The sequence below is a fragment of the Phyllostomus hastatus genome, unplaced genomic scaffold (assembly GCF_019186645.2).
Source record: "Phyllostomus hastatus isolate PE091 unplaced genomic scaffold, TTU_PhHast_1.1 phas_contig_308, whole genome shotgun sequence".
Classification (NCBI taxonomy): Eukaryota; Metazoa; Chordata; class Mammalia; order Chiroptera; family Phyllostomidae; genus Phyllostomus; species Phyllostomus hastatus.
In genome coordinates, this window is record NW_025333848.1 from 2,091,764 (window position 1) to 2,160,537 (window position 68,774).

The following is a 68,774-nucleotide window of genomic DNA, read 5'->3' on the forward strand; positions in this document are numbered from 1 at the left end:
GTCCAATCCATGGATGTATTTTGAAAATGTTCAAAAAATTCTATGAAAAAAAATGTTATGAGAAATTAAGTCAAATTAATTTGTACTGGTGAAAGCAATTAAAGTGGCTCCCAGTTAGAGGGGGAGGTGACAGCTAAGTAAACTGCACAGCCCACCAACATCTGATGACATTAGTGAATAGGCAATCAGCCACTTCCTGAGGTCCAGGAATTCTTGGTCACCCCACCCATCTGGCCCAGCATATCCAACACCCAAAGATCAGACAACCTTGTGTGAAAAAATTAAGGACTCTGAATTAATGTGGAACACCTCAAGAATCACCTCATTTGAGGCAACAGCTGCAGCAGAACCAACAATATTATAAACAAATGGTCAAAGAAACAGGTAAGTCTCTGAAACAGTCCATATCTCCTCCTACAAAACTCAGCGAACAATGTGAAAGGAATACAGGTTAATTCTTAGTGGCTGAATTAACAACATTACTCTCCAAAAGCCAGCCTCTGAGTAAGAGAAAGAGTGTTCTGAATGAGTGGGAAGCCTGTGCCAGAGCATCTGGTGGAATTCCTGAGGAGAGCTCAAAGAAAGGAATCTTGTGTTCTGGAAAAGCTAAACTCACCCTCAAGGTCAGGTGCAAGTTGAGGGAATTACAGAGGATGACCTCCACCTTATTCATGAGACAGTCTTCTCCTAGGTAACTGTAAGCTGATATTCTGGATACTAGTAAACTTTTCAAAAGTCTGGGAATGATAATTCATGAGCAAAGAGGTGTGATGGCATAGAAGCCACAGTTGAAAATGCAGGGGTGCATGTGCAAGAAGCCAACCAGCACCATCAAGGGTGGCAGAATATCAGAAAGAGACCCCTGCATGTCTGTGAGATGCACAAGACTTTTAAGAGAACTACAAATCTACAACTGTGCTACCATGGGAGAATAAATAAAAGTATAAACCTTTATATTTTATTTTATGAATTTATTCAAGTTTCAATTGATTTAATTTTAGAGAGAGAGGAAGAGAGGGAGAAAGAATGGGAAACATCAATTGGTTGCCTCTCTTATGCTCGATCCCGGCCCAATCCTGCAATAACACAGGTGTGTGCCCTGACTGGGAATCAAACCCTGTTGGGAACTGCCCTGCCTGGTATCAGAAGCTATAACCCCCACCTAGGCTAAGACTAAGGGAACGCCCTTGGAACTGTAAGCCAGCAAGGAGACAAAAGCTTATCTCCCTGGCAGGAGCACTGCTTCACTGCTTCTTCAGTTATGAATACAAAACTGAACCCCAAAGCTTGGTTGGTTAGCGAAAGACGGGTAAGATTCCCCAAGGGGGGAATGATCTAAGACAGGCACGATCACATGGGAGGCCCTCAAAAGAAGGACTTTGGGGGCTACAGCAAAAGAGGGTGATGGACCCTCGCTCCTCGGCTTTGATATAGCCTGAGTTCTCATTTCTGGGAGAAAATCTCCTTCTCTCTTGGTTGCCTTAGTTCCCTTGCTCCACCTAAGCCTGAAACAATGACAGGGTGGTGCAGCTCTGTGCTGAAGAGGGCGGATTCCCCCGGTGATCAGGCCTAAGAAAGAACATGTAATTTACTGTGAAACCTTCTTTGTTTAGAATGCTCTCAGTTCAATGATAAGAGTCCAAGGAGGAAGTTAGTTTGTTCCTCAAAGTCTTACAACTCTTTGACTCTGACTCAAAATAGGCCCTCAGACTTCCTTGTTTTCTACTGTTTGATCCTTACTTCCTAGCAATGAGTAATGAGCTTTTACCTGCATTCTTATGCAAATGAAACCAATAAAAAGCCTCTCTGGAGGGGTAATAGCGCACTCACCCCACCAGGGAGGGTGGCCATGGCGCTCTCCAGGAGAAAGGGTGGCCAAGCGCTCCCCATGTGAGGAATGGCCCTGCTGTTCCTATTCCCCCACAGGACCTGGTTGTCTCTGTGTATGTTTTTCTTGAGTTTCGAGGAGCCATCCGCAGCGTTCCATGATTATTGCTGGCCAGTGACCCACGCATCAGAACCCATAACATTTCCTTTTACGAAAGGATGTCCAACTAACTGAGTGACACCAGTCAGGGCAAACTTTACATTTTAAATGACATATTATAATTCTTGCTTCTGGCTTTTATTTGTATAATGAGAATTTGAATGCAGGTTTTGTTAATATTGAACATTGAGAAAGATTTTGGACACTAATAAATTGGCCATAGAAAAATGTGACAATGATATTTTCAGATAACTTATTTTGAAAGTAACTTTTAAAAAATTGTTTTTTCTTTACTGTTGACATTCAATATTGTTTGGACCTGTGTATAGCTTGAGAGGTGACCACCCCCAAGGATTTGGAGCTTGTCTGACACCATGCATATTTATTAGAATATTGTTGACTATATTCTCCATGTTGTGCTTTGCATTGTTGTGAATGATTTTATAACAGGCAATTTACAAAGGAACTTTTTCATAAAGTTTCAAATTACTCAAGCTTTGAAGCTACTCTTAATTTTCATACATAGGTAACCATTTTTATCATTCTTCATTAAAAAATAGATATGTGGCAAGTAACTCACTTCCTTTTTCAAATAAATGTTATTGTTTGTTTTGTTTCTTTATTTTTATTGATGAAAGAGAGAGAGAGGGCAATCAGTTAGTTGGTCCACTTATTGACATTCCTTGGGAGCTTCCTGTATGTGCGTGATGGGGCATCAGCCAGCTCCCTGTGTGTATTCGGATGATGCTCTAACCAGTGGACCTACCAGGACTGGGACTATACTGATGTTTTAACATTCTAATCATAATATGGAGAGGCAATATATATGTTATAGGTTGTATTTTATAGTGTTCTTATATAGCAGTTTGAAAAAGGCAATGTTGTGTATAGCAAGCTATGAGACTTCAAATGCAATCAAATAAAATATTAGGTACCTAAATTATATATTTGCAACCTAAATAAAGATGATTTTAAAAATGATAAACCAATACAGTTATTTTTCTAGGTTAGAGTGATACAATTTATAATATACTTTTATATATTGGACACATTAAGAAAATGTATTTCATGATTAGGTGAAGGGACAAATATAACAATTTCATACCTCTGAAGTTTGATCAAAGAGTAAACATAACATGAGCATTTATTATTGGAGAAAGTAGCTAGAGATTCCAATAAAAATAGCGCAAATGTGTATTCTTCATGTCTAAGAATGCTCCCATGTCTCCCCTAATACCCATCTCAGTTCCTGAGTAAGAAGAGTAATTCTTACTGTTTGGGAAACACTGAAACACCACTAGTGTAGCCACAGGAGAAGTCTGTTTACTCTGGGAGTGGTGGTTAAACTGCCCACTCCTTTTTCAGGTCAAAGTGCTGAATTCACTAGGTTAAAAATGAAGATGAGCACCCTTTTTCTCATCTGTGTCAGCACAGTGCCAGCTATAAACAGGAAGGTACTCAATATGAGAGCACAGTACAAAGGTGATATTAACTCTCTACACCTACTTGGTTGGTGGGAAAAATATTTGCACTGTGTAGAAGAAACAAAGATAATCTGATAAAAATATAGGTCAAAGTTAATTCAAGAACTGATTTTAAAATTGTGAGTACTTCTTTTCAAATACACACACACACACACATCAACTAGAAGAAAATGGAGCCATACTGACTTAAGGTATTTGAATACATTTTTACAAATCATTGGTTGCCAAGTAAGCTATGCAGGCCCAAGGGGAATCCCAGTAATTGACCCTAAAAATAAAATAAGAGCAAGAATTTTAAAAACTGAGTAAGCACACTTCAAAGGAGATGATTCTACAGTAACAGTTTACTGAAGTAACAAAAGTATAAATCTAACAGGCATGTAGGAGGATCCATGTTTATTGTACTGTTATTGACAATGTGGACTTACCCAAATTTTAAAACCATGCAATGAAACTAAAGATATCTTCCATACTCAGGGGGACAAATCAGCCATACAAAATATCTTTCACTGGGATAAGACGATGGATTTCTTATATAAATATTTAATACTACTTATTACAAATATATATTAACCTAAAATGTATTTTAAAAACTATTTTCAAGTAACTCTATGGAAATATGATGGCAGTGACTGAACAATTAGGGAAATAAAAACTGTATGGATGAATTCAATAAAATTATCAGTTGAAATATCATTATCTACAATACAAAATTCAATACATTTACATAAATGTTGAGATGTAGAGGAAAGAATTGATGAAATAAAGATGGAGTGACAGAAATAATTCATGAAGGTAGAGAGAAAGAGATAGAAAAATTAATGGAATCTCGGAGACCTTTATAGAACTTTATCAGTAAAACCAACTTAGGTGTAATTATTGCCGATGAACAAAAAGAAAGACAAAAGAAGACAAAACAATTTTTGAGACACAATGAATGATCATCTTCTTAAATATTATGTTAAAATATATAGACCCATGTACACATAGTTGTTTATGTAGAAAAGGTTATCTGTGATGAATTATGCTGTATCAACTAGGTAATGATGCAGAAAAGAAAAAACTTCACCTCTACCACACAGCATCACAAACACAGCATCACAAAAATACACATTCTCAAAGTATTATAAGCCTAAAACTAAAAGTTCATCAGAAAGTAAAAAGATAAACCATAAAGAGTAATGCAGTAGATTATCTTCATGGACTTTGATCAACTTGTGAAATATGTCCAAAATAATCACCAACATCTAAATAAGATATTGGACGATGGTAACATCAATAAATCCTGGCCATTAAAAAACTCCAATAGGAGAAGAAAAATATAATTAAAAGTCAAGAATGCCATTTGCATCTCGCAAATTCAAAAAAGAGTCTTATGAAAAATATAACTACTTCTAAGAATGAAAATAACAAGTAATATACAGGAGAAATGGTCAAGAGACATGAATGGGCACTTTTCATTCTCACAGTACAGAAATTCATAATGAATGGTGCTCTAAGACACGTGCTCAGTTGATCAGTATGAGAAAAATACCCATTAAAGCCATAATGATGGTTTTATATAATGATCAGAGCTGATGGCATTAAAATTTCTGGCAGTACTAAGCTTTGGATCATGAAACTATTGGATATAATGTGTATTTATACAACAAAGTAGAAAGTGCAGGAATAATTTACATACACATATATTTTTGACCCTGCAATTTCATTCTAATGCAAAAAGGCCATATATTTTAATTATACACATACACCATTAGAAAAACTATATTTATAAATTATTATTATACTATTATAAACATAACAGTATATCAATTTATATATTATATGTATTATTGTATATAAACTATTATAAATATGACATATTTGGAAAAAGACATACACAAAGATTTTTATTAAATAATTACTCATAGCAACCACATGTTAAAAATATCTCTATTCTGAGCAGAATGGATTACAGAATGTGAGATATGTACAATATAGCAGTGAGAAGTAACAAACTTCAGGGACATTCAATAATATGAGTTAATTGAAAAACAGTCATGTGGGAGGTAACAGAGACATGTAAAATGCATTATGAATGATTCCCATTATATAAAATTCGAAATTAAGAAAAGACAATTTATGATATAAAATATAGGAACAGTGGTTGAGTGAGGGGAGAGGAGAAGTTGTGAGAAAGTGCACAGGAGCGGGCTGGCAACATCTACTTCATGACCAATTTCAGTCTGTGTAACACACACAATCACATCTATAGTCTCCATGATGCTTGATACAATTAAGTAGCAAATTTTACTTTAGGAAAAAAAGCATTTATAGAAGCATGATTGTGTATGAAAATCAAGAACTGAAAATTATCTAATACACATTAAAGGCATAAAATATGAATCAAATATAGATTCAAACAATAAAATACTAACAGTCTTTACAATAAATTACAGATATATACAAAAATATGAATGAATTCCATAGAAATATAAAATAAAATGCTCTTTCAAATAAAATGTTGGAAACATTAAAAATCTTACCATTTCTTCCTCATTATCTATGTAGATCAGGTTAGAGTTCTTAGAAGCACAGGCCATCAGACTCTCATTCCATGTTTTTACTTCAGCGCTGATGTAATAGCAGTTGTTGGAATACATTAACCACTCTGGTGGACATCGACCACAATGATATGCTGAGGAAAGATTATGTATTGTCATCAAAGAATGATATGAATTGTAAAATGAAAATTAATTTCTGTATTTGCACAGGTATAGACAAATTAGTGCACAGTATATGTAAATACCTTCACAGACTTGCATATATAAAGCATAATACACTCATACATACTCACAGAGAGGGGACTGCCCCTCATTCCCTAATTTATGTGCCCATATTAAGCAAACACACAAAAAAAAATCCACTTTCTATATGTCCTGAATGTCACTGACTGAAACCGCATTTTTAGAAACCAAAGTTATCTTTCAACCAACTGGCAAAAATGAGTACGATAAATTAAATTAATATTTCTTTATATTTTTGAATAAACATACACTTTTCTATATTCATTATTTATATATATTTATCCCTGTGTTATAATTTATGTTCCCCCACTAAAAATATAAAACCTATAAATTTTGATTGTGTTAGAGACAAGGTAGGAACTGTATTAATATCAGAACATAGAAAATAATTAGGTACCTTTCTGGTTCCCTGTTGTCTCATTCCCTGTCTTGTTCCTTCTCTGGCTTGCTGTTAAAATAATATATAATTTATATTATGTACATGAAAGAAGAATTATTCTTTACCAGTATTACATTAGCTAGAGAAGAAGTAATTATTACAAAAATGTAATGGTGATCTACATAAATTAAAATACTTTTGTTTCTTACTTTGAAATGTGGTATATAGTCCAGGATTATAATGGCCTGGAATAAAATTGATTTTAAAGAAAAATTAATGAAGCTATGATAATTTGGGAGAAAACATTCAAAAGTCTTAAGTATCAAGCTCCACTAATTCTTACACTATTTGGATTAATCAGTATGAAGAATTTATTTGTATTTCTTAATAAGGTGTCCTAATGCATGCCTTGAATTATAACATAAGAATATCTCTGGATATGTGGGATATATAAGTATATATATAAACTATTTTTTGACATTTTTATTTATTATTTATTGACTGTGGTTCAAATACAATTGTCTCCATTTTCACCCCATTTAGGCCACCGATCTCACCCATTTCCACCTCCCACCCTCAAACTTATTCCCTTTGGCTTTGTCTATGTGTCCTTTATACCTGTTCCTTGATGGCCTTCCCCTATTCTCCCCCATTATCCCTCTCCCCACTCTTCTTTGGTTACTGTCAGTTTGTTCTTCAATTCAATGTTTCTGGTTATCTTTTACTTGCTTGTTTGTTTTATCCATTAGGTACACTTATAGCTGAGATCATATGGTATTTGTCTTTTACATCCTGGCTTATTACACTTAGCATAATGCTCTCCAGTTCCACCCATGCTGTCACAAAGTGTAGGAGATCCTTCTTTCTTTTGGCTGAATAGTATTCCATTGTGTAAATGTACCACAGTTTCTTTATCCACTCATTTACTGGAGGCCTTAGGTAAGTTCCACAACTTGGTTATTGTAAACTGTGTTGTTATGAACATTTGTGAAATATATTTGCCAATGTTATCTTGACAAAGGTTTGATCTTCAAAGCATATAAGGAACTCACATGACTCCACTCCAGGACAACACACAACCCAGTTAAAAAGTAGGCAAAGGACTTAAATAAACTACTTTTCTAAATAATAGTTATTTATCCCCTGGACAAATTCAGAATAAGAATTTTGCACTTACTCTAAAGGCATACTTTGAAATGAGAGTTGTATTTTCTAATATGGAACTGTTTGGAGGCACTGATGTTCATGGCAGTGATGAACATCATGGCACTGATGGAGGCAGTGATGTTAACAGTGAAGAGTTTCATATAATCTTACAATTATTTACTTACGTTGATTAACAGCTCTTGTCACCACAGTGGTCATCAGGACAAAACAGATGACCCCTAGGGTCCCAGCAATGACCTTCTCTGGAAGTGAAGGGGATGCTGCAGGGAGGGAAATGGAAACACTGAGAAAGGAGGGATGGAGACAATTGTTTGGATGGTTTACACACAGAGAATCATGTACAGACACTTGTACCCCAAGACCATATCTACCACTGTAATCTTCCTCTCAGAATATACAATGCATTTTCACTAAATATAATGCTCTATGAGTTAATGGTCAAAGATTACAGCCTACAACAATGTCTGAATGAAATTAGTCCACAGCTTCTATCTGAGAATACCACATTCCAACTTCAAGTCCTGATCCTGAAGATGAAAAAATATGTGAGCTTATCCCCTTCTCTTACCCACACCTCTGCACCCAGCTGCACATCCAAGAACAGTTATACGGTGTCTGTCGAATGTGTTATCTTTGCAGTGGTCATTCTTGTCACTCCCTCGAAGATCCTGAGAAGCATTTTGAAGATTTAAATCTGCATAGGTTAGTTCCTGCTCAGTTCCTGGAATGGAGCCTTTAGTGCCCTCAGGTTTTATGTGCTGTCTCTTTGCATCCTTAACCCGATTCAGTTCTGCGTAGGTTACTCTCTGGTCACTCATCTCTGCAGCTGAGTGGTGGCTGAGACTGTGCTCTAGAATGTGTGTGCTCACATATAAGTGACACACATACTGAAGAGATCCCTCACAGTGACACTGGGCAGGGTACAGGGTGAGTATCTGGCTCATTTCCCAGTTAAGAACCTGATGTTGTGCTTATAGATTTCTTAGATCTTTAAACAAGTGCCTCATGGTAGATACAATTTTTAAGATATTCTACATTTGACAATATATTATTTGCTTGAGCAATAAAAAGCTGTATGTTAGCGATGAATAAAATAATTTCATAAATAACATCCTTGTTAATTTAATCTCAGATTCTACAGAAATATTGTAACATTAGAATGCTAGTATGAAAAATAAAATGCAATATTAGATAAAAGAGACTCACAATATTTATGATAAATTGGAAGTTGAATAATGATTAAAGACTGAGTGCCCTCAAAATGGGGCACTAATCATGTTGGCATATCTAGTAATTTTCTGACTAAATTTTTATTTAGTGACATACATTTATTCATTAAAGAGGATGAGCTGTTAGCAAATGATCTTCTATTATGAATAAAAATGTTTCATATGTTAAAAGATCTTTGTCATGCTAAACTTATTCAAGACTTAAACATATTGAAAACAAAGTGATATTTTTAAACACTTATGTTACAGAAGAAATTGGCAATTGAGTTAAAGACAAAGATATAAAAGCATAAAATGTAAAATAAATGTGTAGATCATTTATATTAGAACACTGTTGTTTCAAACTTCCAGAAAGTTCTCATGCATGTTAAACTCAGGGCACCTTCAGTTGTGTGAGCCACAGTAATGAATCAGATGGTGCAATTTAATAATTCAGTCAACGGGCTCTGTGGCTAGTGAGTTGTAGAATTAATTCTGGCTTTGAAATTGGAAATGTATGACTTTTACAAAGCAACTTAGTGTCTAGCAACATAGTTTACTAATATAAAGTGGGAATAAAAATATGTATACATAATACATGTAAAACTTAATATTTCACCCCTTTTAAGCTCTCCAAAATATTTTAGTTATCCTAATATAATTTGAACACAGTTTTTATCTTATTTCTGATACATACCACTTGAATGCTGTAGCTTAATTCATTATTCAAAGTGTCTATCAGTGTAGTATGATCTCTAGCAATGGAGACTCAATTTTTAAATAGTCTTTTGATTGTTTATAATTAAGATTCAGTTAGAATTTTATGACAGTACTTCATCCTGATTTTTATTGAAAGCCAACTGCATTTATTTAATCTAATTAAGTGGATAAAATATTATGTTTGACTTCTATAATTAATAGAATTTTTTTCAACATCTCTTTTCAGAGGCTGGGCTAAAGAGAAAATAATAATTATATCTATATTGATTATAAAATCAAAAAATAGCTGTTCCTTTTCATATTCTTATACGATTTTTACTTCAAATGGTTTTGATTAACATACTCAATTATTCTTGTGTATATACAATTGAGTAATTGTCTACAGGCAAGAATTTGAATAGTTCAAGATATCCTTCAACATATTTCATATTTTATTCTTGACATTTTACTCTAAATTGTTTAAATAAAATACCAACATTCTCTTTGATTTGATTGTATATCAATTGTACCTCACTGATATGACATCTTATGTTGTAATCTCCCCCTACATGAGATGGGCTAAGACAGAGACAGGAGAGGGCAGACACACACATACCTTCTGAAGGCCAGAAAGTCCTGCATCCTTTAGTGGGAGACCAGCTAACTCTTGTAAACAAACAATCTCTGTGGTCTTCACAGACTGACCTGTGGAGGCTCAGAGTGAGGCATGAGTTCAAAAAGCAGATTTGTCAATAATGTGTCACCTAATGTTTGAAGAGGAAATTCTTACACTGGGTCTATTTTGAACAGTGTGTATCTCATCACACACCTCCAGATTCTCGGAGTCTTTGGGCTGGTAGTGTACATTCAGGTTGTTTTTTGGCAAATGTATCTGGAAATTGTTTTCTTAATCTGAAAGGTTTTAGGGGACAAAGACTGGACCACTTATGCTGTGAGCTTACTTCCATCTTAATCACAGACTCTGAACTCTTAGGCCTGGTTAAGAATATCTTGTATGTGTAAATTCTACTCCTAGACAGGGTTATTTAATTTTGCCTTTACATATTTCTCTTTCTTATATTCTCATTATGGCATTTCTATTACAATGGAAACAATTTTAAAATCATAATTCCATAAAGAATAGATATTTGATGATACTTGTTGGCAATATTCTGAAAAATCACTACATTTTCACTGCTATGGTAACTGTCACAATCACTAATCCCATACTTTTTCTCCATTTCTTGCCTCAGTTCTTAAGATTCCTTCATTCATTTTATTGTTAGTACCTGTTATTTAGATTTCCCTTGGTAAAGATAATATCTCTGTGAAAGATAAAACATTAAATGATATTGAACTATAGCACTATGGCAGAGATTAAATTGTTATGTAAGTACTAATTACATTTTTGTTGATTCATTTTCAAATCACTACTAATTGTCTGTAATTTAATAGGAATACTTCTTTTAAATGACAAAAGCACAAATCTAACTATGTAGGAGGGAAATAAAAGTAATTTAATGTTTTTCCTTATTAATAAGATGGGAAAGACAGAAAAAGTGGCCTTCTGGAAGACAATTTAAATGACACATGAGCATCAAAAGGAACAAAAATTTACTGCATAATGTTTAATTTGCACATACTGCAAAATGATTATCACAATAGGTTCAGCTAACATCCACCTTCTCATAGAGTAAGAATTAAAAGAAATAAAGAATATATGGGTTATTCACAGCATTTGTGTTACCCAAATACTAATCACATAGTAGATGTCTCTGTCATTATACCAGCGATATTCTACCTTTCACCTCTCATGGCACAATTAACTAATTACTAAAACTCTGTGGCACACCAAAAAAGTATTTTTTGCTGATTTTAAAAAACATAGGTATAATTTTGATTGGCTTATGAAAAATACTACTACTACTACTTACTGTTTTTGCTTCAATGTGACTTTTTAAAATACCAGGCTCCTATAGTTGTATATAATGAGACCTGTCTGAGAAAAGTCCAGCCATTGTTAATGTAATGAAAATGGTTTGTGTGACATTATTGTAACACGGCAGCCAAGGATAGTGGACTGGAATGCACACGTGTGAACAATGACAACTGCAGTGTACTATTCAGTGGGGGCAGTAGACGCCACTGATTGACCATGTGTACTGTGTGGCTGTCACATTCAAAATGACTGAAGAAGTATAGAGCAATGAACCTACACCAAATTTTGTGATAAGCTTAAATATTCCTCCATGGAAACTACTGGATGATTGAGAAGGCTTTCAGAGATGATGCAGTGAGTGCAGTGCAAGCAAAAAGTGTGGCAGAAATGCTTCAAAGGTGGTTGAGTATCTACTAAAAGTAACCCATGTCCTGGAAGGTCTACAACCAACAAAACACCTGAGAATGCTGAGCATGTAATGTCTGCAATGAATAAAGATGGGGGACTGACAATGCAAGAACTAGCAACTTATCTGCGGATTCCAAAAACTACTGTGTCTTAGACTTTGTTTTATTTTAAATGTTCTTCAAGTTCAGTTTTCTGTCTTTTACTCCCATCCTAGACCACCCCCCCAGTGCTCCCCACCTCCATCACATTTGCACCCCCAGTTATTTTTTGTCCCTGTGTCCTTTATAGTTGTTCCTGTAAACCCTTCCCTTTTTCCCCTGAAATTCCCTCCCTTCTCCCCTCTGGTCACTGTCAGCCTGTTCTCTGTTTCAGTGTGCTTGGTTATATTTTGCTTGCTTGTTTGTTTTGTTGTTTAGGTTCCTGTTAAAGGTGAGGTCATATGGTATTTGTCTTTCTCCCTTCCTGATCAGCACTCAGTCAGCCTTCTGTGCACTCTCCCCAGGACTATCCTGGCCTCTCTCCCTGGGCTTTTGCTGTGGGATCCAGGCCTTCCTCAGACCACACTCTTCCCCGAGTTACAAGTGTGGGCTCCTGGCCTTTTTCAGAGTGCACTCTCCCCAGTTTGTTAGCCCACGCCCTTGGCAAGGTGGCTTCAGGTCCCATGGGTTCTGGCAAGGACTCTTCCCAGGGCTACAAGAATGCAGGCTCAGGCTTCCACACTGCCCAGCTGGGTGTGGGGGAGGCCAGAGTGACTGCTGGAGGAGAATTCCCCAAACGTTGTCTCTTTCTTCACTTTTGCTTTTTGAGAAATTCCTCCTACTCAAGCCTGCCCCCATGTACAGCAGACTGGTGTCCCGCACAGCCCAATTCTCCAGCCAGACTTGGGACTAACTGGATCAAAGCCCATTAAGGCCCGACTCTCAACTCTCCCCAGTGGGTGTCCACAGACTCCCTGGGTGCTCACAGCCCCTGTGTGTTGGTCACTTAGTCCTTATTCCCCTCTTGCAACTTCAAGCAACCAGGTCTCTTCAGGTACAGCTCAAACCTCAATTTGCTGGGGAGGGAGCAGCCAACTCAGCTCTCTCCCAAGTACCTTGTGGCAGAACCAGGGAGTGCTGGGCCTGGGGCTGCAGCCACCCTGGTTGCTGCACTGGTCCCTGGGACCATATTGTACTGAAGTACTCTGCTTACCATCTGTTTTTTTCAACATCCGCTACAATTTTTGGTCTTTTATTTTCATATATGCTCAGGCATTGTTGGCTGTTTGTTCTGTTCCTCCATAGATCAGCTAGGATTTTCTCCCATGTGTACGAAAAAGTGGAATCTGCTCCCTCCTACATCACTGCCACCTTCCTCCTCTGTGTCTTAGATTTTGATGCAGGATCTTAGCATGGGAAAATCCCTTCAGTGGCCTCTGCTACCTGAGCAGAAGGAACATCGTGCTCCACTTGCTAATGATTGATTCAAACTGAGACCAATGAACCAGAATTTCTCAAGATGGTCAAAATTGGAGATGAAATATGGGTGTGTGGCTGTGATCCAGAAATGAAGGCCCAGTGGTCACTATGGAAGTCACCTGGTTCTCCAAGCCTGAAGAAGGCACAGCAAAGTTGCAGCAAGGTCAAGACCACATTAACTGTGTTTTTTCATTGGGAAAGTGTTCTGCATTATGAGTACAACCCTCAAGGCTAAACAATTCATGAGGAGTACTGCCTCAATATCCTTTGTCATTTGAAGGATGCAATAGGACAAAAGCAGCAGCAGCTATGGGTTTCTGGTGATTTCAGCTTCATCACAACAGCGTGCCTGCTCATGCATCAGATCTGGTGCAGACTTTTTTTGGTGAAACAAATCACCCAGGTGACTCAGCACCATTATAGCCCAGATTTGGCACCCTGCAACTTCTGAATATTTCAATAACTAAAATCACCTTCGAAAGGGAAGAGATTTCAGACCATTGATTAGATTCAGGAAAACAGAACTGCACATTTGATGAAAAATCAAAGAAAGAATTTTGCAGAGTATTTTGAACAGTGGAAAAGATGCTGGGAGAACTGTGTGAGGTCCCTAGGTACATACTTTGAAGCATATCAAGACATCATTGTCATTTGTACAAGATTTCTTATATCTAGTATCTTCCTTAATAAGTGTCTCTATTTTTCATATTACATGGCTGGATACTTTCTGGATTTCTGTACCAGGAATTAACCAATCAGACACAAGCTTATTATGAGACATGATCAAGAAGTTAAACTCTGTAATGACCTGTATATTTATTGTTGAAGGAAGTGCATTGACACAGGATGGATAATGTTGTGTTGGTTTGTTGGGAACCGCCCTGACTGGTATCAGAGGCTGAAACCCCCGCCTAGGCTAAGGCTAAGGGAACGCCCTTGGAACCCTGAGCCGGCAAGGAGACAACAGCTTATCTCCCTGGCAGGAATGCTGCTTCTGCTGCTGAACCCCAAAAAGCTTGGTCGGTTAGCCAAAGACGGGTAAGATTCCCCACGGGGGAACAACCCAAGCCAGGCATGATCACTTTTGGGAGGCCCCCCCAAAAGAAGGACTTGGGGGGCTGCAGCAAAAGGGGGTGATGGACCCTCACTCCTCGGCTTTGACAAAGTCTGAGTTCTCAGCGTCCGGAAGAAAATCTCCTTATCTCTCGGTGGCCTTAGTTCCCGCGCTCCACCTAAGCCTGAAACAATGACAGGGTAATACAGCTCGGTACTGGGAAGTGCGGATTTCCCGGGGTGATCAGGCCTAAGAAAGAACATGTAAATTACTGTGAAACCTTCTTTGTTTGGAATGCTCTCAGTTGAATGAGAAGGGTCTTAGGAGGAAGCTAGTTTGTTCCTCAGCCTTACAGCTCTTTGACCCCCAACTCAATAGACGGGCAGAGTTCTTTGTTTTCTATGGTTCCTTCCCCTGAATGAGTACTGTACTTTACCTGAATTATTATGCAAAATGAGCCTAATAAAAGCAGGTATGGACGGTGGATCGGGGCGCTCCCCACTAGGGGGGGTGGCCAGAAACTAGTTTGTCTCTGTGCATGTTGTTATTTCTCGCGTGTTTATTGTCGAGCCATCCACAGCATTCCGTGGTCACTGCTGGCCGGTGACCCACGCGCAACATTGGTTGTTGTCATTTTTTACTTTGATAATCTAAGGGAAAAGAGGTCAGTGTCCCTGACTAAACAGTCAGGTATTGCATCTTTTAAAGATTCTTGTAGCACTTCTGTTCAAAATTGCTGAGAAAGGTTGTTGTGGTATTACAGTGCTTGTTTTCAACTCTCCTTTATTCATGAACTTCCTGGAATTAAATCATTGGATGGAATGCAGCATTAAAGTTACCTATATGATCACCACAGGTTTACAACCTTTGCAGTATCATGTTCATGAAATGAAAAGAAAGACACAGTAACTTCCATTTATAATGTCCTACCAAAACTCTTCAGCAAAAACCCTTTCAACTCTCTACCTCTAACCACTGACATGGTCTGTTCCTGACACCCTACCATGGACATTGTCATGACTCAGTTGTCTAACATCATCAAAAACTAATAACCCTCTATCTGACATAGTCACAGAAGGTCACCACCAACCTAATGCTATGTCCCAATCCCTATGTCATTCAAGTCAAATCGTATCATCATGTAGGCATTTTATCATCTCACATCATCATGTGGAAAGGAGGATGAGTACAGCACAGTAAGATATTTTGAGACAGAAAGAGACCACATTCACAAAACTTGTGTTACTTTCTACTGTTATAATTGTTGTGTTGTTACTGATTATTATTGTTAATCTCTTAATGTGCATAATTCATAAATTACTTTATCATCGGTGTGTACATGTAGGAAAAATATAGTACACAACAGGGTTCAGCACTTTCCATGGTCTGAGGCATCTCCTGGGAGTCTTGTAATGTACACCCTGCAGACAATGGGGAAACTACTGCGTATCTTCACAACAGGGTTAGCGATAGTCATGTTGTACTTACATCGTTAGTACGTATTTGTTTTAGAGCTGAACTTTGACTTTTTGACCACCTTCCTTTAATCCATTCTCTGCCCAAATCCTTACTTTTGGAACCACTAGTCTGATCTCTTTTCATATAACCTGTTTTTTGTCATTTTTGGATTTTACATATGAGATCATACAGGATTTTGTGACTATAGCTTTATAGTATAGCTTGAAATCAGGAAGTGTGACACCCCTGCTTAGTTCTTTTTCCTCAGATGTATTTGATGATTCAAAGCCTTTTGTGGTTTCATATATGTAGGAGTGTTTTTTTTCCACTTCTCTAAAATCTGTCTGTGGAATCTTGATAGGGATTGCATTGAACCTATAGATGGATTTTGGTAGTATTGGCAATTTAACACTATTATTTTTTCCAACAAATGAACATGGAATAGCTTTGATTTATCTGTGTCTTCAATTTCTTTCATCAATATCTTGTCATTTTCTGCATAGAGATCTTTCATCTCCTTAGTTAAATGATTCCTAGTACTTTACTGGTCCTGAGTCTATTGTAAATGGAATTGATTTCTTTACTTCTATGGCAGAAATTTTGTTATTAATGTATACAATACTACTGTTTTTGTTGCAATATGTATTTTCTAGGCCCCATATTTTGAGTTTTTAATCATGGTAAATGTTCAATTTTTGTCAAATGTTTTTCTGCATTTATGGTAATAATCATATAATTCTTTTCTTTCATTCTGTTAATGTGGTGTGTCACATTAATTAATTTGTCTGTGTTAAACCATCCTTGCATCCCAGGTGTAAGTCCCATTAGATCACGGTGAATAATCTATTGATGTGCTGCAAAATTTGGTGTATTAGCATTTTATTGAGAATTTTTGCTTTTAAATTTATCAGGGATATTATCTAGTAGTTTTCTATTCAAGCAGTGCCCTTCTATGGTTTTGGTTTCAGGATGATGCTGGCCTCATAAAAAGAGTTTGGGAGTGTTCACTCCAATAATTTTTTGGAAGAGTTTGTGAATTAGTGTCAATTCTCTTTTAAACATTTAGTAAAAATTTCAGGAGAAGCCATATGGTCTTGGGTTTATCTTTATTGGGACTTTTTGATTACAGATACAATCTCCTTCCTAGTAATTGGTCTATGTGAATGTCTATATTTTCTTAATTTAGTCTTGGTACGTGTATGTTTCTAAAATATCTCCACCTTTTCAAATTGTCCAGTTGTTGGCATACAATATTTCATAGCAATCTTTTATGACCCTTTTAATTTCTGTGGTTTCTGTTGTAATGTCTTCTTACTCATAATTTTGTTTTCTTTAATTGCATCTCTTTTTAACTTCCTTAGTCCAGCTAAGGGTTTGTGAATTTTCTTTTTTCAAAGAAGCAACTCTCAGTTGATTTAATCTTCTCTATTGTTTTTCACTTGTCAATTCATTTATTTCTGTCCTGATATTTATTTTTTCTCTTCTGCTGACTTTGTGCTTGGTTTGTTCTTTCTAGTTTCCTAAGGCATAGAGGTAGGTTGTATGACAGGAATTGAGTTAATTTTATACACTTTCCTACAAAAGCATTCTTTAGGCACTGTTGGCATTAGTACTGAAAAGTACCATTAAAAATATGGTAGTGTTGGAGATTATTACCTTAAGTGAAATCATAAAAAGACAAATACCATATGCTCTCACTTATATATGGCATCTAAAGAACAAAATAAACTCATGAACAAAATAAAATACAGGCATTGATACATGGAGCAGACAGGCATCTGTCAGAGGGGAGGTGTGGTGGAAGGGACTGGATGAAAAAAGGTAAGAGATAAGGCAATGAACCTATGTGCATAACCTTGAACACAGGGAACAGAGTGATGATGGTCAGAGGGAGTGTAGCTGGGGGCTGGGTGATGTGAGCAATGGGGGGGGCAGTTAAAAGTAATGGTTTTGTACAATAAAAATATAGTTAAGAAAAGAAGAGGAAGGAAACAGGGGAGGGAGGTGGTAGGAAGGCATGGGTGGAAAAGGCAGAAAACTGTATTTGAACAACAATAAACAATGTTAAAAAACAAATTGGAACTGTAAAAAAAGGAGAAAATAACAAAAAAGATGAACAGTTTTTAAAAATATATAACAATACTTTTATACAAAGTCTTCAGGAAACTGAAAAAGAACAATGCTTTCCAATATATCTTTGATAATAAAAACTGCTGAATATTAACTGACCATAAAGACATGGGTTTATTTCTGGTTTCTCTATTTTGTTCCATTGATCTATGTAACTCTTCTTATGCCAATACCATAATGATTTGATTACAGTGGCCTTGTAATATAGTTTGATGTCAGGTATTATGATCCCTCTTAGTTCTTTTATCTCAAATATGTTGCAGCTACTTGGGGCCATTTGTCATTCCATATAAATTTTTGAAATGTTTGTTTTCTATCTGTGAAATATTCCATTGTGTTTTAATAGTAATTATGTTGAAGAAAGGGAGCAAAAGCATAAAAGAAGTAAAAATGGCATCTTAAATAAATGGTGTTGGGAAATATGAACAGCTACATCCAAAAAAAAATGAAACTTGACCACCAACTTACAACATACACAAAAATAAGCTCAAGATGGATAAAACAATGAAATATATGCTACAACACCATAAAAGTCCTACAGGAGAACATAGGCAGGGAAATCTCAGATATTCTATGCAGCAATATTTTCACTGATATGTCCCCTAGACCAAGGGATATCAAGGAATGAATAAACAAATAAAACTTCATCAAAATAAAAAGCTTCTGTATGGCTAAAGAAAACATCAAAAAAAAAAAAAGAAACGGGAACCAACTGTGCAGGAAAATATATTTCCCAGTGACACCTCAGACAAGGTTTGATCTCCACAATGTATAAGAGCTCATGCAACTACACTCTGAGAAGACAAACAACCCAATTTAAAAATGGGCAAAGGACCTGAAAAGACAATCTCCAAGGAGGACATACAGAGAGCCCAGACACACAGGAAAGGATGCTCAGCATCACTAGCCCTTAGAAAGATGCAAATTAAAACCACCATTAGACACCAATCAAAGCATTCAGAATGGCCCTCATAAACAAGTCAACAAACAACAAGTACTGGTGAGGCTGTGGAGAAAAGGGAACCCTAGTTAGTACATTGCTGGTGGGAATGCAGACTATTATAACCACTGTGGAAAATAGTAAGGAATTTCCTCAAAAAACTAAAAACAGAACTGCATTTTTACCTAGCAATTTCACTGCTGGGATTATATACTAAGAATCCCAAAACAACAATTTAAAAGAAACTGTGCACCCCAAAGCTCATTGCAGCACAATTCACAATAGCCAAGCACTAGAAGCAACCTAAATGCCCACCAGTAAATGAATGTATATAAAAAAAAAAGAGACATTGAAATAAAGACCAAACTGACAGTAACCAGAGGGGAGGGCATAGGGGGATAATGGTGTAGAGAAGAGGAAAGGTCATCAAGGGACATGTATAAAGGACCAATGGACAAAGCCAAAGGTGGGTAGTATTCATAGTGAGAGGGATGGCAAAATTAGTGGCAGGAAAAGGGAGACAACTGTACTTGAACAACAATAAAAAGTAAATAAGTAAGTAAGTAAGTAAATAAATAAATAGAAGCTGTCAAGTATAATATAATATAAATAACAACTCATTCAGAAGTCTTTATGAACAGTAATACAAAAACAACTTAATATAAGTGTTATATATGCACTATTGTTTAAAGAAGGAGAAAACAAAATGATTATTGTGGCTTTATTTTAGAAATGCAAGATTGGTTTAATATTTGAATGAAATAAAGGTAGTTTATTTCATAAACATTATACAGAGAAAACATCTCTCATTCCAAATGATACAACAATAATAAAAATGGAACATCAATCAAATATTAAATCTATTAGAAAATAGAAAAATTATACAATTACTTTAATATGTGAAAAGTGTATTGGAAAACATTTAAAACCAAACTCATACTTTGTGATGAAATATTTAAATATTTTTCCTAAAATAGAGAAGAATCCATATAGAACTTTTACTCTCCATACTATCCAACATTGGAAATGAAATACTACTCTAATGGTAATAGGTCAAGAAAATGAAATCATTGTACCATGGAAAAAGAAATTAAATGCTTATATAAACTATTCAAAGGGATATATGTTTGAAAAGATAAAACTAATAGAACAAAATTAACATGTAAACCTCACTTGTATATCTTTTTATAGTAGCAAAAAGTACTGAAGAAAATTTTTAAAGAAATACGTCATTTACAAAATCATGACTATGAAGTCTCAATACTGATATTTCTTTAAGACTTCAATATAGGAAAACAAAAATATAGTAAAGAAATGAAAGAAAACCAAGTACATGGAAGATTAAAGCATGATTTGATTGGAAAAGTCAATATTTTAAAATGCCTAACCTTTATAAATTAAAGTAAATGCAGTTCCAAACATTATCCATAGCATTTTTTTTAAACCTCACTGAGGTGTAATTACAAAGCACACAGTTCATGCATTTAGAGTGTGCATATCGGTGATTTTAAATACATTCACAGAGCCTTGCAGCTATCACCACTACCGGAATTTGGAAAGTTTTCAGCCCCCAACAGAAGCAGTGAGTGAACCAATCAGTTCTCATTTCTTGTTCCCACATATCCCCAGGCCTCTGCGGGTTTTCCTGTTCTTTTTTTTTTAATATATTTTACTGATTATGCTATTACAGTTGTCCCATTTCCCCCCTTCACTCCCCTCTGCCCTGACTAGTCTTGATAGTTCATTTAAATTAACTCATATGACATGTTATCTTCTAGAAAAGTTGAATGTCACAAACATAATGTTGGGCAAAAAATGACAGGCACTAAAAGAAAGTATATCTGTACTTTTGGATGTGTGCATTATTTTCCAGCAATGCTTATGGAATTTTTTTCATCACTACAACAAATAATTCATTTGAAGACACCCGCAATCATAACATTATTCCCATTTCATGAAAAATAGTTACCCTGCAGAATCTAAGTTTTAACTGTAAAACCTATGCTTGCAAATGTACATTTTTAAAGATTCACAACTACTTGACATGAGCCCACTTCCGTGTAGTGTAGCACAATTCAGGTTACCAAATTGCACTTCTGCTATCCTGTAATGGAGAAAATGCACAATCTTTTTGTTACATTATATGAGGGCAATCCATGAAACAACAAATGGCATATTCTATGAAAGCATAATAGAATATTTTACAAAGGAGCAGTGATATTTTTCATGTAATATAGTAAGAGTTGGTTATTAAGAAAACTTGGTAGTCATTCTTAATATTTATATCAACATTTCATTAAATCTGAATAACATGCTCACAATTCAACTTAAATGTATTAATAAAGCTCTTCAGGATTGTTGTCTTTTATGTTTTCCTTTTATGTAGCACAAAATAAGGAAAAACTCACTCTAGTATGGGAGTTGAACCATATATCAACATCCATGGATGATCACTGCTTCTATGAAAATCTCCACTCCATGATGCAGGTGATAGGAAACTCAGAATTTTCTACTCCCAAATAAACAAAACATTTAAATCATCATTCTGAAACTTTGCATTATATTTTTAAGATGCATGTAGTGTATTGTGTCATAGGACTCTTCATTCAGAGAGCAAAATGAGAGTGTTGGATCCTAATCTAACAGAAAATATATTAGACTTTCACTACAGATGTATTAAAATCAATTTTCATACTGTTAACAATTTTCAGCAACATTTGTACATTTGATTTAAAATTAACTCCTAAACATTTATGAATCATAGTTTCATTTTTCCTCAGACATTAATGAGGAATATTCTGCTATATATATTTTAGTTGTTACCATGTTCACAAATCTACACCACAAGGTTTTAAATAAGTATCTGGCCATAACTAAATCAATGTAGTTTTCTATTGTTTTTCAGAAATCGGTTTTTAAAAAATTAAGGGATTTTAACTAAGAAAATAAAGGGGAAGATGATGGCATAGGTAAATACAGCTTCCCTCCTCACAAAATCATGTAAAAATTACAGCTCAATTACAGAAACCCATCACTCAGAACCATCAGAAATCAACTTGAAAGGAAGTCTGACGACTATGGAATTAAAGAAACCACATTCATCCAATTGGTAGGAGGGATGGAGAGATGCTGAATGGACTGGTGCCACATCCACATATTGTGGATAAAATTTCAGGAGGGATCTCTCAGGAGCGAGGAATCCCAGACCCACACCAGACCCACTCCAGCTTAGGGTTCCAGTGCCAGGAACGTAAGTCCCCATAACTTCTGAATGCAAAACCAGCAGGTATTGAGTCACTGGAGGAACTTCTGGAGTCCCAAACAGTTCCTTTTAGAGAATTCACACATGAACTTACACAAACTCACTCCTTCTGAGCTCCAGCACTGTGGCAACAGCTTGAAAGGCACCAGTGGCATACAGGGAGGGACTGGAATGTCTGGCATCAAGGTGAGAGCTGGGGAACAGCTTTCTCCCAGACAGAAAAGTGGGCAGAGCCATAGATCCAGGAGGTGGGTGCCACATCTGAGACTCAATTGACTGAGATGATAATGTTTGCCCAGCCCTAGGGATCACCTGAGGCTCCATCCCACCCAAATTTTAACAATGGCATTTCCATATGAATGGCTGGTATCAGCTGGTGCTTTACAACTTCCTAAATCTTTTCAAACAAGCAACAGCTGGCCTCAGTGAATCCCCAGCTTCCGCCTTTTGCCCAGACCATACCTCTTGCCAAGTGATCACAAGCATTGCACTAACATGAGCCAGCCTATATTCACAGCTTGGCTTCACCTGGGAATATCCAATCCCAGCAGAGCTAATAGCAATCTCAGATTGCTCTATAGCTTAGGCAGGGTGGCCCTGGCACAAGTGGAGATTGGTGCTGACCTTGACCTGCACCACCCGGGAAACCCCAAGATTTGTGCGCCCAGTGGAAAGCTACAGACCATGTTGGAGCACCACCACCCTGCCTCTGCACAGCTGATCCTCCACAGAGGATAGAGGTTGGTGGCTCATTGTAATAACCAATCATTCCACCTGACTGGTCTGAGTAAATCCATCCTATTGACTTGCAAAAACACCCAATGCTCATCTGCAAGAGAAAGGGGTACTCAGTCCACTTGAAGGGCACACTTTGAGCACCTAGCTTGGTTGATATTGGAAGCTGTGCCACTAGACCCTACATGATACCTACTACATTAGACCACACTACCAAGACATGGAGCCAAAATAGCTCTACTTAATGCATAAAAACAAATTGATGGAGGCTACCAAAATGAAGAGATAAAGAAGGCCCAAATGAAAACACAGATCAAAACCCCAGAAAAATAACCAAACAAAATAGAGATAAGCAATCTGTGAGATGCAGAGTTGAAAAGATTGGTTTTAAGGATGTTCGAGGAACTTAGTGAGGACATCAAAAACATAAAAAGATCCAGTCAGAAATGAAGTATACATAATTGAAATAAAGAGCAACTTACTGGGGAACAACAGTAGAGTGGATGAAGCCAATAATCAAATCAATGATTTGCAACACAAGGAAGCAAAAATAACCACATAGAAGAAAAAAAGAATCCCCCAAAATGAGGATAGTATGAGCTGCCTCTGGGACAACATCAAGAGATCCAACATTCACCTCACAGGGGTGCCAGAAGGAGAAGAGAAACAGCAAGGAATGGGAGATCTATTTGAGAAAATAATGAAAGAAAACTTCCCTAATTTGGTGAAGAAAATAGACATGCAAGTCCAGAAAGTGCAGAGAGTCCCAAACAAGATGGATGCAAAGAGACCTACTCTACAATGCATCATAATTAAAATGCCAAAGGTCAAAGATAAAGAGAGAATCTCAAAAGCAGGGAGAGAAAATCAGTTAGTTACCTGCAGGGGAGTACCCATAAGACTTTCAGCTTCTTTCTCAAAGAAATTTTGCAGACAAGAAGGGATTGGCAAGAAATATTCAAAGTCATGAAACTCAGGGAGAGACCTACAGACAAGACTGCTTTACTCAGCAAAGCTATCCTTTAGAATTGAAGGGCAGAAAAAGTGCTTCCCAGAAAGAAAAAAATAGAGGTATTCATCATTACCAAACCCTTACTATATGAAGTGCTAAAGGGACTTATTTAAGAAGAAGATAAAAAAGTAGATCAAAACTATGAACAATAAAATGACAACAAATATCTATCTATTAACAACTGAATCTGAAAAACAAACCAAGCAAACAAGAAGAGCCAAGAAGTACAGAGACAGAGTTGTGGTTACAGACAGCATTTTCATGGTTGCTAGATCAGAGGTTGGTGTAGAGAAATGGTAGAAGTAAGAGAATTAAGAACTACAAATTGGTAGTTACAGAATAGCCATGGGGATGTAAAGTATAGTATAGTAGATGGAGTAGCCAAGGGATTATAGATATAACCCATGTATATGAACATTGGTGGGGAGTGGCCTGAGAGAGAGGGGACTGGGTAGAGGGAGCCAAAGTGGGAAATATTGGGACAACTGTAATTGCATAATCAATAAAATATAATTAAATAAAGGACACTAAAGCTAAAAATTATTTTGGGGGTCCCTGCACCATTCTTTAAGCAGATAAGCCCTGAAGGGATCTTTTTTGTGTTTGTGGAATCTAACGGTCCAGGTGTCAGAGACTCATTTTTCTGAAGACTACAGTTAGAAATTCTGTAACTAATAAAAAACTCAACTCAAAGAAAACCCTGAAAGATGGAAAGAAGAAGGAAAATAATTTGGTACACCAGGATTAGGGGAAAACAGTGTGAGGGGGTATCTTATACTCCCACCCAAATGAAAGTGACTGAGGCCTGATGCTTCCCAGACCCTACCTAACAACAGGAGGTGGTGAAGGAAGCCAGTCCCCCTCTGCTCTGCAGAGGGAAGCCTGCCCAGCAACTCCAGGCAAGCCCACAGGGTGATCCATCAAGACTTCTACCAAACTGCATTTCCACAGAGGGCATTTGCTGTTCGGTTTGTAAAAGGGAACTTTTCATGCCTTTGCCTTTCCTTTGCTGTCTCCTGGAGTCCTCAGGTAGATTCAGTCTGAGTAGTCTTCTCATTGGAGATCCATCTCTGCTGCTGAGTAAAGTCAGGGATGGTGGCTGTGATGACAGTCCTTCAGGGTTAATATGTGATGTGAACACTGACAGGATCCCTAGGAGAGTCAGTGTGGGTGGAGTGTGAGAGAAGAAACAGTATTCATGTTGCATTTGACTAACGTGAAGTCTACTTCTAATTGACTTAGAGATCTAAATGTTTTCCATAGAAAATTGGATAATTCTATGATATTTCTATGTTTGACATGATTTTATTGGTTGAAGCAATGAAAAGTAATAAGTGAAAAATAAAGTAGTTTGGAATAATATCTTTATAAAGTCAGATTCCACTGACACATTTTAACACTGTTAGAATAACTGTGAAAACTAAAATGCTGTATAAAAAAGCAATTACCACCAATTTTAATGACAATTCTAAATCCACTAATGTTTAAAGATTGAGTGTTTGAAGTTGCAAGAATAGCACTGTTAACATATATGGTAATTAACTGAAATAAATTAATGTAATTTAGTCACAATTATTAGGTGAAAGGACAGAAGAAGTGCTATCAAATATTTCATTTTGAATAAATGTACAGTTCTGAGGGATCAGTTAAATTTTAATGAAATTTTTCATATGTTGAAAATGTTATATGACACATAAACCTACGCAAAGCTCAGTAAATAATAAAAGCAATAGAACATGAAAGGAATATTTAACACACTTTACACCAGTAACTTATAGTGTATTTAATGGTTAAGGTATGAAAACACAAAACAAATGGTAAATAAATGTGTTGTAGATTATTTATGGAGAAACACTGTTGCTGCAAATGTCCAGAAAAATCCCTTGGCTGTCACATTCTGTGAAGGTAGCTTTAGTGTGTAATAAAATGTAATAGATCAAATAATGTAATTTAACAATTCGGTTATTGGATGCTGCAGTCAGTGAGATTTGGAATACAGTCTGCCTTTGAAATTCACAATGTTTGACCTTTAGTAATTCGTGTCTAGCAACCTAGTTTGCTAACTGAAGTGAGAATGAAAATATGTGACATACAATGCATGTAAAACACTTAATCCTCAATCTGATATTTACGAATTTCTGGTTACTTAATTTATTTTAACACAATTGCCATGTTATTATTTTTACTTATATCAGTGTAACAATTCTTGCCACAGGAGCCTCTTATCAATGTGGCATCTCTTGTTGCAATGTGTTGTTCAATTTCTAAAAATCATTTGATTATTTATAATTAAGTTTAATTTACCATTTTACAGAGACTGCTAAAACCTGGTTTCTTACTGCAAGCCAAACAGCTTTTATTTAACAGAAATGCATTTTTGAACAATTATGTTTGCACTTCATGATTTGGTGAATTCATTTTAAGAATCTATTTTTATGGTCTGGATTAAATATGAAGTAATACAAATATATTATTATATCCAGTAATTACAAAATTCAAAGTAAATTGCACCTTGTCAGAATGCTTACAGCTTTTCATTTAAGTTATCTTGATTTTAAAACTGAAATATGCATGTGATATGCTTGCTAGTAATTTTGCACAGGCAAAGATTTGAATTTTTGTCAAATTTTACTCTTTACACTAAATTATACAGAAACGAATACCAGTGTTTTCTTTGATTTGATTGTATATTAATTGTACTTCATTTGTATCACATCTAGCATTTGTACTTTCCCTTTAAACAAATCAGGTCAGTAGAGACACAAGACAGTAGAGACACATACCTCTGAGAGCCAGAAAGTCGTGCATCCTTCACAGGAGACCTGCTGACTCCCATCTACAAGCAGTGTCTGTGGTCCTCACAGACTGCCCCTGAACACTGAGAGTGAGGCAAAATTAGAAAAGAGTAGATTTCTCATCACAGTGTCACTTAAAGTTTGAGCAGGAAATTGTTACACTTGGGCAATTTGAAGATGGCTTATCTCATCATACACCTCCAGAATATAGGAGACTATGAGCTTGTCGAGTGCAATTTAGTTTGTGCATTCGTAAGTGCCCCTGAGAAGTCACTTGCATATTCCTGAAGATTTCTGGGATGAAAACTTGTTCTCCCTACTCTTAATTCACTTACATCCTAAAATTTACAAAAACACTGAAAATTTAGGCTTTGTTAAGAGTATCTTAGATGTTGCAAACCTACACTAAGAAAATGTTACTAAATACTGGCATTACTTAAATTTATTTATATGCCCACTGTCTCTTAGTTATAAAGGAAAAATATAAAATCATAATTCTATTAGCAATAGGTATGCAATGATATTGTCACTAATATTCTGAGGAATTAATGCATTTTCAACTCAGGATAACTGTCACAAATATTAATGCCCAATCTTATCTCCTCAATTTCTCTACCCTCTTTTTTTAATGGCTGCATTAAGTTTGTTATTTTTATATGAGGAATTTATGTTTCCCCTGATGAAAATAGGTGTCTCTGAGGGAGAAAACATTAAATAACATTGTACTATACTATAATGTAAGATTGAAATATGAAATTGATACTCATTAAATTATTCATTAATTCATCCTAAAATCATAAATAGCTATCTGTATTTTAATTGATATATTTGTTGTAAATGACAAAAGCCACCATATAACTATGTAGGATGAAAACAAATGTAATTAAAAAAAATTAAACCTAACCAAAATTGGGGAGGGCAGAGACAGTAGTTTTGAAAACACAAGTTAAATGACACATGAATCTCAGAAGAAATAAGACACTAAATCTGAGTCATCTAGTGTGTATCAAATGGAATTATTTTCATCCATCTCATATTGTATCAAGAAAAGAGGAAATGTTTATCCATCATTGGTAAGTTATAATGGAAAGTATCATATGGCCCAGGAATCCCACTTCTGGGAATATATCCAAAGGGACACAATTATTATGAGGAAGAATCTGTATTCCCAGGTCCCTTGAAGCATTATTCACCATAATTTAGGTATGAAAGCAACCAGTGTGAGTTTACTCGTTGAATGGATTTTAAAAAGTTATACACAGACACAATGAATTATTATTCATCCATGAGAAAAAGAAACTTCTCTCATTTGTGACCAGGATGAACCTGAAGGCATTTTGCTGAGTGAAATAAGTGAGACAAAGAAAGAGTAATGCTGCATGGTATCATTTACAGGTGAAATTTAAAAATAACAAATTCAGAGAACAGTGGATGTCAGGGTCTGGAACTAAGAATTTAATGAGAAGTTGGTAAAAAATTCAAACTTTCACTTTTAAGATGAAGAAGCCTAAGGATCTAAATTATGAGGTGGTGGTGACAGTCAATAACACTGTATTGTGTAATTGAAGTTCATTCAGACATGGATCTGAAATGTTCTTACCAAAGGCGATAAAGGTAAAAAATAAACTACATATTGTAGAACTTTCAATTGATGTGCAACCCTGCTGCATATAGAAATTCTAAATGATAATTCTACAAATTAGTAGTAACAAAATTGTCATGAGGATGTAAAGGTTAGGAAATACGGTCAATAATATTCAAATAATCACATAGAGTGCAGAGTGGGGATTAGACTTACTCAGGGATCACTTCACAAGTTATATAAGGGTCTGACCACTATGCTGTGCACCTGAAACTACTCTACAATGATATTGGAGGTCAACTGTAATTGAAAAATAACAATTAAAGTAAAATTGCATTTGCAAAATTAAAAAGACATTCTGTAGTATGGTTTGATCTCATGGTATAGGTGCAATTTTTGAAACTCCACGAACAACATCATTACTTATTACCTGTTATATTCTGAAAATAATTGAAGTCAGAAAATCATGGTATGTAATGTATAGTCTTTAAACTATGCAATTCATTAACACAAAAGAATAGAAAAGCCAACACACTTTTCCTACGACTATAATATGCTTGAAGGCTATAATATGCTTGTGCATTTGATTTCAAAAAAGAGATAGCAGAAGTTTTTCTATTTGGAGAGGACAAGGCAAAAGTATTTAAACTTTTAAGCTTAATTTTTAAGAAATCTGTTTTTTAATTTACTTAAATAAAATGAAGACATCTGTTTATAGCATCAAAGTTTATTTACATTACAGCATTCGAGAGAGAAACCATCATCTGATTGATGTTTTTACTCTGTAAGCAATTGCCTTAGCATGTGATTTAGTCCAAGGTGAGTTATCAGGGAAATATCCACTCAAAAGGAAATTATGCAGTCTCAGGTAGGACACATGCTGCTGTTCCTTTTGTAATTATTTTTTCTCTGCTTTTCACTCTGTTCCTAAATTGTCAAAATCAGTAATGTTATAGGATAGTGAGAATATGGTCTTATACTCAGAAACATAAACAGGCAAAGAATCATCACCATTTGGTCTGGTCTCTCTAGTTCTTTTTTAAGATTTTGTTTATTTACTTTTAGAGAGCTCAGAGGGGAGGGAGAAAGAGAGGGAAAGAAACATACTGTCTGGTTGCCTCTCACATGCCCCCTACTGAGGACCTGGCCCACAATCCAGGCATGTGTCCTGATTAGGAATCAAACCATCCACCATTTAGTTCACAGGGTGCCACTCAATCCACTAAACCACACCAGCCAGGGAATTATCTCTCCACTTCTTCTGTGGTTAGTACAAAAGTATCTTTTAAACAAATCGTGTCATTGCCAGGTGCTGAATGTTAGGAAGGAACTAAGTGTAGCTAGTCATCTTAAGCAGGTAATAAAGCAGACACATTGTAAACTATATGAACTGTAGGACTAAATCTTTAAATGAGATATATTGAACATATGATTTGCCTTCACATCAAAATAAAATTTTGACAATTTCTGCTTTTAATGTTGTCTGTAGGGGTACCGGTTTCTTTGGATCTGGCAAATGTGACTCAGCTCTGTAGGGAAAACCTACAGAATCGAGGTGCCCAATGGGAGTCAGACCTTCAAACAAGTTTTCCAGTGGGAATCGGGCCTAGCAAAATGCATACTAACTGTTATGGTTTGTTCTTGCTAAAACTCCATCACCCTGTTCTGAAACAGTAAATGTGTATTGTCTATCTTCAAAGTAATTTCCAAAGCCTGTGTCAGTTTTGCCAAAGATGAAGCTAATCAGCTCACTGCCTTTCCCTTCTGCATGTGTTATTTTCATTTCCTTGATTGTACCTAAAATGTAGACAACAATATTCTACGTAATAGATAATAAATCCTTCTTTGATATAAAACCTGAGAAAAACAATAAAAGCTTGTCTAGGCAAGGGTCTGGGCACTCTCTTCTTGAGAGAGCAGTCGTGCTACTCCCCTTTTCTCCACAGGATTGCTGTAGCCTGTGCATTTATTGGCCTCTTCAGTCACAACAGGCAGACTCTGCTGGCCAGAGTATGCCACAGTTGTCCAATTACGGTTGTCCCAATTCCTACCCCCGCTAACCCCTGCCCCACCTGCCCTTGCTTCCACAGTCAGTTCCCACCCTGTTGTCCTTGCCCATGCATGGGTCCTTCATACATGTTCCTTCACCAGACCCTCCCCTTCTTCCCCTGTCACGTCCCTCTCTCATTTCCTCTGATCACTGTCACTTTCTTCATTATTTTCATGTCCCTGGTTCTCTTTTTTTTTGTTTTGTTGATTAGGTTCCACTTATCAGTGAAATCATAATGTGTTTGTCTTTCCCCATCTGGCATATTTCACTTAGTATAATACTCTCCAGTTCCATCCATGCTGTCATGAAGGGTAGGAGTTCCTTTTTCTTTCTGCTGTATACTATTCCATTGTGTAAATGTACCACAGTTTTGATCCACTCATGTACTGATGGGCACTTTGTCTGTTTCCAGCTCTTGCCTATTGTAAATAGTGCCGCTATGAACATAGGTGTTCATTAGTTCTTTTGAACAGGTGACTCAGGATTCATTCTGTATATTCCTAGAAGTCGAATCAGAGGGTCAAAGGCAGTTCCGTTTTTAGTTTGTAAAAGCCATTAATATTTGAAAAGGGGGCTATAGCATACAATGGAGTAGACAGCCTCATCAATAAATGGTGCTGGGAGAACAGGACTGCTACATGTAAGAAAATGAAACTAAACCACAAACACATACTATATACAAGAATAAACTCAAAATGGATAAAAGACAAATATGTCATGATACCATAAAAGTCCTAGAGGAAATCAGATGCAGGAGAATTTCAGATATCCCATGTAGCCATACTTTTGCCAATGTATCTCCTAGTGCAAGGAAAATTAAGTAAAAATAAACAAATCAGACTACATCAAACTAGAATGCTTCTGCATGACTACAGAAACCATCATCAAAATGAAAAGGGAACTAACTTTGTAGGAGAACACATTTTCCAATAATACATCAGAGAAGGGTTTGATTTCCAAAGTATATAAATAACTCATATGAATCAAAATCATGAAGACAAACTCTTCAGTTAAAAAATGGACAAAAGAGCTGAATAGATACTTCACCAAGGAGGACACACAGAGGGCCCATGGACATATGAAAAACAAATGCTCTATATCACTAGCCAGGAAAGAGATCAGAACTAAAACCATGTTGAGATGTCAGCTCACAACTGTCTTATGGCCATCAGCAATACATCAGCAAACAACAAGTCCTGGTGAGGATGTGGAGAAAAGGGAACCCTAGTGCACTATTGGTGGGAATGCAGATTGGTGCACTCACTGTGGAAATCAGTGCAAAATTTCCTTAAAACACACTAAACATGTTCCTTGCATTTTAAAATGTTAAAAATGTTGAAAGACTTGAAATGTCATGGAGACATGGGTTCTCAGTGGATTGCTGCTTCTGATTTTGTGACAGGACATTTCTCCCCTCTCTTCTGAGAGTCTTCACATCAGACTCCCAATGTTCAGCAAGCAAATGGTTGCAACTGAGTTTTTAGAAACACCAAACCAAATACTGTCTCCAGTTAAAATGATATGCAGACAAAAGATTTAGACATTGTTCCTGGCCGGTGTAGCACAGTATATTGAGCAGTAGGTCTCTGAACCAAAGGGTCATTGGTTCAATTCCCAATCAGGGCACATGCCTGGTTTGCAGGGTCAGATCCCGAGTAGGGGGTGTGTGAGAGGCCACCACACATGGATGTTCCTCTCCCTCTCCTTCTCCCCTACTCCCCCCTCTCTAAAAATAAATAAATACAATAAAAAAGATTTAGACATAACCTGCTTTTTTTAGTCATTTTCTATGGTTTAATTCCCACACTCCTCCAACCACTGAATAAATGTTCGCAAGAGGTCAAGAATGTGACTTTATCTACCAGGGCCTCTGCAAGTTCAGATTAATTAAGATAAGGTCATACTGGTATAGGATGGTCCTTAATTAATACATACGATATCCTATAAGAAGAGGGACATTTGGACACAGAGACAAACACACAGGATGAAAACAATGACATGACAGAGGCAGAGGCTGGAGTAAGATGTCTGGAAGCCATGGGATGCAAAGCACTGAGGGCTCCACCCAACAGTAAGAGAAATGCATGGTCCAGAGTCTCCCCTGGATCTTCAGAGAAGATAGTCCTGTTGACCTCTTGATTTCGGAGGTTAACCCTCCAACTGTGGCAGATGAAATATTGTTGGTACAAGCCAGAAAACATTAAAATACATGAGTAGAGGACACATGGGCAGGGACAATGGGGAGGTAATAGACCAGGTGGGTGGGCAGGGCAGGGGAGGGAAATGGAGAAAATAGTGGGACAATTGCAATTGAACAATGATAAAAATAAAAATAATGAAAATAAAACATATCATGTTCAGAGGTACAAGTGTTGCATGAAAACATTTAAAAAAAAGTTAGAATAACTGGGAATGCCATCTAGGAGAAAACTGCAAAATCATTGGGTTCCACTGGGAACATAATATTCAGATAAAGACATGAAGTTGTTATAAAATCAGCAATCTTGATAAATTTGATGCTAATCATCACAGTGCACAAGTGATATGGTCTCAAGTACATTCTGTATGCTCGTACCTTGTCATTTATTTCTCTTTTTGTTATTCACACTGAACACTTGTGAGGGCACAGCATTTCAGTCAGACTCTGCAGTCTCTGTGATGCTGCAGTCAGAGTCACTTTATGTCAGAGAGATGACAACTGTTGAGAAGAATGCGGCTTTAACCATATTCACAAAAGTCACCATTTTACCAAGACCATCCAAAAAAGTCTGAACACTTTTTTTTTTGAATATTGGCTTTGATCAACTAATTTCCTATTCAGACTTATTCTCCTAATCATTTCCTTTGGTGATTTCGCCTCAAAACTTTAATTATTTTTGCCCTGGCTGGCGTAGCTAAGTGGATTGAGCGCGGGCTGGGAACCAAAGTGTCCCAGGTTCGATTCCCAGCCAGGGTACATTCCTGGGTTGCAGGCCAGAACCCCCAGCAACCACACATTGATGTTTCTCTCTCTCTCTCTCTCTCTCTCTCTCCCTCCCTCCCTCTCTAAAAAATAAATAAATAAAATCTTAAAAAAAACCCTTTAATTATTTTTATTTCTTTGCCTATATTGACATGAAGTAGTTTAAGTTTGAGAAATTATTTCTATCATTAAATGATGACTCTATTGATGTGTAAATTAATTGTGTTAAACACAAAGACACATACCTGGCAGTATTGAAGTGATGTGAGAACCAATGTGGCTCTGCAGTGCATGTAGACATGTTATATTCTGAGTCTGGAATTTCCATAACCCCCACAGGGGTCATAACTGCTGGAACACTATTCTCATCTGCACAAGTTTCTATGGCTATTATTGTAGATTACATTACTTTTCAGTGAATCTACATTTCTTCTCTCTGACCACTATGAGAATGTATACTTTGTAGAAAATTAACAAGTTGGCCACATGACTGGTTTGGTTAATATAATGTTTGTGAAAATAACAGTTTATGAGTTCAGAGCACAGGCATTAAGTAGCACATTTCTGCTAGCTCTGTGGAGAGTGGCTAATCCCTGCTCTGAGAAGGTCACATATCAGGCAGCCCACTGTTCAGAGAATAAAAGATATAAAAAAATCTGAACTGAATCTGTAGTCTGGAGCTAAGCCCGTACATGCTCAGCCTATATCACCTGAAAGCCAACCAAACCACACATGGATAACTGAGAAAAACTGAGTAAGATTAATGCTTGCTTGCAAATGCCAACACAACTGCGTTGTTTGTAACACTATGTCAGCTATTAGATACAACTCAATGCACATATCACATGAAATTAATTTTGAATAGTCACGTATTATATATATATGAACATAATGAATAAATACAGAGAACATAAAAAAGATATATTTAAACAGATGAATGTATAGGAATTATTAATTCATTTTGCACAAGATAAACAAATATAGGATATCTCCTATTTGTAATTGAATTATAGTGAAACTACCACTTAATGATATCAAATTAATAAATTTCTTCCCACATTTTGTCAATAACTAATGTTTAATTCACATGGACATGTTATCTTTTTTAATTCTTATATTGTTATTTTTAACATTGTGTTTTTTCTATCAATGTAGGTTTCTAAGCAAAATGTCAAAAAGAATAGACAAATAATTTAATAAAACAAGTTACCTTCAAAAATAACTAAAATCCAGTAGAGGAAAACAAAACAGATATATAAGAGATATCAAAGGACACTAATTATTGCCCAATGAAACTACCAGTCTCTACAAAAAAAAATGACTACAATAATTGATAATGATGCACTAAATGGATTCAGAAGATATTTGTGTTGGTTTTGTTGTCCAAGCAAGTATAGTCCCATGGCCTTTGTTATAGAAATCTTGGTTTTGTTGCATAGTAACAGTGAGTGCCAATTAGAAATTTAGTTCTCTCTGCTGCATACCTATACCTATTGTACTTTCTGAGATAATAGCTGCAGATCCTACAACCTCTTCTTCAGTCAGCTCACTTGATGTTTTGTCAATGAAGGACACTGGGAGAAAGGACTCCTCTTTCTGGTTTCATGCTGTTTTCTCTCCTGTGGCTCCAGTGATGTGGCTGACATCTGCATGCATGCAGGAAGTTCTGGTGGTATTCACCCTCCAGCAAGTTTCTGGGACTAGTCACAGCCATAGCTCCCCTTCTCCAGCCTGGGCCTGCTGACACTTTGTCAGAGAGGTCGTCCTACTCACCAGTCACACTGTGAGATCCATCCTCACCCACATCAGCCTACAGACTGGGAACTGCTCTCTCCTAGAGTCATCCAGTGAACGTGTCTGCCATAGAGTTTTCTGTGATATGAGTCTGAAACCCATTGATGAAGAGATTGTCTTTGGTCTTATATGATTCTTCCTTTTGGTAATCTTCTTTGATTAGCCCTTTGTTACATTTTATAATTTTCTTCAACCACTGTCTGTAGTCTACCCTCCTAAAATACTTAATAATTCTTTAAATCATCCCTGGTTTCTCTGTCCTGACTCCACTGCCTTACACACCTTTGATATCCTAATATATTCAGTCCTCTTTTTCAACATTCAAAGACTGGTGAGAATTATATTGAAGTTGTGTTTACAATTACTCCTGTTATTTTAGACTTAGGAGTAACTGTGCTTGATATGAAAATTCATAATTTATACTTGATATATTTCAATTAATAACAAAATGTTTAAATGTTTAATATGCACTTGGATATATACTTTTAAAGGTTAACATAAATACAGATATCAAAACAATTGTATAATAACAAGGACGAAGCATCAGATACAGTATGGACTTTAAGTGACTATGATGTGTCAGTACAGACTCATTCTCAGTAACAAACATCCCTCTCTGCTAAGTGATGCTGATAATGGGGATCCTTTGCATGCAGGGCTACATGGGAAATGTGAGTACCTTCCTTTTATTTTTGTAGTGAAACTAAAACTGATCTCAAAATAATTCTTAAAACTTAGTTTTACAAAAACAATGTCAGCATTCTTGAAGAAACTAGAAATGTGTTCTTTAGGGGTGGTGAGAGGAACATGATACCAAAGTTAGGTGAGCTAATGTGACTGGTGCTTACAAATACATGTTCTCTTTTCTAGACAGGATTTGGAATAGAACTTGTGTGTTTCATAATTCCAAAATACACAATTCTTGTCCAACTTGGAAGTTTTTGCAAACCTGAAATGCAGAGATAATAAATCATTAATCTGAGGATACATAACTTAATATTTAAATAAGCAAATATTTACAGTAATATTTACACAATAAATTTGAATATTTCTTAAAAATTTTCTAAAAAACATTTAAGTATTTCTTCACATAGTTGTTTACCCATTGCCTTTTGTTTCTAAGATTAATTCCTGATTTGAAAGCATGAGGGAATAATATATAGGCATTCTAAAGAAACTTACAGATCAGAAGAGAGAGTTGTGCCAATTGTCCACACCCAAGAATTAGTATTATTTCTCTGGAACAGTCCAATCCATGGAACTATTTCAAATATGTTCAAAAAATTCTACGAGGAAATAAAATTTATGAGAAATTAATTAAAATTAACTTGTATTTGTAAAAACAAAAAAGGTTGGCTCCCAGTTAGAGGGGGAGGTGACAGCTAAGTAAACTGCACAGCCCACCAAAATCTGATGACATTAGTGAATAAGCAATAAATCACATCCTGCCACCCAGGAATTCTTGGTCACCCCACCTAGCTGGCTGAGCATATCCAACAACCAAAGATCACATGACCTTGTGTGAAAAAATTAAAGACCCTGAATTGACGTGGAACACCTCAAGATTCACCTGATTTGAGGCAACAGCTCCAGCAGAACCAACAATATTCTAAACAACTGGCCAAAGAAACAGGTAAGTCCATGAAACTGTCCATATCTCCTCCTACCACCCTCAGTGAACAGCATGGAAGGAAAATACATGTTATTTTTTAAAGGCTGAATTCACAACATCACTGACCAGCTCTCCAAAGGCCAGCAGCTGTGAAAGAGAAAGAGTGTTTTGCATGAGTGGGGAGCCTGTGCCAGAGCATCTGGTGGAACTCCTGAGGAGAGCTCAAAGAAAGGAATATTGTGTTCTTGAAAAGTGAAACTCACCCGCAAGGTCAGGTGCAGGATGAAGGAATTACAGAAGGTGACCTCCAACTTATTTCATGAAAGAGTCTTCTCTTAGACAACTGTAAGCTGATACTATGGATATTATATACTTTTCAAAAGTCTGGGAATGATAATTCATGACCAAAGAGGTGTGATGGCATTGATCCAAAGTTGGAAATGCAGGGATGCATGTGCAGCAAGATAACCAGCAACCAAGGGCGGCAGAATATCAGAAAGAGAACTCTTCATGTTGTTGTAAGATACGCAAGACTTTTAAGAAAACTACAAATCTACAACTACGCTACAATGGGAGAATAAAACAAAAGTGTAAACCTTTATATTTTATTTTATTTATATATTAATGATTCAATTTATTTATTTTTAGAGAGAGAGGGAGAGAGGGAGAAAGAAAGGGAAACATTAATTGGTTGCCTCTCCTATTCTGGATCCCGGACTCATTCAGCAACACAGGCACCTGCCCTGACTGGGAATTGAACCAGTGACATTTCCCTTTATAGAATGATGTCCAACCTACGGATCAACCTACCCACACCAGTCAGGGCAGCCTTTACATTTTAAATGACTGTATTATAATTCTTTTACCTCTGGTTTTATTCTGTGTTGAGAATTTGAATGCAGGTTTTGCTAATATTAAACAATGAGAATGATTTTGTACACTAATAAATTGGCCATATAAAAGTGGGACAATGATATTTTCGGAGAACTTATTTTGAAAAGCAAGTTTAAAAAAATGTTTTTTCTTTACTGTTCACATTCAATATTTTTTTGGACCTATGTATGCCTTGAAAGGTGATCACCCCAATGAATCTGGGGTCCATCTGGCACCATGCATAATTTTTAGAATATTCTTGACTATATTCTCCATGTTGTGCTTTGCATTGTTGTAACTGGTTTTACAAGTGGAAATTTACAAAAGAACTTTTTGATGAAAGCTTCAAAATGTATAAGCTATTAAGCTACTCTTAATTTTCATACATAAGTAACCATTTTTCACCATTCTTTATTTAAAATAATAGATGTATGCCACTTAACTCCCCTTTTTAAATCAATGTTATTTTTTATTACTTTATTTCTATTGGAGAGAGAGAGAGAGAGAGAGAGAGAGAGAGAGAGAGAGAACAATCAGTTGGTCCACTTAGTGTGGCATTCCTTGGGAGCTTCTTGTGTGTGTTTGATGGGGCATCAACCAGCAATCGGCCTGTATTCTGATGATGCTCTAACCAGTGGACCTACTGGAACTGGGCCTATATCAATGTAGTTTTAAAATTCCAATCAGAATAGAGAAAGAGAATTATGTAGTTTATAGTTTGTATTTTATACTGTTCTTATATACCAGCTTGAAAAAGGCAATGTTTGAAAAGGTAATGTTGTAAATGGCAATCTATGAGACTTCAAATGGAATTAAATAAAATATTAAGTAACTAAATTGTATATTTGCAACATAAATAAAGATGTTTTTAAAAATGAAAAGCCAAATACAGTTATTTTTCTAGGTTAGAGTGATTCAATTTATAATATACTTTTATATATTGGACACATCAAGAAAATGTATTAGCATGACTAGGTGAAGGAGAGATATAACAATTTCATACCTCTGAAATTTGATCAAGGAGTAAAAATAACATAAGCATTTATTATTGGAAAAAGCAGCTAGAAATTCCAGTAAAAAATAGAGTAAATTTGTAGTCTTCATGTCTGAGACTGCTCCCAAGTCTCCCTCAGTCTCCACCTCAGTTCCTGAGTAAAAAGTGTAATTCTTACTGTTTGGGGAATGCTGAAACATCACTGGTATTGCCACAGGGGAAGTCTGATTACTCTGGAGGTGGTGGTTAAACTGCCCACTCTTTTTTCAGGTCAAAGTGCTGAATTCACTAGGTTAAAAGTGAGGAAGACCACACTTTTTCTAGTCTGTGTCAGCACAGTACCAGCTATAAATATAAGAGGAAGGTACTCAATGTGAGAGCACAGTACAAGAGGTGATATTAACTCTCTACACCTACTTGGTCTGTGGGGAAAAAAAATTGCATCATGTAGAAGAAACAAAGATGATCTGGTAAAAAAAATAAGCCAAAGTTTATTCTAGAACTCATTTTAAAGGTATGAGTACTCCCTTACAAACACACACACATACACAAGTACAAGTAGCAGAGGGTGGAGCCATACTGACTGAGGTATTTGAATACATTTGTAAAAATCACTGGTTGTCAAGTAAGCTATGCGGCCCTAGGAGAATCTCAGTAATTGACTCAAAAAACAAAATAATAACAAGAATTTTACAAACTTAGTGAGCACACTTCAAAAGAGATGATTCTACAGTAAGAGTTTACTGAAGTTACAAAAAGGTAAATTTAATAAGCATGTAGGAGGATCCATGTTTATTACACTACATTATTGAAAACATAGACTTACCAAAATTTTGAAACTATAAAAAGTAACTAAAAAATATCTTCCATAGTCAGGGGGATATCAGCCACACAGGACAACTTTCACTGGGATAAGATGTTGAATTTTTTATTCAAATAGTTAGTATTAGTTATTATAAATATAAATTTACCTAATATGTATTTTAAAAACTATATTCAACTAACTCTATGGAAATACGATGGCAGTGACAGAACAATTAGGGAAATAAAAACTGTATCAATGAATCAAATAAAATTATCAATTGAAAAATCATTATCTACATTACAAAATTCAATACATTGACATAAATATTAAGATGTAGAAGAAAGAATTGATGAAATAAAGATGGAGTGACAGAAATAATTAATTCCTGAAGGTAGAGAGAAAGAGAAAGAAAAACTAGAAGATCTTTATAGAACTTTACCAGTAAAATTATTGTCTGTGAACAAAAAGAAAGACAACAGAAGACAGAAAAAAATTTTGAGACACAATGAATGATCATCTTCTTAAATTATGTTAAAATATATAGACCCATGTATGTAAAGTTGTTTATGTAGAAAAGATCATCTGCTATAAATTAAGCCGTATTAACTAGGTAATGATGCAGGAAAGTGGGAACTAGACCTCTACCACGCAGCATCACAAACACAGCATCACAAAAATATACATTCTGAAAGTATTACAAACCTAAAAGTAAAAGTCCATCAACAAAGAAAAAAGATAAACCATGAAGAGTAATGCAGTAGATTATCTTCATGAACTTTGACTAAGTTCTAAAATATGTCCAAAATAATTACCAACATCTAAAAGAAAATATTGAACTATGGTAACATTAATAAATCCTGATCATTAAAAAACACCAATATGAGAAGACAAATGTAATTAAACATCAAGAAAGCCATTTGCATCTCCAAAATTTAAAAAAAAGCTATATCAAAAATATAACTACTTCTAAAAAGGAAAATTGCAGGTAACATATAGGAGAAATTGTTAAGATACATGAGAGGGTATTTCTCATACTCTCAGAAATAAATTCATAATGAATAGTGCTCTGAAACATGTTCAGTTGATCAGTATGAGGAAAATACCTATTAATGTCATAATGATGCTTTTTTATAATGATCAGAGCTGATGGCATTAAAATTTCAGGCACTGCTAAGCTCTGGATCATGAAACTATTGGATATAATGTGTATTTATACAACAAACTAGAAATCAGGATAATTTACATACACATGTATTTCTGACCCTAAAATTTCAATCTGATGCACAAAGGCAATGCATTTTACTTACACACATGTGTCATTAAAACAACTATATTTAAAAATTATTACTATATTATTAAAAAAATAACAGACATGGTAAATCAATTTATATATTATATGTATTATTATGTATAAATTATTTTAAGTGTGTATTACTTGGAAAAAAGAAATGTACAATGATTTTTATTAAATAATTATTCTAGCAACCACATATTAAAAATGTCTCTATTCTGAGAGGAATAGATTAAAGAATGCCAGGTATGTACAATATAGCAATGAGAATTAACAAACTTCATGTACATTCAATAATATGGGTTAATTAAAAAAAATATCATGTGGGAGTTAACAGAGACATGTAAAATTCATAATGAATGATTCCCATTATGCAAAATTCAAAATTAAGCAAAGATCATTTGTGATATAAAATCTCAGAACAATGGTTGAGGGAGGAAAGAGGAGAAGTTGTGAGAGAGTGCACAGGAGTGGGCTGGCTACACCTATTTGATGACCAATTTCAGTCTGTGTAACACACACAATCATATCTATAGTCTCCATGATGCATGGTACAATGAAGTAGTAAAATTTACTTTAGGAAAAAAAGCATTTATAGAAGCCTGATTGTCTATGAAAATCAAGAACTGAAAATTATCAAATGCACATTATGGCATAAAATATAAATCAAATATTATAGAGTCAAATAATAAAATATTAACAATCTTTATAATAAATTACAGATATATACAAAAATATGAATGAATTCTATAGAAATATAAAATACTCTTTCAAATAAAATGTTGGAAACATTAAAAATCTTACCATTTCTTCTTCATTATCTATGTAGAGCAGGTTAGAGTTCTTAGAAGCACAGGCTATCAAACTCTCATTCCATGTTTTTCCTTCAGTGCTGATGTAATAGCAATTGTTGGAGTACATTAACCACTCTGGTGGACATCGACCACAATGGTATGCTGAGGAAAGATTATGTATTGTCATCCAAGAACAATATGAATTTTAGAATGAAAGTTAATTTCAGTGTTTCCATATGTAGAGACAAATTAGTGCACAGTTTATGCATATACCCTCACAGACTGGCATATATAAAGCATAATACACTCATACACACTCACACACACTCACAGAGAAGGGTCAGCCCCTCATTCCCTAATTTATATGCCCATATTAAGCAAACACAAAATGAAAATATTCACTTTCTATATGTTCTGAATGTCAGTGAAGGAAACCAAATCTTTAACAACCGAAATTATCTTTCAACCAATTGTCAACAATGAGTACGATGAAATTAAATGAATATTTCCTCACATTTTTGCATAAGAAAAACACTCTTGTATACTCATTTTATGTACATTTATTGCTCAGTATTATAACTTATGCTCCCCTGATCCCCCCCAAAAAACCTATAAATTTTGAATGTGTTAGAGACAAGGTAAGAACTTTATTGATATCAGAACATAGAAAATAATTAAGTACCTTTCTGGTTCCCTGTTGTCTGGTTCCCTGTCCGGTTCTCTGCTGTAACTATCTGGCTCCCTGTTAAAATAATATATAGCCTATATTATATACAAGAAAGAAGAATTATTCTTCACCATTATCACATTAGCTGGAAAAAAAGTAATTATTATAAAAATTAATGTTGATCTACATAAATCTTAATACCTTTGTTCCTTACTTTGAAATGTGGCTCAATTTTCTAGGATTAAAATAGCCTGGAATAAAATTGATTTTACCAAGAAAAATTATTGAATCTATGATCATTTGGGGGAAAATATTTCAAAAGCCTTGAGAAGGAAATTTTACCATCTCTTACAGTATTGGCTTAATCAATAAGAAGAATTTACTTGTATTTATCAGTAAATTTCCCTAAAGAATGACTTGAATTGTAATACAAATATATATACTCATGTATGGGATATATACATATATATTTATACATTACTTTCTAAAATGTTCTGATATTTATACCTTGGACAAATTTTGTGCAGAGTAACAATTTTGTTCTCAGTCTATACACATACTTTAAAACAAGTCTTTATTCTACAATATTATGAAGTGCTTAGAGGCACTGAGGAGCATAAAATAATGATTTTTTAACTAAACACAATTAAATTATAAAACAAAAGCTTACATATATACATAGGTATATGCATATATCAGCACAATATCTATGCACACTTACAAGGTGATGCATATAAAAAATTCAAATACGCATTATGGAGAAAGGTCATCTCTCATCCCCTATTGTTTGTGCCCCTATTAAAAAATAAATATATCCATCCTCTCATACCTAGGACATCAATGAATGCAACCACTTCTTATGTAGCATAGCAATGTTATTTGTTCATCTTTTAGAGCTGTAGGACATATAAGCCAATTGGTCTCAATGGGAAAGTGATGTTATTTCATTCATTTATTTTTTATCCTCACATGAGGATATGTTTATTGATTGTAAGGAAAGAGGAAAGGAGAGAAAGGGAGAGAGAAACAGTGATGTGACAGAGAAGCATTGGCGAGTTGCCTCCTGTACATGCCATGAACGGGGATCAAACATGCAACCTGGGTATGAGACTTGAACAGGGATCAAACCTGCAATCTTTTTGTGTATGGGATGACATTCAAATCAGTTGTGCCACTGAAGCAGACATGGATATGGTAATTTTAAATATATACTACTTCATATGCATGAGAAAAAAAATCACTCTCCTATAATCATTATTTATGAACATTTATTGCTGTATTTCATCATTTATATTCTCCCTCACAAGTATATTTTATCTGTGCCTTCCCTAAAACAGAGAAAATATAAACTGTACTATAAACAGAACTTTGAAAATCATAATGTATCTTTTTCCATCCTTGCTACTGTTCAGAAATCCTTCCTACTGTGGACAAAGTACTGCTCTCCAGTTTTATAGTACCTAGAAAACGTTGCACTGATTCTCAAAATAAAAATTAATGCTGATAGATTTAAACTCCATTATTTTGGTTTCTTAGTTTGAAATGTGGTGAGTTGTTTAGGAGCAGAAAAATCTGAAATAAAGTGATTTCACCAAAACAGTTAATAAAAAGGTAAAGATTTAGGGGAAGAATATTTCAAAATACTGTAGAATCACACTTCACCATTTCTTATAATATTGGTTTAAACAATCTCAAGAATTAATTTGTATTTCTCAATAAGGTCTTTAGATTTCTAATCCATATATTTAAGTAATAAAATCAAAATATACAAATGGATGTTAAAAACTCTTTACCATCATTCTCTTATTTATGCACATGAAAAATTCAGAATGACATTCCACATTTACCTAAATGTTTACTTTAAAGTGAAAGCTCTATTCCATAATATATTAAAATGTTTACAGGAACTAGGATACATTAAAGTGAGAAGTTCTCTTAAAATATTTCAAAAGCTTACTTACAGAGAGCCATTCTTACTAAAATGTACAAGATAAGGCAGATGACTCCCAGGATCCCAGCAATGAGCTTCTCTGGTGGGGATAGTGAATCTGCAGCAAGAGAGAAATGGAGACATTGGTTGGACAGATTTCAGAGAAAACCCAAATGAACAGGGAATCACAGAAATAAACTTGAACCACCCCCAAACCAAGTCTTCCACTGCAATCTGCCCCTCAGAATATAGCATTGCATTTTCAGGAAATATAATCCTCCCTGAGCTGCTGGTCCAAGATGACACCTTACAACAATGTCTGAATAAATCACTGCTCAGATTTCATATTAAGGCATTGTTTTGCAACTTTAAGTTCTGATCTTCACAACTGAAAAAATGTCAGCTAATTCCGTAGTCTTTCCCCTATGTCTTCACACTAACTGCACATCCCAGAACAGTTCTACTGTGTGTCTGTTAAATGTGTCACCTGTGCAGTGGTTCTTGTCATTCCCTTGAAGATCTTGAGAAGCATTTTGAAATTCTATTTCCACAGAGGACACATGTTGTTTGGTTTGGAAAACAGAACTTTTCATGTTCTTGCCTTTCCTTTGCTGTCTCCTGGAGTCCTTAGCCAGACTCAGTTCTGAGTGGTTTTCCCATTGGAGATCCATCTCTGCAGCTGAGTAACATCAGGGATGGTTCCTCTGATGACAGTACTTCAGTGTTAATACATGATGTAAACATCGACAAGATCCCTAGGAGGGTCAGTGTGGGTGGAGTGTGAGAAAAGAAACAGTACTCATTTTGCTTTTGACCAACGTGAAGTCTTGTTCTAATTGACTTCGAGATTTAAATGTTTCCCATATAATAATTGTATAATTCTATGATATTCTACATTTGACATGATATTTTTGGTTGAAGCAATGAAAAGTAATAATTTAGCAAAGAATAAAATAGTTAAGAATAATATCATTATAAAGTCAGATTACACTGACATTTTGACTCTGTTAGAATAACTGTGAAAATTAAAATGCTGTATAAAAAATGTACCAATTTTAATAACATTTTCTAAATCCACTAATTTTTAAAGATTGAATGTTCTAACATTGGAGAAATAATAGTGTTAGCATATATAGTAATTAACTTCAATAAATTAATGTAATTTAGTCACAATCATTAGGCCAAAGGACAGAAGAGGCACAATCAAATATTTTATTTTGAATAATTGTAGACTTCTGAAAGATCATTTAAATTTTAATGAAATTTTGTATATGTTGAAAATGTTACATGACACATTAAACTTAACCAAAGGTCAATAAATAATAAATGCATTAGAACATCAGAGGATTATTTAACATAGTTTATACCAGTAACTTGCAATTTATTTAATGGTTAAGGTATGAAAACACAAAAAGTGATAACTAAGTGTGTTGTAGATCATTTATGGAGGAACACTGTTAGTGCAAAAATCCCTTGGATGTCAAATTCTGTGAAGGTAGCTTTAGTGCACAGGCAAATGTAATAAATCAGAAAATGTAATTTGATAATTTAGTCATTGGGTGCTGCAGTCAGTGAGATTTGGAATACATTCTGGTTTTGAAATTCACAATGTTTGGCCTTTAGTAATTAGTGTCTAGCCACCCAGTTTGCTAAGTAAAGTGGAAATGAAAATATGTGAGATTCAATGCATGTAAAACACTTAATACTCAATCTACATTTATAAGCTTTCCAGAAAATTATTATAACACAGTTGCCATGTTAGTATTTTTAGTTATATCAGACAGTGTAACAATTCCTGCCACAGGAGCATCTTATCAATGTGGCATCTCTTGTTGCAATGTGTTGTTCAATTTCTAAAAATCATCTGATTGTATATAATTAAGTTTAACCATTTTACAGAGACTGCTAAATCTTGATTTTTACTGCAAGTCAAAAAGCTTTTATTTAACTAAAATGAATTTTTGAAGAATCATGTTTGACCACCATGCTTTGATGAATTCATTTTAAAAATCTATTTTTATGGTCTGGATTAACTATGAAGTCATATGCATATATAATTATATCTATTAATTACAAAATGCAAAGTTAACTGCTCCTTGTCAGGATGCTTACAGCTTTTCATTTAAGTTATCCTGATTTTAAAACCAAAATATGTATGTGGTATGCTTGCTAGTAATTTTGCACAGGCAAAAATTTGAATTTTTTTCAAATTTTACTCTTTACCTTAAAGTATACGAAAATGAAGACCAATGTTTTCTTTCATTTTATTCTGCATTCATTGTACTTCATCTGTAACACATCTAGAATTTGTAATTTCCCATTAAATGAATTGGGTCAGTACAGAGAAAGGAGATTAGAAACACATACCTCTGGAAGCCAGAAAGTCGTGCACACTTCACAGGAGAACTGCTGACTCCAGTCTACAAGCAGTGTCTGTCGTCCTCACAGACTGCCCCTTGAACACTGAGAGTGAGGTAAAAGTATAAAAAAAGTAGATTTCTCATCACTGTGTCACTTAAAGTTTCAACAGGAAGTTCTTACATTTGGGCAATTTTGAAATTGGTTTACCTGATCACACACCTCCAGAATATAGGACACTGTGAGCTTGCAGAGTGTCATTTAGTTTGTGCATTCGTAAGAGCCCCTGAGAAATCACAAGTATTACCAAAGATTTCTGGAACAAAAAAATTATCCACCCTACTCTTAGCTTACCTCCACCTTAAAATTTACAAACACTGAAAATTTAGGCCTTGTTAAGAGAATCTTAGATGTTTCAATCCTACCCTTGGACACTGTTGCTAAATATTGCCTAAATGTTGCCTTACTCAAATGTATTTATATGCTCACTGTCTCTTAGTTATAATGGAAAAAGATAAAATCATAAATCTATTAGCAATGGGTACAAAATGATATTTGTCACTAATGTTCAGAGGAATAACTGCATTTTCAACTAAGGATAACTGTCAGAAATATTAATGCCCAAACTTACCTTTTCAATATCTCTGCCCTCATTTTTTTAAATGGCTGCATTGGTTTTATAAATTTTATATAAGAATTTATATTTTCCCTGATGATAATAAGTGTCTCTGAAGGAGAGAACATTAAATAACACTGTGGTATACTAAAATGTAAAAGATTGAAATATTAAATTGTTACTCACTTTATTATTTATTAATCCATCCTCCAATCATAAATAGCTATCATTATTTTAATAGAAATATTTGTTGTAAATGACAAAAATCAAAATATAACTATGTAGGATGAAAACAAATGCAATATTAAAAAATTTAACCTAATCAAAATAGAAAATGACAAAGAAAGTAGTTTTGGAAACACAAGTTCTATTGAGACAAAGAAAGACTAATGTTGCATGGTATCATTTACATGTGAAATTTGAAAATAACAAATTCAGAAAACAGTGTCAAAGGCTGGTAGTAAGAATTGAAGAAGTTGGAAAAAGTTTCAAACTTTCACTTGGAAGATAAAGAAGCCTAAGGATCTAATGTATCACATGGTAGCTACAGTCGATAACACTGTATTGTGTAATTGAAGTTCACTCAGACATGGATCTGAAATGTTTTTACCAAAGGATAAAGGGTAACAAATAAACTGCAGATTGTAGAACTTTCAATTGATGTGCAACCCTACTGCATATGAGAAATTCTAAAAGATAATTCTACAAATTAGTAGTTATAAAATTGTCATGAGGATGTAAAGGTTAGGAAATATGGTCAATAATATTAAAATAATCACATAAAGGGCATGGCGGGGGGGTAGACTTATTTAGGGATCACAAGTTATATAAGGGTCTGACCACTATGCTGTACACCTGAAACTACCCTACAATGATATTGGGTGTCAACTGTAATTGAGAAATAAAAATTAAAGTAAAATTGCATTTGCAAAATTAAAAAGACATTCTGTAGTATGGTTTGATCTCATTGTATAGGTGCAATTTTTGAAATCCCATGAACAATATCATTACTTATTACCTGTTATATTCTGAAAATAATTGAGGTCAGAATATCATGGGATGAAATGTATGGACTTTAAACCATGCAATTCATTAACACAATAGAACAGAAAAGCTTTCCCGTATGGTTGGTTATCTTTTCACTTTAATGCTATTTTCTTTAGCTGCAGAAGCTTTTTATTTTGATGAGATCCCATTTGTGTATTCTTTCCCTTATGTCCCTTGCTCCAGGGGACATATCTGTGAAAATATTGCTGCGTGGACTATGAGATTTTCCTGCCTGTTTTCTCCTGTAGGACTTGAATGGTATCATGACTTATATTTAAATCTTTTATCCATCTCGAATTTATTTTTGTGTATGGTTTAAGGTGGTGCTCAAGTTTCATTTTTTTGCATGTAGCTGTCCGGGTCTCCCAGCACCATTTATTGAAGAGGCTATTTTTACTCCATTTTATGCTGCTGTCTCCTTTGTCAAATATTAATTCACTGTTGAGACTTGGGTTTCTGGGCTCTCTATTCTGTTGCATTGGGCCCTTGTCTGTTTTTATACCAGTACCAGGCTATTTTGATTACAGTGTCTTTGTAATACATTTTGATATCAAGTGTTGTGATTCTTCCTACTTTGCTTTTTTCTCAAAATTGCTGCAGTTATTCAGGGTTTATGGTTCTATATAAATTTTTGAAGTGTTTGTTCTATATCTGTGAAATATGCCATTGGTATTTTAATAGGTGTTATATTGAAACTATAAATTGCTTTGGGTAGTATGAACATTTTGATGATGTTAATTCTTCCAGTCCATGGACATGAACATGATATATGTTTCCATTTGTTTGTGTCTTCCTTAAATTCTGTCTCTAGTGTTGTGTAGTTTTCTGAGTACAAGTCTTGTAAACGTATTTGCCAATGATACCTCAGGCAAGGGTTTGATCTCCAAATTATGTAAAGAACTCACATGACTCCACTCTGAAAAGACAAGCAACCCAAATAAAAATGGGCAAAGGATTTGAACAGACACTTCTCCAAGGAGGACATACAAAGAGTCCGGAGACATATGAAAAGATGCTCAGTATCGATAGCCATCAAGGAGATGCAAATTAAAACCACAATGAGATACTACTTTACACTTATGATGGCCAGTCAGAATGGCCATCATAAACAGATCAACAAACAACAAATGTTGGAGAGGTTGTGGTGAAAAGGGAACCCTAGTGCACTATTGGTGGGACTGTAGACTGGTACAACCACTATGGAAAACAGTATGGAACTTCCTCAGAATACTAAAAATGGATCTGCCTTTTGACCCAGTAATTCCACTGCTAGGATTATATCCTAAGAACCCTGAAACACCAATCCAAAAGAACCTATGCTCCCCAATGTTCATAGCAGCACAATTTATAATAACCAAGTGCTGGAAGCAACCGAAGTGCCGATCAGTGAATTAGTGGATCAAAAAGCTATGGTACATTTATACAATGGAATTCTATGCAGCAGAAAGAAAGAATGAGCTCCTACCCTTTGTGACAGCATGGATGGAACTGGAGAGCATTATGCTAAGCAAAATAAACTAGGCAATGAAAGACAAATACCATATAATCTCACCATTAACAGGAACTAATAAACAGAATGAACAAGCAAGCAAAATATAACTAAAGGCACTGAAGTTGAGAACAGGCTGACAGTGATCAGAGGGGAGAGGGGAGGGGATTACAGGGCGAAAGGGTGAAGGGTTTGCAGGAACTATTACAAAGGACACATGGACAATAACAAGGCATACGGAAACAGGGGAGGGAGGTGAGGAGGGCTTCGGTGGTTGGGAGGGGTGGGGAATAGGCAGAAAACTGTACTTGAACAACAATAAAAAATGTTAAAAAAAGAAAAATAATAATAATCAAAAGGTGCAAAACTGACTTTTTGCATTTTAATCATGATAAGATTAACAGATAATTACTTTGATAAGCAGTAAAATTTATCTAAATTCCATCTTGATTTGTTTCATTAAAAATAAAGAAAGTTACTAGAGCAGAAAAAAAATAGTACTCTAAGCTCCAAATTTGTATGCATTGCACTTTCTGAGATAATGGCAGCAGATCCTACAACCTCTTCTCCTGTCAGCTCATTTGATCATTTGTCAGGAAAGGGCACTGGGAGAAAGGACTCCTCTTTCTGGTTTCATGCTGTTTTCTTTCCTTTGGCTCCAGTGCTGTGGCTGACATCTGCATGCATGCAGGAAGTTCTGGTGGTATTCACCCTCCAGCAAGTTTCTGTGACTAGTCACAGCCATAGTTTCCTCTTCTCCAGGCTCAGCCTGCTGACATTTTGTCAGAGAGGTCATCCTACTCGCCAGTCACACTGTGAGATCCATCCTCACCCACATCAGCCTGCAGACTGGGAGCTGCTCTGTCCTAGAGCCATCCAGTGAACATGTCTGCCATAGAGTTTTCTGTAGTGACACTGTCTGCCAGAAAGTCTGAAACCCAGTACTGAAGAGGAAGCCCTGGGTCTCATATGATTCTTCCTTTTGGTAATCTTTGACTAACCCTATGGTACATTTTGTAATTTTCTTCTACCCTTCTCTGCAGGCTTGCTGTGACCAAAAGAGCTAGATTGGTCAGATCCCGAGTGAAGGAGACGGGGTTGAGAAATAAAAGACAGAGTCAAAGCAGGGTCAGGTGGAGTCCCTTCTCTGGGATGCAGAGGAGGGAACTGTTTATTGGTGAAGTCAGGCTGCATATATTGAGTAAGCTTTGAAGCAGAGCATGAGAAAGACAAACCACAAGGCTAGGCACATTGTATTTTTTAAGAAAATTTGCTGCTCCTTCTTGGTACAGTGATACAGCAAGCAGCCGAGTCTTTCTTTCCTTACAACAATCTATCAGGCAGTCTTCTGTGGCCTGGGGCAGCTGTGCTGAACCCAAGGCCTTCTTCCCACTCCCTCAGCAAGCATCACCCTATTTGGCTCTCAAACAGGCTGTCCCCCCAAAATAATTAACCATTCTTTAAATCATCTCTGGTTTCTCTTTCCTGAATCAACCACCTTACACACCTTGTTATCCTGATATGTACAGTCCTCATTTTCATCATTCAAAGGCTGGGGAAAATTATATTCGAGATGTGTCTACAATTATTCATGTTATTTTAGACTTAGAAGTAACAGTGCTTGATATCATAATTCATAATTTATACTTGATATATTTTAATAAATAACAAAAGATTAAAATATATTTAATAGATATCTGGGTATATATTTTTAAAGATTAACATAAATGTATATTTTAAAACAATTCTCCAATACCAAGGATAAAGTGTTAGAAAAACTATGGACTTTAAGTGACTATGATGTGTCAGCACAGACTCATTCTCAGTGACAAATGTCCCACTATGCTGAGTGATGCTGATAATGGGGATGCTCTGCATGCAGGGCACATGGGGAATATGGGAAATCACAGTACCTTCCTCTTATTTTTGTGGTGAAAGTAAAACTGGTCTCAAAATAATGTCTTAAAAATCAGTTTTACAAAAACAATTGCAGCATTCTGAAGAAACTAGAAATTTCTTCTTTAGGGATGATGAGAGTAACATTATACCAAGCTTAGGTAAGCTAATATGACTGGTGCTTACAAATATACCTACTGTTTACTAAACAGGTTCCAGAACAGAATTTGTGTGTCTTAAAATTCCCAGATACACAATTCTTGTCCAACTCTGAAGTTTTTGAAAACCTGAAATGCAGAGATAAGAAATTATTAATCTGGTGATATATGTTAACATTTTAATAAATAAATAAACTATTCAGAGTAATAGTTACATAGTAAATCTTAATATTTCTTAAACTTTTCTAAAAAAAACACTTAAATATTTTTTTCACATAATGTGTACCCATTGCTTTTTATTTCTAAGATTAATTCCTGATTTGAAAGCATGAAGGAATAAATATGTGAGTTCTAAAGAAACTTACAGTTCAGAAGAGAGAGTTGTGCCAATTGCCCACACCCAAGAATTATTATTATTTCTCTGGAACAGTCCAATCCATGGAACTATTTCAAATATGTTCAAAAAATTCTATGAGAAAACAAATTGTACAAGAAATTAAGTAAAAGCTGGTATATTAATTTGTATTTGTAAAAACAAATAAAGTTGGCTCACATTTAGAGGGAGAGGTTGTTGGGAACCACCCTGCCTGGTTTCAGAAACTGTAACACCCTCCATGGCTAAGGCTGAGTGAGCAACCTTTGGACCATAAGCCACTAAGGAGACAAAAGGAGCACTGCTTCTGCTCCTTTTACTTCATCCATAACTGGCCCCCAGTGCTTGATCAGTTAGTCAATGAAGGGTAAAATTCCTCAAGGGGGGAATGACCTAAGACAGGCACCATCATGTGGAGGCCCCAGGGAAAGACCTGGGGGGCTATAGCAAAAGGGGTTGATGGACCCTCCCCCCTCGGATTTGACATAGCCTGAGTCCTCATTATGTCTGCAAGAAGTCTCCTAATCTCTTGGCTGCCATACTTCCCCTGCCTGACTTAAGCCTGAAACAATGCCTTAAGCCTGAAATAATGCTGGTGGTGGCCACCGTCCTGTGCTGGAAAGGGCAAGTTCCCTAGGTCAATCAGACCTAAGAGAGAATGTGTAAAATCCTGTGAAACCTGCTTTGTTTAGAATTTTCTCAATTAAATAATAAAGGCCCAAGTGAGAAGTGAGTTTGTTCCTCAATTTATGGCTTTTTAGCTATCTGACCCTGACTCAAAATAGGCCCTCAGAGTTCTTTGTGTGTTTAATTCTCACTGCCTCATAATGATTAATGAGCTTTACCTGTATTCTTGTGCAAAACGAACCCAATAAAAGCCTGTCAAGACAAGGGTCAGGGCTCTCTCCCCTTGAGAGAGTAGCTGTGCTGTCCCTTTTCCTTCACAGGACTCCATAGTCCATGTGAATTTGTCTCGTGTCTGATCCATAATGTCGTGGACACTGCAGGCTGGTGTCTGTGTCAGGAGATGACAACTAAGTAAACTGCACAGCCCACCAACATCTGATGACATTAGTGAATAAGCAATCAACCACGTTCTGAGGTCCAGAACTTGTTGGTCACCCCACCCAGGTGGCCTAGCATATCCAACATCCAAAGATCATACGATCTTGTGTAGAAAAATAAAGGACTCTGAATCAATGTAGAACACCTCAAGAATCACCTGATTTGAGGCAACAGCTGCACAGGAAGCAACCATATTAAAAACAACTGGTCCAAAGAACAGAGAAGTCCATGGAACAGTCTGTTTCTCTACCGACCACCCTCAGTGAACAGCATGAAAGAAAAATACCGGTTATTTCTTAAAGGCTGAATTCACAACATCACGGACCAACTCTCCAAAGGCCAGCAGCTGAGAAAGAGAAAAGGATTTTTGTTTAAGTGGGGACCTGGTGCCAGAGCATCTGGTGGAATTCCTGAGGAGACCTCAAAAGAAAGGAATCTTGTGTTCTGGAAAAGCAAACTCACTCTCAAGGTCAGGTGCAGAATGAGGGAATTATAGAGGATGACCTCTACCTTATTTATCAGAGAGACTTCTTTTAGGCAACTTAAAGCTAATATTATGGATATTAATAAACTTTGTAAAGGTCTGGGAATGATCATTCATGAGCAATGAGGTGTGATTACACAGAAGCAAAAGTTGGAAATGCAGGGGTGCATGTGCAACAAGCCAACCAGCACACATCAAGGGCAGCAGAATATGAGAAAGAACCCTGCATGTTTGTGAGATGCACAAGACATCAAAAAAAACTACAAATTTACAACTGCACTAGCATGGTAGATAAAACAAAAGTCTTAACCTGTATATTTTATGTTATTTATTTTTTAACAATTCTATTTATTTAATTTTAGAGAGGGAAGAAGAGAGGGAGAAAGAAAGGGAAGCATCAAATGGTTGAAGAATTCATTTGTATTTCTCTATAAAGTGTCCTAAAGCATGCCTTGAATTATGAGACAAGAATATATGTGGATATATAGGATATATATACTACTTCTTGACATTTTTATTTATTATTTATATATTTATTGTTGTTCAAGTGAAATTATCTCCATTTTAACCCCACCTCAGCCCCCCTCCCCACCTCCCACATTCAAATTTACCCCCTTTGGCTTTGTCCATGTGTCCTTTAAACATGTTCCTTGATAAACCTTCCCCTATTCTCCCCCATTATCCCTCTCCCCTCTCCCCTCTAGTTACTGTCAGTTTGTTTTTTAACTCAATGTTACTGGTTATATTTTGTTTGCTTGTTTGTTTTGTTGATTAGGTTTCACTTATGGGTAAGATCATATGGTATTTGTCCTTTACATCCTGGGTTATTTCACTCAGCATAATGCTCTTCAGTTCCATCCATACTGTTGCAAAGGGTAGGAGGTCCTTTTTACTTTCTGCTACATAGTATTTTATTATGTAAATGTACCACAGGTTTTTTTTGTTAATCCACTCATTTACTTGTGGGCATTTAGATTGCTTCCAGCACTTGGCTATTGTAAGTTGTGCTGCTATGAACATTTAAGAAAATACATTTGCCAATGATACCTTGAACAAGGGTTTGATTTCCAAAGTATATAAAGAACTCACATGACTCCACTCCAGGACAACACACAACCCAGTTAAAAAGTGGACAAAGACTTAAATAAACTACTTTTAAAAATAATGCTGATGTTTATACCTTGGACAAATTCAGAGTAACAATTTTGTGCTTACTCTAAAGGCATACTTTAAAATGGGAGTTCTATTCTATAATATGAAGTGTTTGGAGGTACTGATGAACATAAAAGTGAAGAGTTTGATATAATCTTACAACAATTTACTTACAGAGAATAACAGCTCTTGTTACCACAGTGGTCATCAAGACAAGGCAGATGACCCCTAGGATCCTAGCAATGAGCTTCTCTGGAGGTGATGGGGACACTGCAGAAAGGGAAATGGAAGCACTGAGAAAGGAGGGATGGAGACAATTGTTTGGATGGTTTATACACAGAAAATTATGCCCATAAACTTGGACCCCAAACCCATATCTACCACTGTAATCTTCCTCTCAGAGTATACCATTGCATTTTTAATAAATATAATGCTCTATGAGTTAATGGTCAAAAACTACAACTTACAACAATGTCTGAATAAAGTGAGTTCTCAGCTTTCATATTAATATACCACATTCCAACTTAAAGTCCTGATCTTGAAGATGAAAAATATATGAGAGGATATTATCCTTTTCTCTTTCCCATAGGTCTGCACCCAGCTGCACATCCTAGAACAGTTACACTGTGTCTACCTCTGCAGTGGTCATTCTTGTCACTCCCTCGAAAATCCTGAGAAGCATTTTGAAGATTTAATTCTGCATAGGTTAGTTCCTGCTCAGTTCCTGGAATGGGGCCTTTAGTGCCCTCAGGTTTCATGTGCTGTCTCTTTGCATCCTCAGCCAGATTCAGTTCTGCATAGGTTACTGTTTGGTCACTCATCTCTGCAGCTGAGTGGTGGCTGAGACTGTGCTGTACAACATGTGTGCTTATGAATAAGTGACACACACACTGAAGAGATCCCTCACAGTGACACTGGGTGGGTAGAGGGTATCAGGCTCATTTTCAGTTGAAGAATCTAATGTTCTTGTTCTAAATTTCTAACACCTTTAAACAAGTGCCTCATGGTAGATATAATTTTTAAGATATTCTACATTTGACAATATATTATTAGTTTGAACAATTAAATGTTGTATGTTACTGATGAATAAAATAATTTCATAAATAATAACATCTTTATTTAAAGTCAGATTTCACAGAAATATTTAATACTAGCAGAATGCTAGTATGAAAAATAAAATGCTATATTAGAAAAAAGAAATGCACAATATTTATGATAAATTTGAAATTGAATAATGATTAAAGACTGAGTGCCCTCAAGATGGGGCACTATTCGTGTTGGCATATCTAGTAATTTTCTGAACAAAATTTTTATTTAGTGACATACATGTATTTATTCATTAAAGTGGATGAGTTGTTATCAAGTGATCTTCAATTTTGAATGATAAATTATTACAAATAAAAATGTTCCTCATGTAAAAAATTCTTTGTCATGCTAAGCTTATTAAGACCTAAACAGTATTGACAACAACACCACAACAGTGAAATTTTCAAAACACTTATGTCATGCAATAAATTGGCAATTAAGGGCAGAGATATAAAAGCATAAAATATGAAATAGATGTGTAGATCATTTATATTAGAACACTGTTGTTTCAAACTTCCAGACAGTTCCCATGCATGTTAAACTCAGGGCACCTTCAGTTGTGTGAGCCATAGTAATGAATCAAATGTTGTAATTTAATAATTCAGTCAATGGGCTCTGTGGCCAGTGAGTTCTAGAATAAATTCTGGTTGGAAATGTGAAATGTATGACTTTATACAGCTATTTAGTGTCTAGCAACTTAGTTTACCAATATAAAGTGGGAATAAAAACATGTAGACATAATACATGTAAAATATTTAATATTTCACCCTTTTTAAGCTCCCAATAATATTATAGTTATCTTAATTATAATTTGAACACAATTTTTATGTTATTTCTGATTCACACCAGTTCATTGCTGTAGCTTAATTCATATGGGAAAGTGTCTATCAGTGTGGTACACACTCTCTAGCATTGGTGGCTCAATTCCTAAAAAGTCTTTTGATTGTTTATTATTAAGCTTCAATGAGAATTTTATGAAAGTACTTCATCCTGATTTTTACTGAAAGCCAACTACATTTATTTAATCTAATTAAGTATGTAAAATGCTATGTTTCACTTCCATAACATATAATTTATTGAAAAATCTCTTTTTAAAGTCTGGGCTAAATATAAAATAATATATTATTATATCTATATTGTTTATAACATTGAAAAATTGCTGTCCCTAGACACAGTTTTTATAGCATTTTTACTTTAAATTGTTTTGATCAGCACACTCAATTATTCTTGTGTATATACACTTGAGAATTGCTTACAGGCAAGACTTTGAACAGTCCAACACATCCTGCAACATATTTCATATTTGATTATTGATTTTTCACTCTAAATTATTTAAATAAAATACCAATGTTCTCTTTGATTTACTTGTATATTAATCATTCCTCACTTGTATCACATCTTGCATTGTAATCTCCCCCTACATGAGATGGACTAAGACAGAGTCAGGAAAAGAGAGACACACACATACTTTCTGAAGTCCAGGGAGTCCTGCATCTTGTAGTGGGAGACCAGCTACCTCTTGTAAACAAACAATCTCTGGGGTCTTCACAGACTGACCTGTGAAGGCTCAGAGTGAGGCATGAGTGGAACAAGCAGATTTCTCATTAATGTGTCACTTAAAGTTTAAACAGGAAATTCTTACACTTGGGCTATTTTGAAGACTGTATATCTCATCACACACCTCTAGAATCTAGGAGACTTTGGGCTGGTAGTGTGCCATTCATGTTGTCCATTGGCAAATGTATCTGGAAATTGTTTTCTTAATCTGAAAGGTTTTAGGGGATGAAGACTGGACCACTTAGGCTGTGAACTTACTTCCATCTTCATCACAGACTTCCAAATCCTAGGCCTTGATAAGGATATCTTGTATTTGTAAATTTTATTCCTAAACAAGGTTATTTAATTTTGGAATTACATATTTCTCTTCCTTATATTCTCATTATGGCATTTCTATTGCAATGGAAACAATTTTAAAATCATAATTTCATAAAAATAGGTATTTAATGATACATGTCATCAAGAGTCTGAAAAATTATTACATTTTCACCTTTACAGTAACTGTCACAATCACTAATCCCATACTTTTCTTTTTTATTTCTCTGCCTTAATTCTTAGAATTCCTTCATTTTATTGAAATTAATTGTTATTTAGATTTCCCTTGGTAAAGATAATATCTCTGTGAAAGATAAAACATTAAACAATATTGAACTAGATCACCATGGCAGAGATTAAATTGTTATGTAACTGCTAATTACATTTTTGCTGATTCATTTTCAAATCACTACTTATTGTCTGTAATTTAATTGTAATATTTGTTTTAAATGACAAAAGCTTAAATCTAACTATGTATGGTAAAAACAAAGGTAATTTAATGTTTTTCCTTATTAAAAAAATGGGAAGGACAAAAAAACTAGACTTCTAAAAGACAATTTAAATGACACAAGTATCAAAGGAAACAAAAATTTACTGCATAATGTTTGATTTGCATATGTTGCAAAATGATTATCATGGTAGGTTCAGCTAACATCCACCTTCTCATAGAGTGAGGATTAAAAGAAATAAAGAATACACAGGGTATTCACAGTGTTTGTGTTACCCAACTACTAACCACATGGCAGCTGTCTGTGTCATTAGGCCAGTGATTTTCAACTTTTCACATCTGATGGCACAATTAACCTATTACTAAAATTTCATGGCACACCAAAAAACTATTTTTTGCTGATATGAAAAAATAGACATAATTTTGATTGACTTATGAAAAAAATAATAATACTATTACCTACTCTTTTTCTTCAATGTGACTTTTTTAAAATATCAGGTGCCCATACTTGTGTATTATGAGGTCTGTCTGAAAGATGTCCAGCCATTGTTAATGTAACAAGAATAGTTTGTGTGACATTAATATAACATGGCAGCCAAGGATAGTGGACAGGAATACACATATGTGAAAAATGACAACTACACTGTACTAGTAGGGGGCATAGATGCCATTGATTGAGCATGTGTGCTGGGTGGCCATTGAATTCAAAATGACTGAGGAAGTAGAGCAATGAATCTGCAACAACTTTTGTGAGAAGCTTAAATATTCCTCCACGGAAACTACTCAGATGATTCAGGCTTTCAAGGTGAAATTTCATGATGAAATAAGTGCAGTGCAAACAATAAAGTGTGGCAGAAATGCTTCAAAGGTGGTCAAGATTCTGTTAAATGTCACCCATGTTCTGGAAAGTCTACAACAGGCAAAATATCTGAGAATGTTGAGCGTGTAATGACCACAATCAACAAAGATTGGTGACTGACAGTGTAAGAAATAACAGCTAACGTGGAGATTCCAAAAAATACTGTCTTAGATTTTGATTCAGGATCTTGGCACTGGAAAATCCCTTCAGGGGTCTCTGCTATCAGAGCAGAAGGAATATTGTGCTGCAGTTAGTAATGACTTGATTCAAACTGCTACTAATGAAACAGATTTTCTCAAGATGGTCAAAATGGGAGATGAACTGTGGGTCTATGGCTGTGATCCAGAAATGAAAGCCCAGTTGTTACAATGGAAGTCACTTGATTCTCCATACCTGAAGAAGGCACAGCAAATTTGCAGCAAGATCAAGACCAGATTAACTGTGTTTTTTGATTAGGAAGATGTTGTCCAATATGGGTACACCCCTAGAGGGCAAACAATAATAAGGACTACTGCCTCAATATCCTTTGTCATTTGAGGGATGCAATAGGACAAAAACGGCAGCAGCTCTGACCTTCTGGTGATTTCAGCTTCATCACAACAATGTGCCTGCTCATGCATCACATCTCATGCAGAGTTTTTTTGTGAAACAAACCATTCAGGTGACTCAGCACCCTTACAGCCCAGATTAGACACCCTGCAACTTCAGAATTTTCCAAGAACTAAAATCACCTTTGAAAGGGAAGAGATTTCAGACCATTGATTAGATTCAGGAAAACAGAACAGTACATTTGATGAAAAATCAACGAAAGAATTTTGCAGAGTATTTTGAACCGTGGAAGAGATGCTAAGAGAACTGTGTGAGGTCCTAAGACAACTGCTTTGAAGGAAACTGAGACATCATTGTATTTTGAACAACATTTCTTGTATCTTCTATCTTCTTTAATAAGTGTCTCTATTTTTCATATTGCATGCTTGGGTACTTTCTGGATTTTTGTACAAAGAATTAACCAATCAGACACAGGCTTATTTATGCGATGTGATCAATACCATTTAAATCTATTAATGACCTGTATATTTATGGTTGAAGGAAGTACATTCACACAGGATGGGTATTGTTGTGTTGGTTGTTGTCATTTTTTAATTTGTCAGTCTAAGGGAAAAGAGGTCAGTGTTACTGACTAAATAGTCAGGTATTGCATGTTTAAAGAGTCTTGCAGCACTTCTGTTCAAAATCACTGAGAAAGGCTGTTGTGGTATCACAGTGCTTATTTTCAACCCTCCTTTATTTTACAAACCTCCTGGAATTAAATCATTACATAGAATGCAGCATTAAAGCTACTCATATGATCACCTGAGGATTACCACCTTTGCAGCATCATGTTCATGAAATGAAAAGAAAGACACAGCAACTTCCAATTATAGTGTCCTACCAAAAGTATTTAGCAAAAACCCCTTTAACTCTCTATCTCCAACCACTGACATGGTCTGCTTCTGATACCCTACCATTGACATTGTCATGAATCGATGGTCTAACACCATCAAAAACTAATAACCCTCTATCTGATGTATTGACAGAAGGTCACCACCAACCTAGTGTTATGTCCCAATCCCTATGTCATTCAACTCAAATCATATCATCACGTAGCCATTTTATCATATCACATCATCATGTGGAAAAGGAGGGCAAATATGGCACAGTAAGGTATTTTGAGAGAGAGAGAAAGAGACCACAATAACAAAACTTGTGTTACTTTATATTGTTGTAATTGTTCTGTGTTATTATTGATTATTATTGTTAATCTCAATGCGTTAATTTATAAATTACACTTTATCATAGGTGTGTATGTGTAGGAAAACATAGTATACAACAGAATTGAGTACTTTCCATTGTTTCAAGCATTTCATGGGATTCTTGTAATGTACACCCCCACAGACACTGGGGAAACTACTGTGTATCTCACAGCAGGGTTAGCAATACTCATGTTGTACTTACATCGTTAGTACTTATTTATTTTAGAGTTGAACTTTGACTTTTTGACCACCTTCCTTTAATGTATTCTCTCCCTGAAATCCCCACCTCTGGCAACCACAAGTCTAATCAATTTTTCTATGACCTGTTTTTGTTGTTGTTTTTAGATTTTACATATGAGATCACACAGTATTTGATGGCTATAGCTTTATAGTATACCTTGAAATCAGGAAGTGTGATACCCCTGCTTCATTCTTTTTTCTGAGATGTATTTGACTATTCAAAGCCTTTTATGGTTGCATATACATTGGAGTAGTTTTTTTCCGACTTCTGTAAAATATGTCATTGGAATCTTGAGAGGGATTGCATGGGACCTATAGATGGATTTTGGTAGTATTGGCAATTTTTCACTTCCAATTTAATTCTTCCAATATGTGAGTATGCAGTACCTTTGGTTTAATTGTGTCTTCAATTTCTCTCATCAATATCTTGTTGTTTTCTGCATAGTGACCTTTCATCTCCTTAGTTAAATGCATTCTTAGTATTTTATTGTTCCTGAGTCTATTGTAAATGGAATTGATTTATTTCTCTGTTAGAAATTTTGTCATTAATGTATACAATACTACTGCCTTTGTTGCAATATGAACTTTCTAGGGCCAATATTTTGAGTTTTTATCATTGTAAATGTTGAATTTTTGTCAAATGCTTTTCTGCATTTATGGTGATAATCATATCATTCTTTTCCTTTATTCTGTTAATGTGAGATCACATTAATTAATTTGTCTATGTTAAACCATCCTTGCATCCCAGCTGTAAATCCCATTAGATCATGGTGAATGATCTATTAACATGCTGCTATATTTGGTTTGTTAGCATTTTATTGATAATTTTTGCTTTTAAATTTATCAAGGATATTATCTTGCAGTTTTTTATTCAAGCAATGCCCTTTTTGGTTTTGGTTTCAGGATGATGCTGGCCTCATAAAAAGAGTTTGGGAGTGTTCACTCTTCTTTAATTTTGGGGAAGAGTTTGCAAAGAATTGGTATCAATTCTCTTTTACATGTTTAGTAAAATTTTCCAGAGAAGCCATATGGTCTTGTGTTTATCTTCATTTGAAATTTTTGATTACAGATTCAATCTCCTTACTAGTAATTGGTCTTTTTGAATCGATATATTCTTTATTTAGTCTTGATAAGTGTATGTTTGTAAAATATCTCCATCTTTTCAAATTGTCCAATTGTTGGCATACAATATTTCATAGTAATCTTTTATAACCCTTTTAATTTCTCTGGTTTCCATTGTAATGTCTTCTTGTCATTCATAATTTTGTTATCTTGGGTCCTATCTCTTTTTTATTTCCTTTGTTTAGCTAAGCGTTTGTCAATTTTGTTTATTTTTTTCAATGAAGCAACTGTCAGCTTGTTTAATCTTCTCTATTGTTTTTCAGTTGTCAGTTCATTTTTTTCTGTCCTAATATTTATTTCCTCTCTTCTGCTGACTTTGTACTCAGTTGGTTCTTTCTAGTTTCCTAAGTCATAGAGGTAGGTTGTGTGACAGGAATTGAGTTTAGTTTATAAACTTTCCTACAAAGCATTCTTCCACCTCTCTTGGCATTAGTACTGAAAAGTACCATTAAAAATATTACAGTATTGGACATTATTACCCTATGTGAAATGAGAAAAAGACAAATACCATATGCCAGGTAGAAAGAGATCAATATTATATGATTTCACTTTTTATGGCATCTAAAGAACAAAATAAACATATGAACAAAATAAAATAGAGGGATCAATACAAGGAGCAGACTGACATTTGTCATAAGGGAGAGGTGTTGTATCTGGATAAAAAAGGTGAAGAGATAAGCCAACCAACCTATGTGCATAACCTTAGACAATAGTGTGATGATGGCCAGAGGGAATGGGGGTAGGGACTAGGTGATGCAGGCAAAGAGGAGGGGAATAGGGACATCTATAATAGTGTAAAGCATGAAACTATAGTTAAGAAAAGAAGAAAATAATAAAAAGTATGAACAACTTTAAAAAAATATAACACTACTCTGATACAAAGTCTTCCAGGAAACAGAAAAAGAACAATGCTTTCCAATATATCTTTGATAATAAAAATTATCAAACACTAACTGACCTGACAGACATGGGTTAATTTCTGGTTTCTCTGTTTTGTTGTAATCACCTATATGTCTGTTCTTCTGCCAGTACCAGACTGTTTTGATTACAGTGGCCTTGTAATATAGTTTGATGTCAGGTATTGTGATTTCTCTTACTTTGTTCTTCTTTCTCAAAATTACTGCAGCTTTTTAGGGTCATTTATCATTCCATATAAATTTTTCAAATGTTTGTTCTATATCTGTGAAATATTCCATTTTATTTTAATAGGAATTGTGTTGAACAAAGGGAGCAAAAGCAAAAAACAGAGTAAAAATACCCTCTTCAACAAATGGTTTTGGGAGATCTGGACAGCTACATGCAAAAAAATTTAACTTGACCAGCAACTTACACCATACACAAAAATAAGCTCAAGATGGATAAAAGATTGAAATATAGGTTGCAGCACCATAAACATCCTAGAGGAGAACAGAGGAGGACATAGGCAGGAAAATCTCTGATATTCTATGCAACAATATTTTCACTGATATGTCCCCTAGAGCAAGGGATATCAAAAATGAATAAACAAATAGGACTTCAGCAAAATAAAAAGCTTCTGTATGGCTGAAGAAAACATCAGCAAAATGAAAAGGTAACCAACTATATGGGAATATATATTTTCCAATGACACCTTGGATAAGGGTCTGATCTCCACAATACATAAAAAGCTCACACAACTACACTCCAGGAAGACAAACAACCCAATTTAAAATTGGGCTAAGGCCCTGAACAATCTCCAAGGCGGACATACAGAGGGCCCAGACACATATGAAAGGATGCTCAACATCACTAGCCTTTTGAGAGATGCAAATTAAAACCACAATGACATACTGTGGTAGAGTCCACCCGTTGTGACTGGAGATGAGAATAAATGCACAGGCGACAGCAATCCTGTGGAGAAAAAGGGCATGGCTACTCTCTCAAGGGGAGAGTGTCTATGAATGCTTCCGCCACTCTCTCAAGAAGAGAGCACCTCGACCCTTGCCTAGACAAGCTTTTATTGTTTTTCTTGGGTCTGACATCAGAGAAAGATTTATTATCTATTACATTAAATATTATTGTCTGCATTTAAGGTACAATCAAGGAAATGAAAATAGCATGCAGAAGGGAATGGTGGTGAGGTGATTAGCTCTGTCCTTGGGAAAATTTGCATAGGGTTTGGAAATTACCTTGAAGATAGACAATATGCATTTGTTGTTTTAGACCAGGGTGAGGTAGTTTTAGCAAGAGCAAATGATAACACTCAGTATACATTTTCTAGGCCTGATTCCCACAGGAAAACTCGGTTTGATGGTCTGGCTCTTGCCCACCACTTCGCTCCTGTAGGTTTTCCATACAGAGCTGATTCACATTTGCCAGACTGAAACAACCCAGTCGCCTACAAGATACGACTTCGCACCATTCAGAATGTCCACCACAAACAAATCAACAAACAACAAGTGTTGACAAAGCTGTGGAGTAAAGGGAACCCTAGTACATTGCTGGTGGGAATATAGACTAGTGCAGCCACTGTGAAAAACAGTATGGAATTTCCTTAAAAAACTAAAAATGAAACTGTCTTGTGACCTAACAATTCCATTGATGATCTTATACCATAAGAATCCCAAAACACCAATTCAAAAGAACCAATGCACCCCAATATTCATAGCAACACAATTCACAATAGTCAAGTGCTGGAAGCAACCTAAATGCCCATCAGTAAATAAGTGCATAAGAAAAACTAGAGACCTTGAAGAAAAAAAGGACAGTAACCAGAGTGGAGGGCATACAGGGATGACCAGGGAAAAAAGGGGAAGGGTCATCAAGGAACATGTATAAAGATCCCATGGACAAAGACAAAGGTGGGTAGCACTGACTGTGGGAGGTGGGTGGGATGGCAAAAATGGTGGCACGAAAAGGGAGACAACTGTACTTGAACAACAATAAAAATAAATAAATAAATAAAAACTGTCAAATACATAACATAAACAAAAACTCATTCAGAACTCTTTATGAACAATGATAAAAAGCAACTTAATATAAGTATAATATAGGCACTGAAATTTAAATAAGGACAAAACAAAATGGATATTGTGGCTTTAATTTAGAAATGCAAGATTAGTTTAATATTTGAATGAAATAAAGGTAGTTTACTTCATAAACGTTATACAGAAAAATATTTATGATTCCAAATGGTACAACATTAAAAATGGAACATCAATCAAATATAAGATCTATTAGATAATTGCAATATTATGGAATTGTTTTAATATGTGAAAAGTTTCATCATTATTTCTAGTGAAAAAAATTTCAAACAAAACTCATACTTTATGATAAAATATTTAAATATTTTTCCCTAAAATAGAGATGGATCCATATAGAGCTTTTACTCTCCACACTGTCCAACATTGGAAATATAACCCCACTCTGTGGTAATAAGTCAAGGCAATGAAAAAATTGTATCAGGGAAAAAGAAATTAAATAAATGTTTACATAAACTATTCAAAGGAATATATGTTTGAAATGATACAACAAATACAACAAAATTAACATGTAAACTTCAACTGTATATCTTTTTAAAGCAGCAAAATTTACTAAAGAAAACTTTTAAAGAAGTATGCCATTTATAAAATCATGACTATGAAATACTAATATTGATATCTCTTTAAGACTTCAACATAGGAAAATTAAAAAAACATAGTAAAGAAATGGAAGAAAACCAAATACATGTAGAATAAAGCATGATTTCACTGGAAGGGTTGATGTTTTAAATTGCCTAATCTTTATAAATTACTTAAAGTTAAAATGCAGTCCCAAGTATAACCCCAAGTGTTTTTTTTTTAATCCTTACTGAGGTGTAATTACAAAGCTCACAGTTCATTCATTTAGAGTGTGCATATCAGTGATTTTAAGTACATTCACAGAGCCTTGCAGCTGTCACCACTATCAGAATTTGGAAAGTTTGCAGCCCCCAAAAGGAGCAGTGAGTGAACCAATCAGTAGTCATTTCCTATTCCCAGGTACCCTCAGACCTCTGTGGGTTTGCCTGTTTTCAGTAGTTTATTTAAATTGACTCACACGACATGTGATCCTCTAAAAGAGTTGAATGCCACAAATAAAATGTTCAGCAAAAAATGACAGACACTAAAAGAAATGATATCTGTACTGTTGGATGTGTATATTATTTTCCAGTAATGCTTATTGAATTTTTTCATTACTAGAAAAATTGATTTATTTGAAGACTTATGCAATCATAATATTATTTCCATTTCATGAAAAAGAGTTACCTGGCAGAATCCAAGTTTTAACTGTAAAATCTATGCTTGCAAATATATGTTTTTGAATATTCACAACTCAATGATATGAGGCCATATCCGTGTAGCATCACACAGTTTCCATTACCAGAGGGCAATTCTAAGATCCTGCAATGGAGAAAATGCACAATTTTGTTCTTATGTTGTATGAGGGCAATCCCTGAAACAACAAGTAGCATATTCTATGAGAGCATAATATAATATTTTACAAATGGGCAGTCATATTTTCCATATAATATAGTAAGAGTTGGTTATTATGAAAACTAGGTAGTCATTCTTAATATTTATATCAATGTCGTTAACTCTGAACATAATGCTAAAAATTCAACTAAAACAAATGTATTAATAAACTCTTCTGAATTGTTCTCTTTTATGTTTTCCTTTTATATAGCACAAAATAAAAAAAAAACCAACTCACTCCAGTGTGGGAGTTGAACCATTTATCGATATCCATGGATGATCACTGCCTCTACGAAAAACTCCAATCCATGATGCATGTGATATGGGCCTCAGAACTTCCTACTCAAAATAAAACAAAAAAAGAATTATTTAAATAATCATTCTGAAGTTTGCATTATATTTTTTAAGATGCATGTAGTGTATTGTGTCATTTTATACCTCTGAAATTTGATCAAAGAGTAAAAATAAGATGAGCATTTATTATTGGTAAAAGCAGCTAGAGATTCCAGTAAAAACAGAACAAATCTGTAATCTTCATGTCTAAGACTGCTCCCATGTCTCCCCTGACCCCCATCTCAGTTCAAGGGTAAGAAATTCAATTTTTACTGTTTGAGGAATGCTAAAACATCGCTGGTGTTGCCACAGAGGAAGTCTGATTAGCTCTGGAAGGGGCAGTTAAACTGTCCACACCTTTTTCAGGTCAAAGTGCTGAGTTTACTAGGTTAAAAGTGAGGAAGACCATCCTTTTTCTAGTCCGTTTGTGTCAAACACAGTGCCAGCTATAAATATAACAGGAAGGTACTCAATGTGAGAGCACAGTACAAGAGATAATATTAATTCTCTACACCTATTTGGTTAATGGGGAAAATATGTGCACTGTGTAGAAGACACAAAGATGATCCAGTAAAAAAAATAAGTCAAAGTTGATTTGAGAACTTCTTTTAAATGGATGAGTACTGCCTTACAAACACACACACACACACACACACACACACACACACACACACACACGTACATCAAGTAGCAGAGGGTACAGCCATACTGACTTGAGGTTTTGAATATGTTTTAAAAAATCATTGGTTTTCAAGTAAGGTATGTATACCCAAGGAGAATCCTTAGTAATTGAGCCTAAAAATAAAATAATAACAAGAATTTTAAAAACTCAGTAAGCATACTTCAAAAGAGATTATTCTACAGTAACAGTTTACTGAAGTTACAAAAATATTAATCTAACAAGCATGTATGTGGATCTGTGTTTATTATACTATATTATTGAAAATGTAGATTTACCAAAATTTTAAAACTGTGCAATAAAACTGAAAAATATCTTCCATACTCAGGTAATAAATCAGCCATACAATATAACTTTCACTTGGATAAAATTTTGGGTTTATTTTACAAATATTCAATAGCAATTATTATAAATAAATATTTAAATAGTATTTACTTTTACAACTATGTTCAAATAACCATATGAAAATGTGATGGCAGTGATAGAACAAATAGGGAAATAAAAATAAGGAAATCAATAAATCAAATAAAGTTGTCAGTTGAAAAATGATTATCTATATGAAAAATTCAATACATTTACATAAATATTAAGATATAGGAGAAAGAATTGATGAAATAAAGATGGGGGTAGAAATGATTAATTCCTGAGAGTAGAGGGAAAGGGAGATAAAATTAAAAGAGCCTCAGAGACCTTTAGAACTTTATCAGTAAAATTGACATTGTGTAACTATTGCCTGAGAATAAAGAGAAAGACAGAAAAAGACCAAAACATAATTTTTGAGATACAATGAATGATCATCTCCTTACATTTTATGTTGAAATATGCAGACCCATGTATATAAAGTTGTTTATGTAGGAAAGAAAATCTGCTATAAATTATGCCACATCAACTAGGTAACACTGTAGAAAAATGTAAAGTTCACCTCTACCACACAGCATCACAAACACAGCATCTCAAAAATATAAATTCTCAAAGTATTATAGACCTAAATGTAACAGT

At 35.2% G+C, this 68,774-nt stretch overlaps 2 protein-coding genes across 3 annotated transcripts in view; both read right to left on the reverse strand.

The window, feature by feature from the left end:
- Positions 1-8,621, reverse strand: part of LOC123819395 (NKG2-A/NKG2-B type II integral membrane protein-like) — a 9,204-nt gene extending 583 nt beyond the window's left edge. The window contains exons 1-5 of the mRNA XM_045839735.1: positions 8,372-8,621; positions 7,968-8,063; positions 6,655-6,705; positions 5,997-6,148; positions 1-40 (exon numbers count right to left, since the gene is read on the reverse strand). The exon at positions 1-40 is cut by the window's left edge and continues 64 nt beyond it. Of these exons, the coding sequence (XP_045695691.1) occupies positions 1-40; positions 5,997-6,148; positions 6,655-6,705; positions 7,968-8,063; positions 8,372-8,621 (589 nt within the window). The remainder of the gene's footprint in view (positions 41-5,996; positions 6,149-6,654; positions 6,706-7,967; positions 8,064-8,371) is intronic.
- A 27,345-nt stretch (positions 8,622-35,966) lies between these two features.
- Positions 35,967-55,713, reverse strand: LOC123819394 (NKG2-A/NKG2-B type II integral membrane protein-like). Of its 2 annotated transcripts, XM_045839733.1 has the most exons (7): positions 46,622-46,710; positions 44,742-45,009; positions 44,286-44,372; positions 42,340-42,399; positions 41,668-41,819; positions 36,471-36,574; positions 35,967-36,237 (listed from the first exon to the last, which is right to left on the reverse strand). In XM_045839733.1, exons 2-7 carry the CDS (start codon positions 44,923-44,925, stop codon positions 36,117-36,119), a joined length of 708 nt encoding a protein of 235 aa, XP_045695689.1. In that variant the 5' UTR covers positions 44,926-45,009; positions 46,622-46,710; the 3' UTR covers positions 35,967-36,116. The 2 variants fall into 2 exon arrangements, with proteins under 2 accessions (XP_045695689.1, XP_045695690.1); XM_045839734.1 differs by lacking the exons at positions 44,742-45,009; positions 46,622-46,710 and adding an exon at positions 55,527-55,713.
- Positions 55,714-68,774: the final 13,061 nt, after the last annotated feature.

Bases quoted from the DNA above. Each gene is read 5' to 3' on its own strand.
- LOC123819394 (XM_045839734.1), bottom strand. From the start codon at position 55,713: ATGAGTGACCAAACAGTAACCTATGCAGAACTGAATCTGGCTGAGGAT. The intron at 41,820-42,339 runs GTACTTAATTAT...ATCTTTCCTCAG, and splicing joins GACAACAGGGAACCAGAAAG to CATACCATTGTGGTCGATGT. The intron at 36,575-41,667 runs GTAAGATTTTTA...ATTTCCTCGTAG, and splicing joins TAGATAATGAAGAAGAAATG to AATTTTTTGAACATATTTGA.